Source organism: Pseudorasbora parva, chromosome 2 (genome assembly GCF_024679245.1).
Source record: "Pseudorasbora parva isolate DD20220531a chromosome 2, ASM2467924v1, whole genome shotgun sequence".
Classification (NCBI taxonomy): Eukaryota; Metazoa; Chordata; class Actinopteri; order Cypriniformes; family Gobionidae; genus Pseudorasbora; species Pseudorasbora parva.
The window spans coordinates 7727072-7799160 of record NC_090173.1 but is presented as its reverse complement, the minus strand read 5'-3'; the positions used below and the strand labels follow the sequence as shown (position 1 = coordinate 7799160).

General features: G+C 42.5%; 1 protein-coding gene across 1 annotated transcript; it reads right to left on the bottom strand.

Annotated features, from left to right (window-relative positions):
• Positions 1 to 42616: 42616 nt before the first annotated feature.
• LOC137048435 (uncharacterized) lies at positions 42617 to 70816 on the bottom strand. Its single transcript, XM_067426596.1, has 5 exons — positions 70804 to 70816; positions 69390 to 69458; positions 52237 to 52651; positions 48874 to 49496; positions 42617 to 44391 (listed from the first exon to the last, which is right to left on the bottom strand). The coding sequence occupies exons 2-5, from the start codon at positions 69406 to 69408 to the stop codon at positions 42617 to 42619; spliced, it is 2832 nt and encodes a 943-aa protein (XP_067282697.1). The 5' UTR covers positions 69409 to 69458; positions 70804 to 70816.
• Between the last annotated feature and the right edge of the window lie 1273 nt (positions 70817 to 72089).

The window sequence follows — 72089 nt, the reverse complement described above, 5'->3', positions numbered from 1 at the left end:
AGGCATCCAAACATAAGTGCCCTAATAATTTATTAAACGCTGGCCAATTCGTCCCCAGAATTATGGGATGCCGGAGGCGCGGGTTAACTGCAACCTCAACACTATGCGTTTGTCCCCTAAATTGGATATCCACGGGGACCAACGGATAGTCCACCACTTCCCCGTGCACACACCTCACCTTAACCATGCGGCTGTTACCCAATGCCCTAGGTGAAATCAGGCTTTGATGGATGGAGGTTTGGTTACACCCCGAATCCACCAAAGCCTGATAGGTACCCCCCTTGATACTCACGGGTATCTGGTACAGGCCAGCTTGATCGGGGGCGGCTTGTGGCGCGTCGGGGACCCGGACCAGCGTCCCCACATCCATCATCGGACACCGATCAATAAAGTGTCCCGGGTCCCCACAGCGCCAACAAGCCGGCCCAGGCCTCCCCGCCGCCCTAGTGGCTGGAAGTGGGTCCAGCCCTTGGCGTGGAGAGAGGGACGGGGATAATGATCCCGGGAAGGGATCTAGGCTCCCTCCTCCCCGGGCCGCCGGCCGGGGAGTCGCCGCTGTCTCGGCCGCGGGCCCCGTTCTCCACCTCGTCGCTGGCCGGGGCGGCACTCCAGCTCTGGACCTGGGAGCGGGGACAGGTTTAGAGAGAGACGGGGCGGGGTTAGGAGGAGAGAGAGAGAGAGAAGAGAGAGAGAGAGAAGCCGCTGGCAAGGGCTCGCCGACCCCATGGCACGCCACCGCGCGACGAACTGCTCCAGCACCACGCGATCGATGATCCCCTCGGCGTCGCATTCTCCGGCCATCAGCCACTTGCGGCACGAGTCCCGGAGCTGGTGCGCGAAGATGAAGGGCCGGCCGGACTCTTTGAGCGCCAGTGTCCGGAACCGCTGGCGGTGCTGTTCCGGTGTCCGGCTGACCCGCTGCAGGATGGCGCGCTTGAGGTCGTCGTAGACCAGGAGGTTCTTGACTGGCAGTTGGTGGTCGGCTACCTGCGCTTCTCCCGATAGCAGGGGCAGGGCCTGGAGGAGCGCCTCAAATCTTTTTTGCTGCTCCTCCCTGACGGCCCGCAGATCTTGATGAGTCTCCTGGTGGAGGCCCGCGAGCGATTGCACTAGGTCCGCAAGTGGGTGGCGGCAGGGCCGGCTCTAGCTCTTTGGTTGCCCTAGGCGAGATGGAGTTTTGCCCCCCCCCCCCCCACTCACTTTTATCGTCTCTAATTCAGCACATGTCTGTTTTACTAGGCCTACCCCTAACCGAGAAGCACTTATTATTAAACACGTTCGACGCTTTATTTCCATTTTTCAAACATTTTCTCACTTTTTATTAAAAATATATGCCTTTCCAATTTGATATGTGATGGGAAAAGGAAATAGAGCGAGTGTGGCAAAAGTCAGGATCGAACCACTGATCGATCGGCATCAAATCTTGATGCCATGCGTCTTACCACTACACTACAGCCACTGTAAAGAACTAGGTGAACACAGCATATTTGTGTTTAATGTAAATAATATGGCATCTTTCATTAGGCTGCTCCAGTAAAAAAAACAAAAGAAACGAGAGGCCGTATTTATTTCCTTCCGACGCCCACGTAGAGAGCGTTTGTACTTTTCATAAATAACATGCATACGTTATCCATATTCATAACGAACTGGACTTTTGATATTTAAATGACATCCATGTAGGTTATTGTAGATTATTTTCAGTGAAGTTATGTTTGCAATACGTATAGTAATTATGTAGAAAACTAGCAAGTGATAGCTTAGTGACAATATTAATAATATTTATAAAATAAATATTAGTTGATAAGATTGATACTAAGTAATTTTATTTTGTTTGACAACTTATTGGCTGAGATAAGAAGACTAACCTCTATACTGGGCTTTCTTTCAATTTTCTTCCTTTCTTTTTTTCTCTTTTTCCGTCCCTGTGCATCCGCGGGGTTTAGACGCCTCATTTTTGATGAACGCGCAAGATGAGCACTTGCCTGACCTAACGCCCGAACTAATAATCAATAATCACCATCAATTCAATCTAATAATCAGGTTGATAAGTAATAAAACGTGTGGCTGAGGGGGCGCCCTATGATGATCATGTTTAATGAACATTATGTTGTATTTCGCTTGTTCCAATTCTAATGGGTAGTAATGGGCGGCACTAGAGCGCGCTCGCGCCCCTAACACAATTGTCGCCCTAGGCAACCGCCTAGCTCGCCTATAGCAAACGCCGGCCCTGGGTGGCGGGATGGAGTTTCCATGGCGGCGTGCACACTTCTTCCTCCCGGGTTTCGGCACCAGTGTGGTTCGGGTCAAGGATGTAAGGAAGAAGGCGGGGTCGGCGTGACTGGGACTGGTAACTTTATTTCTCTTTATCAAACACAAAGTACGCACGTTGGCGTTAAGCTCAAAACACTCAAACTCTCTTTCAACTTTTCAATAACAGCTCTGTTCGTTGTCGTCCTCCAGCAGCCCCGCACAGTCCCAGTCCAGATCTCTCTCTCCCTCGTCTCTCTCTGCTGTGGCTTTTAAGCCGTCTCTCCACGCCAACTACTGCAATCAGAGACAGGTGTTATTCATTTGCACTTAACCCACTTACGCCCCGCTCGGCTCCGCCTCCTCTCTCCCTCTGCCGATCCCGCAAAACCACGCCTCCCCTGCCACAACCGTCTATAAAAATTAGCAAACCCAAGGAATCTTTGTAGTTCCTTGATGGTGGTGGGGGTTGGCCATTCAGTGACTGCCTTGATCTTCGACTCATCCATCTCTACTCCCTTGGGGCTGATGTTATAGCCTAAAAAGGTTATAGTGGGGGTATGAAACTCACACTTCTCTGCTTTCACATATAGTTGATGGTGGAGTAGACGTTTGAGCACAGTCTTGACTTGTTGAATATGTTCCTCCCTGGTCCTTGAGTAAATGAGAATGTCATCAATGTAGACGATCACACAGCTGTCGAGAAGGTCTCTGAGAATTTCATTGATAAGTGACTGGAAAACTGAAGGTGAGTTGGCCAGGCCATAGGGCATGACCAGGTACTCATAGTGCCCCCTAGTGGTGATAAACGCAGTTTTCCACTCATCGCCTTCCTTGATACGTACCAAATTGTAAGCACTTCTGAGATCTAGCTTAGTAAAAATCTTGGCTTCTCTTAGTTGTTCTAAGGCAGATGGGACTAAAGGCAGTGGATAACGGTACTTAACGGTGATTGCATTCAGACCCCTGTAGTCGATACATGGCCGGAGTCCCCCATCCTTCTTCTCCACAAAGAAAAATCCTGCAGCAGCAGGTGACGTAGAGGGGCGGATGAAACCGGATGCTAGCGCTTCCTCTATGTAATCCTCCATAGCCTGTGTCTCTAGAATAGATAGAGGGTAAGCCTTGCTTCTAGGGGGGGACGAATTTGGTAACAAGTCTATGGCACAATCCCACGGTCGGTGGGGTGGTAGTTGGGTGGCCTTTTTCTTGCTAAAAACCTCCATGAATCTAGAATATTCACTGGGGATGTGCGTGTGAACATAAGTTTGGGGGCTCTCAATGCTTGTGGTGAGACATGGCACTATTTTTTTTTTTTTTTCTTTATTGACGTACAGACATACAAACCACAATAGTGCAGTAATTGACAATCGAGTAATTACATAATTCTAGAAGTGAAATAAAAGTGTGTTAATGTATAAGGTGTGTGTGGGTGAGTGTAGGTGTGGGTGTGTATTCATAAGCAAAATTACACATTTATTATTTATTATATTATCACTACCACTTATCATCATCATACCATCATCATTGTAATAATCAGTGTCCCCTTTTTTTTCTTTTTTTTTTTTCCTATGTAATATTTATCATTGTCACCACTTTCAATGGGTCAATAAGTTTCACATAGTATAATAATAATATAAGATAATCCTCCCCCCACATCTTTTCAGTCCCTATACTTTTTATTTTATTTTTTATTTTATTTTTATGTTGTGTGTAGTGTCTAAGGTGCATTAAAAGAAGGGGGACATTGTGCGAGTGTCTCAACTTAGGACAGAGATGCTGTCCTAGAGAAACCATTTCTCGCCTGTCCTACCTGCCTTAGTGTTTATGAGGTTTTCCTATTTAAATATACATACATACACACATTTCTCTTCTACATTGTGGTGCATTAAAAACACATGAAAAGATTAGGGGGAAAATTAGAAATAATCAATCGATTTTACTATAGTAGTAGTGGTGACAATGAAAACCAGGTTTGAAGTTCCAAAACAGCAATAATAATAGTTGATGATGATGATGATGATGATGATGATGATGATGATGATGATGACGACAATGATGAAAGCAAAGACAACAATGGAAACAGCAACAATAATAAAAATAATAATAATAAATAATAGCAATCATAACAATAACAATAATGAAACAATGAAACAATATTGACAATAATTGGAACTATGCAGTAATGCCTGTGGATTGATTAAGAGATGGGAGGAGACGGAGTTATGGAGAGAGAGAGGATTCAGAGTTGTAAGAGGTCAGAAAGTGTTGGATGGCAGAGGTCGCTTTCAGATGAGGGATTATAGGGGAGAGATGTGTATTCCATTGTAATAAAGTCGGTGAGAAGATTTTTCCAGTGGTTAATGTGTATTTTGTTACGAGTTTTCCAGTTCATGAGGATAGTTTTCTTGGCAATGGTTAGGGCTATGAGGAGAGTTTTAATGTTTATAGTTTTATCTGTAATTATTGTGAGGTCCCCAAGCAAGCAAAGAGAGGGCGATAATGGGATGTGGTAGCCCACTATAGTGGATAGTGACTGTGTGACCTCTTCCCAGAAGTGTTTGATTGGAGTGCAGTGCCAGGTTGCATGGATGTATGTATCTGTAGATTTCTGACTGCAATGTGTGCAAATTTCTGATGTGAAACCCATTTTAGCTAATCTATTGGCCGTGTAGTGTGTTCTGTGAAGTGTTTTGTATTGTATCAATTGAAGATTAGCATTTTTGGACATGAAATAGATGTTTTTACAGATTTGGGTCCAGAAGTTGGCATCAGGAGCTATTGAGAGATCGTTTTCCCATTTTATTGTTGGTAAGTATATGGTCTGAAATTGATTTGAAATGATTTTGTATATTTTGGAGAGAAGTTTCTTTGGAGATGAAATGTTAACCAAGTCTGATATTGCTGGTAGAAGTTCTAAATTTGTGGCTCGGATGTTTATTTTTGCCAGAACAGAAGATTTGAGTTGCAGGTATTTTAAAAATTCATTGCTCCTGATGCCAAACTCCTGGGCCAAATGCGGAAATGTTGTTAATGTGTTGGATTTGAAAATATGGTTAATATGAGTGATACCCTTTTCAGCCCATGTGCGAAAGTTCAGTATTTTTTTTATTGCTAATGAAGTCACGGTTGTTCCACAATGGGGTGTGGATAGATGGAGCTAGTACAGAATTTGTGATTTGGTGAAATTTCCACCAGGCTGTCAGAGTGGAAGCTATAGTTACAGCCTTAAAACATGTGTGTTGTTTGATTGTTTTTGTGAGGAATGGTATGTCAGCTATATTTCATTCTTTGCAGAGTGATTGTTCTATATCTAGCCATATAATATCGGATTGTGTGGGGTGGGTCCATTTGTATATGTATTGCAGTTGGTTAGCTATCGAGTAATAATAAAAATTTGGTGCTTCTAGTCCTCCTTGAGCCTTGTTTTTTTGTAGTGTAGTGAGTTTTATCCTTGGTGTTTTATTTTTCCAGTAAAAGCGAGTAATAATGGAGTCTAATGATTTAAACCAGGCGAGTGTGGGATGGCTTGGAATCATTGAGAATAGATAGTTGATTTTTGGTAAAATTGTCATCTTAATTGCTGCTATTCTGCCAATTATGGAGATTGGAAGGTTGAGCCATCGAAGCAAGTCATCTTCTATTTTTTTAGTAGTGGTGTGAAGTTAAGTGTTACCAACTCTGACAGTCTGGAGGAAATCTTGATGCCTAAGTAAGTGATGTCATCATGACATATAGGTATGGGTGATTGGTGGGGTGCCACATCCCATTTGGTTTTATGTAAAGGGAGGATGGATGATTTGTTCCAATTTATTGCGTAATCTGAGATTTTTGAAAAAGACTGGATTGTTTTAATTATTTCTTGTGAAGACACTAGAGGTTCTTGTATAAATAGTAGAATAACATCTGCATAAAGTGAGATTTTATGTGTTTGTTGTGGTGTTTCAATACCTTTGATTGATGGGTTTTGGCGGATGGCTGCTGCTAGAGGTTCAATAAAAATGGTGAATAGAGATGGAGAGAGTGGACATCCTTGCCTCGTCCCCCTGTGCAGTGCAAATCTTTGTGATGTTAGTCCATTGGTTGTGACTGTGGCAGACAGTGATGTGTATAAAATCTTGATCCAGTTAATAAATGACTCTCCAAAGCCAAATTTTTGTAGTGTGGTGAATAAAAATTTCCAGTTGACCCTTTTAAAAGCTTTTTCTGCATCTAAGGTGGCAATGAGAGTATCTTTCTGTTGTACTGATGAGTAATGCATTAAATTGTATAATCTGCGAGTATTGTTGGATGCGTGTCTACCCTTTATAAAGCCGGTCTGATCAGGATGGATGATATGTGGTATTATTTTTTCAATTCTGTAGGATAATGCTTTGCTGATAATTTTTATGTCAACATTTATAAGTGATATAGGACGGTAGTTAGATGTGAGGGTATGGTCTTTGTTAGGTTTAGGGATGAGTGATATAAGCGCTGTGTTCATGTGGGATGGGAATTTAGCATTTTGTTTTATTTCTGTTATTGTTCTACTGAATAGTGGGAATAAGGTTGACCAAAAATGAATGTAGAACTCAGCAGGGAAGCCATCCGGTCCTGGTGCTTTATTATTTTGCATGTGATTGAGCGCAGAGTGGAGTTCTTTTTCAGTGATTGGTAATTCGAGAGAGTTCATTTGTTCCGGGTTGAGTTTTGGTAGAAGGGTGTTATCAAGGAATTGGTTTATGTCTTCTTGGTTTGGGTCATTTGAGACATGGCACTATTGACTTGGTGGAGAGACAATGCACTTGACAGTATGGAGACCAATGCAGCAATTCCCCTTCTCTCCAAGAGATAAGCGGGTCGTGGAGTATCAACCATGGGTAGCCTAGTACAATGGGGTGACGCGGAGACATGATTACATAGAGCGTTATGGTTTCAACATGGAAAATACCTACTTGGATCTGAATAGGGATGGTCTTATGGGTGATCTTTCCAGTGCCTATGGGCGCATTATCTATTGCAGTGATGCGGATGGGAGGTTTACATGGGATTGTGGGGATGTTAAATTTGGTGACGATCTGATGATGAATGAGGTTCAATGCAGCTCCTGAATCCACTAGCGCTGTAACACAGGATTTGTCATCTACCTGATTAGTTAAAATAGTCACTGGAAGAACAAAACTCTTACTGGAAACTGAATCAGAAGTGATGCTCACCCTTTGAGAGGATCCAGCAGGGATACTTGGGCATGCGTTACGATGATGTCCGGGTTGGCCGCAGTAGAAGCATAACCCCTCACTTCGTCTGCACTGCCGTTCCTCCTCAGACACCCTTGCACGTCCAAGTTGCATGGGTTCACCCGGTTCAGCAAACGATGGACCAGGAGACAGGGCAGGAGCAGAAAAGGGTTTCAAGGTACTGGGCCCTGGGCGATTGCGCATGAGATTATCTATCTTAATGGTCAAGTTAATGTACTCAGACAGAGTTAATGATTCGTCCTTGCATGCCAGCTCAGCTTGCAGTGTGGAATTTAAACCATTCCGGAATAACGACTTCAAAGCAACATCATTCCAGCCACTTTGTGCAGCTAAAGTGCGAAATTGTACTGCATAATCCGCTGCACATATTTCCCCTGGCGTAGATGTAATAACTGCACGGAAATGTCTCTACCCCCTGCAGGGTATTCAAAAACTTCCTTAATCTGTTGTGAGAAATATGTGAAGGATTTACGAACTCGTTCATCGTTATCCCAAACTGCCGTAGCCCACTCCAGCGCCTTGCCGGTAAGCAAACTCATCATGAAAGCACATTGAGTAGTTTCCTGATTAAAGGATTCAGGTTGGTGAGTGAAATATATCGAACACTGCCTCAGGAACCCCCTGCATTTGTCAGCAGATCCGTCAAACTTTTCTGGCAGTGCCAGTCTTACCGTGTCAGGGCGTGGGGAGGGCATTGACTGGATATACCGTGTCAAATGTTCATTAGCAGCTCGAAGAGACACAAGCTGTTCCTGGAACTCGTGAAGTACATCATCCTGGTAAGAGATCCTGGCTCTGAGCTGGGTAACCTCCGCTGGATTCGGGTCAGGCGAAGTATTCTGTAACGAACCCATAGCTGGAGGCAGATTAGAATCCATGTTGCAGAGGGACTTTATTGTCAAAGAGTAAGGAACAGATATCACAACTCAAAACGGCAGGCAAGGACGTGATCAAAGTACAGGCTGGGGTCAGAAACTCAATCGGCAGGCAGACAGCAAACAAACTCCAAACGTTAGTCAAAGGGAAATCCAGTGAACAGGCAAACAGGTCAAAACAGTAGAAAAGACAAATGACAATGGTAACCGCTTGGTAAGGCAGAATAAACTGGCAATACTTCGCAATGAGTTCACTGAAGCACATGGCTTTAAAGCTACAAACAGGAAGTGAGGCTACCGACAGGAAGTGTCACTAGAACTCTGGTGATGGCTCCCTCTGGTGGAGGGATGAACTGTTCAGGGTCTGAGGTGTTACAGATGTACAGTGATTTATATTGACTGTTTTTAAATGCTGCCTTGAATTTCTGAATGCACGTACAGAAGGACGTGACCGTCAGCAGCAGATTTGCCACGTTTTCACAACAAAACGAACCCAAAACAAGCCCAATCGCGTCTCCCCACTCTCTAGCGCGTGCGGCAGCCTCCACAGCAGCAGAAGCTCCTCCAGGTCCTAGTGCCCTTCAGCTAGACCGCTATATATTTATACATGTAGTGGGTGCGCTGTTGTTACACTAATACAATGAAAAGTAGAATACACAAATAAATTGAAGTTACTTCTTGTTCAGAATAAACAAATCAGTAATGATGTCATAAATCACATGCATGACACTTGTAAATTAAATACTTTTATATAGTGTATTAATCTGTAATAAAATTTTATGAAATGGATGATGAAAAATAATCCAAGGAGCTCTACAATAATTGTAGAATTAAAAGACAGCATCAATGGATGTCATGCCACCTCCACTTCATGTGCACAAACGTTAAATCCAAAAATACAATATTAAGGTTACAGCTGCATCTGGGGTGAAAAATTACTGACTTTATTATTGTTATTTTCAGATCTTTTAATATACTCTTATCATAAAAAGAACTTTATTAAAATTTATTTATCTTCAACAAGAATCCTTTTATTAAGGATACCTCAGAAATCTGAAACCAGAATGAAAAAAAAATAGTTTTTGCTCAAAATGGTGTTGTTTCCAAACAAAGGGAAAAAACTGATTGAGAAATCAGTAGGCCTGAGTGCTGCAATCTTCTCAATAAAGAATTTTTGAAAGCTTTCACAGAGGGCTGGTGAGGGCAAAACAGGGGATCCATTGCTGGGATTTATGAGAGAATTTAGTGTATTGAAGAGAACCTTGGGTTTGTGACTATTTCTGGAGATCATGATGGAAATATACTGTGATTTGGCGGTTTTAAAGGCTTGGTGGTAATCCGCCAAGCAACTTCGGAGGATTTGGAGGGACACATGGAGGCGGTCCTTCTGCCACTTACAGGCACGTCTGAGTTCGCGTGTTACATCGTTGAGCCATGGTGTAGTATGAGCTTTTTTCCGTTTGGCCTTGAAAGGAGCTATAGAGTCCAGAATGCCAGTGCAAGCTGATGAGAACATAGAAAGAAGCTCATCAGCAGAATACTCAGTGCTATAGCTCAGATACAGCCTACCCAAAGGGGAGACGTTGAAAGCGGCAGAAAATTGCCCAGCAGTAGAGGAGTTGAGAGACCCGCTTGGAGACCCTGGGGGTACTATCTGAGAATGGAACTGACACAGCGAACAGAATTGGGGAGTGATCGGAGAAGGACATAGCACAGATTTCATTCACAGAGACAGATACACCATATGATAACACTAGATCTAGTGTATGACACTTTTGGGCCAGTGACAGATTGCTTAAGACTGAATGAGTCAAGGAGGTTCAAAAAGTCCCAAGTCAGAGACTGTGACTCACAACAAACATGGACATTAAAATCACCACAAATTAATATGTGACCATAAACCATGAGCCCAGATAAAACATCAGCAAAGTCATGGATAAAGTCTCTGTTGAATTTAGGTGGGCAATACACCACTGCACACAAGACGGGGCAAGACTGAATAATTTCAAACAGTTGCAGCTCAAAGCTTGCCGACAGTGAAACTGCAACTTGTAAACAGAGGCGATGCCTCCGCCCCTCCCAGTCACTCGGGGGGAATTAAAAAAGTTACAGTCAGGTGGAAGAAGTTCAGAGAAAGGCGTGTTTTCACCGAAGGAGACCCAGGTCTCACACAGAAACATAAAGTCTAGCTCCCGAGAGATAAAAAAAGTTGTTGAGCATGAATGTTTTGCTTGCCAGGGGCCGTACATTTATCAAGGCCAACTGTAGGGTTAGCTCGTCGCTAGCCGATGGTCCAATGCGCTTCAGCAGTCGTAGGTTAGAGTGGTCAACGGCACGGCTGCATCTGTGCACGGAGTGCCATTGCGTGGGGACTCGAGTGCGATGCGGTCCGGTTCGCGCTGTCGAGACCGCTTGAAGGGCTGAAAACAACGGAGGACGAGGCAGCTCAGTTTCACTAGCAGACCTCCCCACCTTCCTTGTCTCCTGGAGCGCCTCTTGTGAAGGGGGGCGTGCGGCGCAGGTAAGCTGGGATACCTGACAGCACGGGGGGGGGGGGGGGGATGCCCGTGGAAGACGAATCGGCGAACAAATTGGCGCCATCTTTCCAGTATAGGAGACTTATGGTCTCCTATACTCACATAATAACCTCTCCCTTCTAAGTATGATCTGAACCATTTGAGGACCATCCCAGAAAGCCCAACCCAGTTTTCCAGCCTGTCAAGAAGTATGTTGTGGTCAATAGTATCGAATGCAGCACTGAGGTCGAGTAGAACCAGAATTGATGTTTTGCCTGTCTCAGTATTTAAGCAAATATCATTTATAATCTTTATGAGCACTGTCTCTGTGCTGTGATGTGGTCGGTGTGATAATGTTCGTATGTGTGGAAGGAAGAGGACACGGGGGTTGGCTGGACTGTTGACGCTTCTTTATTTTCTTTCTCAGAACACAGCAGCGAACTCAGGTGTGTGACTTTTCTCAAACTCATAAACAATAACACTTCCGGGTCAGGGCACTTCCGGCTTCCGTGTCAACTCAGTCTCTAGTGTGGGTTCGCGTCAACAGTCTGTCTCTCTCTCCCAGGCTTCCGGTTCCACAGGCGTTTTATCCTCTCCCCACGCCCATTACTGGAACAAGATACAGGTGTTATTAATCTGCGTCCAACCCACTCACTTACCACTCGTCCCGCGGCTCTCTCTACCGCTGCAGACCTCACTGAACCACGCCCCCCTTGCCACATACCCCCACCGCCCGACTCAGGCCGGGGAGCCATCCGTTTCTGGAGGGGAAGTCGGCCACAGCCATCTGAGCACCCGGCCTGTGGACCACCTTGAATTTAAAAGGGTGAAGAGCTAGATACCAACGGGTGATCCGCGCGTTGGTATCCTTCATGCGGTGTAGCCATTGGAGGGGAGCGTGGTCCGAACAGAGGGTGAACTCCCGCCCCAGGAGGTAATAGCGGAGGGTGAGAATGGCCCACCTGTTGGCAAGGCACACTTTTTCGATGGTGCTGTACTTAGCCTCTCTCTTCGAGAGCTTGCGGCTAATGTACAGCACCGGCCACTCTACCCCCTCCACCTCCTGGGCCAGGATTTCGCCCAACCCCCTGTCCGACGCGTCAGTTTGCAACAAGAAAGGGAGAGAAAAGTCAGGGGAGTGTAAAAGCGGCCCGCCACATAGAGCAGCCTTAACTCGGGTGAAGGCCTGCTGGCACGGCTCTGTCCACTGGACCGTATCTGGTAGCCCCTTTCTAGTGAGGTCAGTCAAAGGGCTGGTGAGGTCCGAATAATTTGGTATAAACCGTCTATAATATCCCGCCAGCCCCAAGAACTGCCTTACCTCCTTTTGGGTCTTGGGTCTCGGACAGGTTGCAATCGCAGCAGTCTTATCAATTTGGGGACGCACCTGTCCATGACCCAAGTGGAAGCCCAGATACCTTACTTCCACCCGCCCAATCGCACACTTCTTCAGGTTGGCCGTGAGCCCCGCTCCTCTCAGCGACCTCAGGACCGCCCTGACATGCTGCATATGCCGCTGCCAATCGTGACTGTAAATCACGATATCATCCAGATAGGCAGCAGCATATGCGGCATGTGGACGCAAAATCCTATCCATGAGGCGCTGGAAGGTAGCGGTAGCCCCGAAAAAAACAAAAGGAAGCGTGACAAATTGGTGCAATCCAAACGGCGTGGTGAAAGCTGTCTTTTCTTTGGACAATGGAGACAAGGGGATCTGCCAATAGCCCTTTGTTAAGTCCAATGTCGAATAAAATCGAGCCGTGCCCAGCCGATCAAGCAACTTGTCAACCCGCGGCATTGGATAGCATCGGATTTCGACACAGCGTTCACCTTGCGATAGTCCACACAGACCCTGACCGAGCCGTCGGTTTTAGGAACCAAAACTATCGGGCTCACCCAGTTACTGTTGGACTCCTCTATTACTCCCTTGTCCAGCATCGCCCCTAATTCTTCCTGAACCACTTTTTTTTGTGTTCAGGCAACCGATACGGCCGGCTGCGAACTACCACGCCCGGCTCAGTCTCGATTTGGTGCTGAATTAAGTCGGTGCGTCCCGGTAGGGGCGAGAACACATCGGCAAACTCCGCCTGTAATTTTGACAAATCAGTGAGTTGGGACGGTGAGAGGTGATCTCCACCAGGGGCCAGCGCGACTGATTGTGCCTTGATGCTCGCCTCTGGCCCGAGATCATCCTCCCCCCCGATCACCGTTGCCAACAACACTGATTCAACCTCATTCCATTTTTTTAGGAGATTGAGGTGATAGATTTGACGTGCCCCGTTCCTATCGGACCGTATCACTTCATAATCGAGATCCCCGACTTGTCATGCGACCTCAAACGGCCCCCGCCACTTTGACATTAATTTAGAGCTCGACGTAGGGAGTAATACGAGCACTTTCTCTCCCGGTGTGAATTTACGTAGTTTCGTACCTCTGTTATACGACCGGCTCTGGCGGTCCTGGGCTTGCAACAAATTCTCCCTGGAAAGCCGCCCCAGTGTGTGGAGTTTTGTTCGCAAGTCCAGCACATATTGAATTTCATTCTTCGCCAAAGAAGGCCCCTCCTCCCAAGTTTCTCGCAGGACATCCAGCACCCCCCGTGGCTGGCGCCCGTAGAGAAGCTCGAAGGGGGAAAACCCGTGGAGGCTTGCGGGACCTCCCGCACGGTGAATAAGAGGGGTTCTAACCACCTGTCCCAATTTTTGGCGTCTTCCTGTACGAACTTACGGATCATGGTTTTAAGCGTGCGATCAAACCGTTCGACCAAGCCATCCGTTTGTGGGTGATAGACGCTTGTTGGAATGGGTTTAATGCCCAGTTATCCATACAGTTTGCGTAATGTACGTGACATAAACGCCGTGCCTTGATCAGTGAGGATTTCTTTCGGAACACCCACCCGGGAGATTAGTCGAAACAGTGCGTCCGCAACACTCTTCGCAGAGATGTTGCGGAGGGCCACTGCTTCCGGATATCGTGTTGCGTAGTCCACGATAACTAACGCAAAACGATGTCCACGTGCGGATCGCTCTAATGGAGGTCCATCCCAATTTTCTCGAAGGGGACCTGCATTAATGGAAGGGGGCGCAATGGCGCTTTTGGAGCGGCCAGTGGATTTACCAACTGACATTCCGGACAAGACGCGCACCACCTGCGCACGTTGTCATGAATGCCTGGCCAAAAAAAATCGGGTCATGTGGCGATTCAGTTTGGCCGCCTGTCCCAAGTGGCCCGCCATTGGATTGGAGTGAGCCGCCTGGAAAAGCATTTCCCGGTGGCTCTTCGGAACTAACAATTGGGTTGTATCTACCTTTGTCCGAGTGTCTTGGGTCACTCGTTACAACCGGTCTTTTATTATTATGGCGAAATAGGGATAGGTGACGGGCAAGGCAGGTTGGAGAGACTGGCCGTCGATAGAGCGGACCTGCTGGAAGACGTTTTTGAGGGTTTCATCTTGTGACTGCTCCAAAGGGAAGTCATCGCAGCCCGAGAGAATCAGTCTCTCGATCCCGCTCGTTTCCTCTGAAGCCCTCCACAAGGGTCCCGTCTCAGTCTCCCCAAGCTGCACTCTTGCCGCAATATGCACCAATGCCCCAGGCTGCATCAGGCTTTGATGGATTGAGGTTTGGTTACATCCTGAATCCACCAAGGCCTGATATGTACCCCCCTTGATACTCACAGGAATTTGGTACTCTCCTGCTTGATCGGGTGTGGCCTGCAGGACGTCCGGAACCCGGATCATTGTCCCGATGTCCATCATCGGACACCGGTCCAGAAAATGATCCGGATCCCCGCAACGCCAACAGGCCAGCCCAGGCCTACCCGCCGCCCTCGAACTCCCGAACGGCCAGGGGCCCATCCCACCCCGGCCTCTGGGGGGAATGCGAGGAGGGCCCGGAGGGCGGGACCTAGGGAGAGGGACAGGGCGAGAGAGAGAGAGAGAGAGACAGAGTGGGGGGAGAGAGAGGCAGAGGTTAGAAGGGGCTCGCCGACCCCCGGGCACGCCACCATGTGGTCCTCCGCCAGGTTGATGGCCGTCTCCAGCGACGTGGGCCGGTGGCACTGGACCCACTCGGCTGTCTTCTTCCGTAGCCGAGCGACAAACTGCTCCAGTACCACCAGATCGACGATGTGGTCCACGTCGCTTCCGCCGGCCAAGAGCCATTTGCGACAAGAGTCCCGGAGCTGTTGGGCCATCGCGAAGGGTCGCTGAATGATGGCCCTCTTGAGATCGTCGTAGTCCAGGAGGTTTGCCACCGGCAGTTGTTGGGCAGCCGCCTGGGCTTCTCCGGAAAGCAATGGAATAAGACACACTGGCCACTGTGCCCGGGGCCACCTGCAGGCCTCCGCCGACTTTTGGAACAGGTCTATAAAGGCCTCGGGGTCATCCTGTGGCCCCATCTTGTGTAGGGGCACGTGGACTGGTGCGCCAGTCTGCCTGGCGGCCTCGGTGCAAGCCTCCCGGTCAAGCCAGCTCTGGAACCTCTCGCGGTCCTCTTGCTGGCCTTGGACAATCGCCACGAAGCGGCGCTCCTGATCCGTCCGAAGGTCCAGCAGGGCTTGGTGTTGTTCGTGGTGGAGGACCGCGAGGGATGTAATAATGTCTTCAAATGGCGTGGCGGAAGACGTCTGCATGGCGGCGGCGTTGTCCTACTTCCTCCCGGGTTTCGGCACCAGTGTGATAATGTTCGTATGTATGGAAGGAAGAGGACACGGGGGTCGGCTGGACTGTTGACGCTTCTTTATTTTCTTTCTCAGAACACAGCAGCACACTCAGGTGTGTGACTTTTCTCAAACTCATAAAAAATAACACTTCCGGGTCAGGGCACTTCCGGCTTCCGGGTCAACTCAGTCTCTAGTGTGGGTTCGCGTCAACAGTCCGTCTCTCTCTCCCAGGCTTCCGGTTCCACAGGCGTTTTATCCTCTCCCCACTCCCATTACTGGAACAAGATACAGGTGTTATTAATCTGCGTCCAACCCACTCACTTACCGCTCGTCCCGCGGCTCTCTCTCCCGCTGCAGACCTCGCTGAACCATGCCCCCCTTGCCACAGTCTGAAACCAGATTGAAAATTGTCAAAGAATCTGTTTGAGTTTAGGAATTTGTTCAGTTGATTGAAAACCACTTTTTCAATGATCTTGCCAATGAAGGGGAGATTTGAGATTGGTCTGTAGTTGCTCAGTATGGAGTTATCCAGATTTCTCTTTTTCAGAAGAGGCTTAACTATTGCAGTTTTAAGGGCGGTTGGAAAAGTTCCATAGAGAAGTGAGGAGTTCACCACTTCTAGGAGATCTGCTTCTAAGCAGTTAAACACACTTTTGAAAAAAGAAGTAGGGAGTGTGTCAAGGGCGCAGGTTGATGTTTTAAGGTGATGTACTGTGTCTTCTAAAATTTTGCTGTCAATTGTTTCGAAATCAGACATAGTAACTTTCTGAGGTTTTGCTCTGATCTGTCTGACCCCAGAGCAACTCAAGGATGTGCTGATCGCCTTTCTGATATTATTGATTTTCTCTGAGAAGTAGGAAGCAAACTTGCTGCATTTACTGTCTGAGAGCATTTCTCTGGGAATGTGACTCGGGGGGTTTGTTAGTCTGTCTACAGTAGTAAAAAGAGTGCACGCGTTGTTAATGTTTCTGTTTATAATATTTGAGAAGAAGGTCTGTCTAGCTTTGCCTAGTTCAACATTGAAAGCATGAAGGCTGTCTTGCCTGATGTTATAATGGACTACAAGTTTTGTCTACCACCACATGCATTCAGATTTTCTGCATTGTCTTTTCATTATTTGAACTGAACAGTATATATAAACAGTATACTTTTTATTTTTATGCTGTTTTATATTGTTCTGTGGTGTTATATGTAGTTGTATTGTGCTAACGTACTTTTTGTTTTGTTTTGTTTTCTTCCCCACTGATCTAATTACTTTTTTTTTTTTTATTATTGTGCGACAGTAAAGTGTTATTTCTTTATTCAACCTCTGGTCTCCTGTATAAGTTTTATATATTTTCCGCCACTCCTTCCGAACCTATAACTCGTCCAGTTTTGTGTTGGAGGACACAAGTGCTACAATTACATTCTCAGGAGTTGACTCTGGGACTGGAACGGGCTCTGGAATTTCCCTCACAATAACAGACTGACTATTGAGGTCACCCGGAAAGATACAATCTAAACCAGGTGAGCGGGACATCAGTGATACCAATAGAGAATGATCAAATTTGATGGGAAATAATATCAAAGGCTGCACCTAGATCAAGTAGGATAAGTATAGTTAAGAGACCAGAATCAGTGACCATAAACAGATTAACAACTTTTACCATGACAGTCATGCAATGGACGAAATCCAGACAGGACAAAACACATGCACACAAAGCATCTCAAGGAAAGGGAATGTTTATTTAAAAACATTCAGATAGTTATAACTGAAGCAACATAATAACCATGACAAGGTGAACATATTCAGATAATCATTAGAGTAACTCGATAATAAAAGGTTAAACATACTGCAAAGTAGGGCTGCACGATATTGGAAAAAAAATTACATTGCGATATTTTTCCCCCCAACGATATATATTGTGATATTGAGAGCCATCAATCCAGGCTAAAGTCAATAATTACCATTCCGTGATTGTCAAGCTTATCTTGTGCGTGCACAATTTCCCCGCTTGAAAGAGAGAACGACATCATCAACGGAGGCCAACTGGATTCCACTCATCTTTTCTTTTTATTAAATCTCCCGTGATTAAGCCAAAATACAACCATATACACAAATCACCACAATAGTAACACAATACCATTACTTAACAACATAAAACTGTATTTAGCTTTTAAACATTCATGTATTGAACAGCTAAATTAGGTCACGAAACTCTCCGCGCCGAGCCCAGACAAGTTTGCTGCATCATCAACTAAAACGCCATCTGCCGCTAAACCAGCGTCATCTTGCTTCATTTACAGATGCAAAGTGAATCAATAAAGCACTCACCGGCTTCCACTCCAGGATCTGATGATGTTTAAAGTCTGTGCACTTTTTCTCGCGTCCAGCTCGGGAGTTTTGGCAGAGCTCGCCCGCCGCGTCTCATTACAACACTGAATCCTTTTTTTTTTCGTTTCCTCTTTTTTCTGCCCCTCGTTCCGATTGGCTGAGATTACCATAGTTATTTTCTCGTTTATTTTTATTTATTTATGTATTTTCTATCCTATTCATTTATCATTTGTATCCTGTTTGTAATTAATTTATCTTTGCCAGTTTGACTTGACAGTGATATTAATAATTTCACTAATAAGCAAGCTTCATTACAAGTGACAAAAAGAAATGTTGGAAAGTATGCGAATACATGAAACTAAACCTCCAGTAGGTGGCAGCAAGTGTGCCGTCTTAATGAGTTAATGAGTCACTGAGTCGTTCATTCAAATGATTCATTCGAACGCTGAATGTGAATCGTTCACACTTATTGCAATGAGTGAGACGTGTTACGGGTCTGCTGTGAACGATTTTCACTGCTGAAATAGAACAAAAACACTAAATATTGCATCTAAATTGTAAGTGACTTAAAGTGAATGTTAATTAGTTGTTTATGGAACTGTACAATGAAATCAGTGTCATTTTCAGTCGTGATGGTATTCAGGAAAACGCTCTAGTGTTGTGATTTCTCCTCGAGAGGCTGCACGAGTGTCAACAGCGCAACCTTATTATCGTCATGTCCATCATATATTATCCACAATCGATCGCCACTTACACTAAATTAATGCACAAACATTCTTGCATTTTGGTGATTTGCTAGTTATTTTATGTTTTAATCAGGCTCTTGTCCGTCAGTCAAGTAAAATTATCTTTCACTTGTCCCTTCAAAACATGCACATGTCCCGGACAGGCGTTAATGTCGAGCCCTGTGTAACAGGGTTAAAAATAACATTTAATTTAAAGAATAATATTGTGTGAATTTCATAAAATATGGCATTGGTGTTTGAAGGCTCCCCTCCTGTGGCTATTAATAGTTCTGCAGATGTTGTATTTTGTCGCTCTTCTCTTGCCATACCGCAGCAGATTTGAGTGTCGATGCTGCGGGTATGTGCGATTTTAAACACTCCTACTCATTAACAGATTAAATGTAATAAGGATATGTTTTAAGTGAATCTATTTGATGCAATATATTTCATACATGTATTTGAATATATATATAATGCATTTAACACTTAAACACGGTTGTTGAGAAAGTTATAATATGTACTAATTATCCATATGTGAGCACGAGTTCATTTAATGTGATTACGTCAGTCTAAACAATCCGACAATTATTTTTATTATGAGTTGAGTGAATTGTAATGAGTGAAGAGTGTCATTTTTATTTTTCTAGTCTTTTATAAATGTCTGCAGTCTTCAGCCATGTGAAATCTTTCTTCTTTTCTGTCCAAAAAGGTATGTTGCTTCTGTGGTTATTCTGTTATAAATGTTAACAAATGTACTTCACAATGAATGGCAGCAGATTTGAGTGTCGATGCTGCGGTCTTTTATAAATGTCTGCAGTCTTCAGCCATGTGAAATCTTTCTTCTCACTTGTGAGTGTGTCCTTCCTCATCTGTTACACTGGTGCCGTGACCCCTTGGATCCTTGGATCAGCTTAATGCAGATCGACCACGGTTGCTGTGTGCAGGTCAAGTTCGTCAGTGGGTCAAGTCTTCGATGTTTTGGATGAGGACAGTATATACACTATCACACATTGTTATTGGGACTGTGCATTAGTCTATCACATACACAATGCATGGACACATGGAACGTAGTTTTGCTTTGACTGTTATCACGTTCTGGATTTCAAGTACAGAGTTTTCTCAATATCAATATTGTTGTTAGTTGTTTTTCAAATTTTTTTTTTTCCCGGCACAACTTTATATATCATTATGGCTGAAAAACATGAATATGATGGTGACCGGGATGCATCATGTTACAGCAACATGGGTTACCCGAGAGGAAGGGGAACATGGTTACTTATTAGCACTGAGGGTGGTATTTTCAGTGAAGATGTCAGCCGGGGGTTTGGACGACCACAGTTACATGCTGACAATGGTGTGGGTATTGGGTTGAGTCAGACCCTGGGTGGTACTCCTGTTGGTCAGGTTCCTGGTGAGGGTCCATACACCTCGACACCTGGTGTTGATAGAGTTGCTTTCGACCACCACACAGACATGGTAGGCCAGTTAGGATCGCAAATTGGCGAGTCAATAGTTGCAAAACTACTGTCTGCTGGTTTAGTTAATGCTAATGCTGATGGCCAAACCAATTCACTCAGTTACACACAGACACCAGCACGTACAGAACAGTGTACACATACACAAATGATCGCACCACAAGTTACAGTGCACATGAAGTCTGAGCATGACACATTTAGGGGTGATGGCTCTGATAAGTATGGCATTGAGGAGTGGGTGGACAGGACAAAAGCTTACTTAAGAAAGCAAACGTGCCCTGTTCAAGAGCAAGCGGAAGAGATAATGAGTAGACTGGCTGGAAAGGCAAGGGATGTTGTCAAAGTCAGACTTTGCAGTGATAATATGCTCAACGTCAGACAGGACCCCGAGTTAATTTATGGCATTCTTATGCAGTACTTCAGTGACACGACCTCTTGCCTGCCACTCGCTGATTTTTATGCCACTCTCCCCAGAGCCAAAGAGAACCCTGTGGACTACTGGATTCGTATTAACAAGGCGGCTAATCTGGCAGATGAAGGACTGTGAAGGCAAGGCAAGCATTTTGAAAACATAGGAGAGGAGGTAACTCGGATCTTCGTTAAATTCTGTCCTGACCCCAGTTTGGCGAGTATGTTCAGATGCAAGCCTGTTCAAGAATGGAGTGCAAAAGAAATACAGAGCAGGATTGATGATTATCAGAGGTGTTGTGTTCTGTGGAATTGCACTAGAGGGCACTAGTGAGGAAAGAGATTGAGCTGGGGGAGGAAGAAGGGAAGAAGTGCGAGATGCTCATGGTTCACATGAGTTCGTGGAGGAATGTGTAATAAAGAAGTTAAATCATTCTACTTACCTCGTCTTTCTACTGATGCCTTACCAACTGTTATTAAACACAACAATTGGCGACGATGGCGAGTCTTCCCACACCTGCTCCGTTCCTGCCGTGTGCTTCCGATCCACCGATACCCTTCTGCACGTGGAAACGAATCTTCGAGAACTACATGCTGGCTATTAACGCATCAGGAGATTCCTGGACAACCGCCCGAAGACGCGCAGTTCTTATACATTGCTTGGGGACAGAAGGACAACGTATTTTCTACACCTTACAAAATACGGGTACAACTTATGACGACGCAATGTCTGCTTTGGAAGCACATTTCATCCCGAAAGTCAACGTAGTTGTTGCACGTCACCAGTTCAGACGGAGAGCTCAACGCGCGGATGAAACGATTGCACAGTACACTTCGGCGTTACGAGAATTGGCAGTCGATTGTGCTTATGGTACAGTAGAGGAAGAAATGATCCGGGATCAGCTCATTGAAAAAGCGCACGCTACAACAGTGCGCGAGAAACTTCTACTGGATCAGCCCGCTTCGTTGGAGGCTGCTGTAACTGTTGCATGCCAGATCGAGCAAGCCTTACACAACGCGAATTTACTTCGAGATATTGCTCCGGTACAGACGGTGAGTTCAAAGACTTCTCATTACCGATCTACTACAAAAGACAAATCTAAAAATAAACCGAGTAAGCCTACTGCATCACAGCGTACATGCTATAGATGTGGCTCTAATAAGCACTTGGCAAATGCATCGGATTGTCCAGCATCTAAAGCTAAATGCAATTCATGTGGCAAAACAGGACATTTTGCGAAAGTATGCCGTTCGACAACATCCATTCGTGCAGTTCTGCCAGAAGTACAAATATGCAATATGAACTGTGTAAACTCTGTTGATAGAATTAAGTGTTGTGTGCACATTTCTACTGACACAGGCCAGTCTATGGAGACCGAGTTTGTCGTGGATACAGGCTCTGCAGTTTCGATTCTGCCTGAGACCTTGTACAGGCATTATTTCAGTACATCTTCACTGTCTGCGCCAAGTGTTCAATTGGTCACATACATGAGAGGACACATTCCAGTCCTAGGATGTCTCACAGCTAATGTGTTATTACATGGAGCATCTGCTACCGTTCCACTATACGTTGTGAAAAACGGAACTGCCTTATTAGGCATGGACGTCCTTAAAGCACTGAAATGTACAATTAACCATGACTGTACTGTTACTGTTTCTACTACCTCTGCTTCAGTTCACAGTGTTGCAAATGCTGAGCGTGTGGGGTGTGTGAAAGGCTTTATGCACAAGGTCAAAACCCGTGAGGATGCAGTGCCAGTTCAACAAAAACTCCGGCGACTTCCCTTTTCTGTGCGTAATACAGTTTCAGAAGAACTACAATCCCTGTTGAATCAAGGTATTATTGAGCGAATCGATGCTTCCCCCTGGGTTTCGCCAATAGTAGTCACTGCAAAGAAAGGAGGAAAAATTAGACTTTGTATTGATCTTCGTGAACCGAATAAAGCACTAATAGTTGATACACATCCATTACCCCACATGGATGAGCTGTTGAGTGAGTTAAGGGGTGCAGCTGTATTTTCGACTATTGATCTAGCATGCGCGTACCATCAACTACCTTAACATGCCGACAGCCGTGACCTCACTGCCTTCATCACGCATGAGGGTCTTTTCAGATTCTGTCGTGTTCCTTACGGATTAGCTTCGGCTCCTTCAGCATTCCAAAAAATGATGGAGACGGTGCTAAAAGGCGTTCCGGGCGTGAGAAACTATCTGGACGATATAATAGTGTACGCTGCTTCACAGATTGAACATGACAAAACTCTTCACACTGTCATGCAGAAACTGACAGAGGCTGGTCTGACACTGAACATGCAGAAATGCACATTCAACCAAACTTCCCTCAAATTCCTGGGTCATGTGATCTCAAAGGAAGGAATTTTACCAGACACTGCACACATCGAAGCTATTGTCGATGCCCCTACCCCACACGACATCTCTTCTCTTCGTTCATTCCTTGGATTGATCTCGTGGTACAGTAAATTCTTCCCAAACTTTGCCACGGAGGTGGAACCGTTACGTGCTCTTCTGAGAAATGCTCCTGAAGCTGTGTTTAAATGGACTACAGAAGCGGACCGTTGTTTTAACAAATTGAAAGCTGTGCTAGTGGAGAGCCCAGTGCTTGCACTCTTTGATCCTTTACTTCCTACGATAGTGTCTACTGACGCGTCGGACTATGGCCTTGGGGGAGTACTGACACAACTCCATGCAGATGGAGTAGAACGCACGGTTGCTTTCGCTTCACGTACGCTTAGCGCGGCTGAGAGAAAATACTCCACAGTCGAAAAAGAGGCTTTAGCTTGCGTGTTTGCTGTTGAGAAATGGCGCCCATACTTATGGGGTCATCACTTTACATTACGTACGGATCACAAAGCATTAACTACCTTGCTGGCTTCAAAAGGAATTGGACGTGCTGGAATGAGAGTAGCCAGATGGTCAGCCCGGTTGCTGTGTTTTTCGTATGACATTGAATACCGCCCTGGTGCTCAAAACCAGGCTGCAGATTGCTTATCAAGAATACCCTTACCAGTGACGACGGAACACACAGAAGAACCAGAAATGGTTGCCGCAGTCCTTCCAGGGTTACATTCTGTGTCCATTGAGGATTTTACAAAGGCGTCCGAATCTTGTCCTGAGCTGGGTGTACTTAGAACGCAAATACTGAATGGCTGGCCACGCAACAAGAAGGATGTAGATTCAGCTCTATCATCTTTTTTTTTCATTCGTGATGAACTGTCAGTATACAACGGATTGATCATGCGAGGTGAACACCGTGTCGTTGTTCCTGTTTCTCTTCATTCAACCCTGGTGAAGCTGGCTCACGAAACACACCAAGGGTTGGTCAGGACCAAACAAAGGTTACGTGAACTGTACTGGTGGCCAAAAATGGATTCATTGGTTCACTCAGTGATTTCAACCTGCCTTACTTGTCAACTCAATGACAAATCTGCAAAAACTGCTCCGGCTCCGTTACAACCAGTTGATTTGCCGGATGGACCTTGGCAAAAACTGGGTCTTGATATTGTCGGGCCTTTCGAACATGCTGCATCAGGTTGTCGTTTCGCAATTTCATTGGTGGACTATTACAGCAAATGGCCAGAAGTTGCTTTTTCTTCACATGTCACTACTGAAGTTGTTACTTCTTTCCTACATTCTGTGTTTGCACGAGAAGGAAACCCTTTGTTTGTTGTTACGGACAATGGACCTCAGTTCCTCTCTGCAGCCTTTTCAGATTTTCTTTCTGAACGTGGTATCAAACACCTACGTACAAGTGTGTATCATCCACAAGGAAATGGGGCAGTTGAACGCTGGAACAGAGTACTGAAAGAGTGTATCTTATCTGCGGAACAAATGGGAAAAGCTTGGAGACCGTCAGTAGTTGAGTTTCTTCAGAGTTACCGTGCTACTCCTCACGCTACTACTGGTGTATCTCCATCTGAACTTTTGCATAACCGGAAAATGAGAACGAAGGTAGACATTTTTCCTGTAAAGGAGAAGAGTGTCAAATGTGCTGGTGTACGAGATGCTGTCAAGGAAAGACAGGAAAAAAGTAAGAGATATACAGACAGGAAGAGGAGAGCCAAATCGGTTTCTTTCAAGGTTGGGGAATACGTGAGAATCAGAAAGCCAGAGCACGTTCCTAAAGGAAGGCCTAAGTATACCTTACCTTTGTTGATTCGTGAGAAGATCGGGCCAAGTTCATTCTTGCTTAGCGATGGAAAGAAATGGAATGGACTGAGAATGACTAAATTTCCAGAGCAAACTGCGAAAACTGTCCAGGGAGCAAAACCGCCTGCTCAAAACTGCCCAATCACTCCCAGGAGAAGTGAAAGAGTCGTTAAACCACCGGTGTGGATGAAAGACTTCATAAAATAGTCAAGTCTAAAGACAAAATATTGTGAAAACCACATGTACCTGTTCTATTGTGTGGAAATACTGGATTGAGTATTAGGAATATTTCTAATTAATGCTGGTTAGGTTAATTAAGAGATTTAGATGATCACATTTATAGTAACGCATAATGTTCTTGTATGCTAAGAAATGTTACTATTGTTATACTGATGTCTTAAAGTATATATATTGCCTTACGGGTTAAATACTGAATAAGTCACCTACTGACTTTATGTAAGGGGGGGATGTTGTGTTCTGTGGAATTGCACTAGAGGGCACTAGTGAGGAAAGAGATTGAGCTGGGGGAGGAAGAAGGGAAGAAGTGCGAGATGCTCATGGTTCACATGAGTTCGTGGAGGAATGTGTAATAAAGAAGTTAAATCATTCTACTTACCTCGTCTTTCTACTGATGCCTTACCAACTGTTATTAAACACAACAAGAGGGAATTTAGAAGCTGGGGGAATAGTACAGCGAATCTCCGGAGCCATACTACTGCAGTGTTCAGCAGTGAACATGTTATGCACGATTGCCCCAAGACTGAGTCACCTTCTGTTCCAGTTCAATCATTCAGTTCTTTGCCCGATACGGCACGTCGCCAACCAGAGCCTACACCAGCACCTAGTCAGGCACAGCTTCAGCCCTCCTCCTGATCAACTCCAGCCCCAGGGATATCTCAACACACACAACAGGCTGAGAGTCATTTGCTCACCCATATGATGGAGATGATGGAGCAGCTCTTGGGCAGAATGCAATTTCGTGATGTTTCCAACCCCACACGTGGCCCTAGACAGCAGCGCGGTTTTGTCAGAAATGCTTGTAGAGTCTGTAATGACAGCAAACACACCACAGTGACACACTGCATGACAGAAAAACTTTGTTTTTCATGCTTTTCCCCAGGACACACAAAAAAGGACTGTCCCATACACTCCTCTGCCCAGACACAACATGAGGGAAACTAGCAGTCCCGTATTTGGAGGGAGGCAGTGCGGGTCCTCTTTGTAACTCCCAGGCCGTTGATGATAGTGAGTCTGAGAATACATACATTTTAGCCAAAGAAAGTCTTAATCATTCAGAAATCATTTATCAGAACACACATGTTGTGGGTGGATGTGACAGCCTCTTTTATACAGCAGTGAAGATTGGAGAGACGGTGACACTGAGTGCAATGTTGGACAGTGGTTCGATGGCCTGCACTATAAATGAGTCTGCCGAGATGAAACTGAGATCAGCTGGTGCAGTGGATGAATGTGATGAGTTCAAAACTGATGTCACTCTTGTAGGCTGTGGAGGGCTGTGTGTGAAACCTAAAGCCGGGCATACACTGTGCGATTTTCGTCCGATTTCGAGCCGAATTCTGACTCGTGCGACTCTTTTTTGGGTCGGGCCGATTTTCAGGTTTATCGTGCGTCGTTTGTCGCGAGGTGTTCGTGCTGTGTACAGGGGGAAACGAGAGGCGACAAACCTCTCACGATCGGGAATCGGATGGTCGGATGAATTTCTGGCATGTCAGATATTCTGCTCGCCCCTCGTGAGGTTATCGCACAGTTGAAGCAAAGCCACGAACTGATTGCCCTATTTCCCCTCACTGCGCCTGCGCGAAAGCAGAAGTTCAACCATTTAATTTTTTAAAGCATTAAGGAAAAAACGAAAAGGGGGATATCTTTAATTATGTAGGCAGCTATCAAATAGCAGAAATTAAGTAAACTGTTGTGCCTCCAGTTTGTGTTGTATATATCCAGTGCATATTATTCATTTAGCTAGTTGATCATTAATTTAGCTAGGCTACTTGTTTTACTTTCACATTTTATTTTTATTTTTTAATATTAATTAATATTTAACCTTCTCCATCTTGACATAATGTCATGTTGCAATGTGTTCTTTTTCTTCATGAACGCGAGTCAGTGGATATCATGCAATGCGCAGTTTAAACGCAGTCAATTATTCACTACAGAAAGTGAAAGTAAAATCTGACAAGCTTTCGGAGCATATTCTCAGACAACGAGAGATAAATGTAATTCAACATACTGATAACGGATAGCCTATTGCCTTATTTTCTTTCTTATTTATTTTCTTAATATTTCTATTTTGGTCCATATTGTGAGAAAAAAAAATAGAATTGAAGTAGGCCCATTTTGTATTAAACAAGTTGTTTTTAGATAAATCTGCCTTTTCATTGAGACGGACATTATTATTGCAGTGTTCTGACATTATAATCATATAATTAGATCTATAATTCCTTGTTTAATCGGGCTAAATGTTTTTAAATAGTGAGGAGTAATCTATTATTTTAGTATGCAGTGTGTCGATTATGCATTATTGTTGGGGGGAGGGGGCAAATTAATGTAATATTGATTTAATAATAAAAGTAGGCCTACTCTAATAATAACAATAATTTTATACATAAATTCTAAATACTCTTGATATCAATAGCTGATGCATTTGATAGGCTACCTCTTTTTAATACACCATGGTCTATCGTCGCCACGGGGGTTTTATTGCGCATGTTTCACCCGTACAGTGTGCGCAGTCAAGACCCGCTCGACGGTCGGACCGCACAGTGAGAGCACATCAATCGTGCGCTCTGGCTTTACATCGCATGCGATCTACTCGTACAGTGTGAGTAGGTAACCTTGCTGAAATCCCATAGAAATCGCACAGTGTATGCCCAGCTTAAGTCATCATTCAATCTTACCATGGAAGTGTATGGTATAAAGATGGTAGTACCCACCTTAGTGGTTCCTGGACAACATGATGAGCTGATACTTGGGACGAATGTCATCTCGAGCCAGGCCGTGAGTATTTAGTATGGGGGAAGCTGTCAAAATCTGCTGTTGTGTCCCCGGGAAGTGCAGTCATGACTGAACCTACATCTTCTCACTCTGCACCCAGGGGTGTCATGGTGGCTAGATTAATCACGTCTCTGTGGGGAGATGGATGGGTCCCCTTAAAACTTATCAACACATCAGGGAGCCCAGTGTTATTGAGACGGAATGCAAAAATTGCGGACCTCTATACGTGCATTGCCCTGGAAGACATTGATCACACCAGTGCAGATAATCCCTTTCTGGTAAACTGCCCCACAAGTTTATCAGATGCGGTTGAGGTGTCACCTGTAAAAGAGCGACTGGAGTCAGTTGGTTTGGACAGTCTTAACATTGACTCGTGCGATATCTCAGATGCATGCAAGCAACGGTTGCTGAACCTGATTCTGAGTTACGAGGACATCTTTTCACGTAGCCATCTTGATTGTGGGGAAGCAAGCGGTTTCGTCCATAGAATACACCTCTCAGACACCAGACCATTCAGGCTTCCGTTCAGACGAGTAGCACCCAGTCAAAATCAAAAACTGTGACAGGTGCTGACTGAAATGGAGGAGAAGGAGATAATTCGGCGATCTACCAGTGAATACGCTTCTCCTCTCGTTTTGGTCTGGAAGAAGAATGGGGACCTGCGTGTATGCACTGACTTTCGTTGGTTGAACAGGAGAACGCTGAAAGACACGCACCCTCTTCCTCATCAGGCGGATTGTTTGGCAGCACTTGGTGGTAACGCCCTCTTTAGCACAATGGATCTGACATCCGGATTCTACAATATGCCGCTGCATGAAGAGGACCGCAAGTTTACAGCCTTTACAACACCTATGGGCCTTTTCGAGTACAATCGTTTACCCCAAGGCCTCTGCAACAGTCTTGGCAGCTTCATGCGTATGATGACCAACATATTCGGGGACGAAAACTTTCTCAGTCTCCTCTGTTATCTGGACGACCTGATTGTCTTCGGGCCAGATGAGAAAACTGCTCTTGATCGCTTGGAAATGGTGTTTGGCAGGCTTCGCTCACACAATCTTAAACTCGCTCCAAAAAAATGTCACCTGATGAGAAAATCAGTGAAGTTCCTCGGACACATGATTGATCAATCGGGTGTTTCCACGGACCCAAGCAAAGTTGAAAGCATCTCTAAGATAAGTAGTTTGGATTTGATGGAGCCCGATGGAACAACTCCTTCTCAGAAGAAAATAAGATCATTCCTGGGAATGGTGAATTACTACCAGCACTTTATTCCAAACTATTCTGCCACAGCCAAGCCACTTTTTAATCTTCTAAAGGGTCAAAAGGCAAGAGCGAAGAATCTGAGGAAGCAGAATCACACTCACCAGAATAGGAAGCTGAAACCTAGTGACTGGACACAAGCGCAGGACCAGGCAGTTGAGAGGCTGAAAACATCATTGGTAGAGAGCGTTGTCCTTGCCCATCCAGATTTTGATCGCCCCTTTGTATTGGCAACAGATGCCTCCTTAGACGGCATTGGAGCTGTGCTCTCACAGGTCCCAGAGGGGGAGACAAAAGCCAGGCCTGTAGCCTTCGCCAGTAAGTCCCTTTCTGGGTCGCAGCAAAATTATCCAGCACATCGTTTGGAGTTTTTGGCCTTGAAATGGTCGGTATGTGATAAATTCTGTCATTGGCTCAGAGGACATGAATTTACTGTCTTGACTGAAAACTTGATTGCTGAGAACAGCGTTGGGTGGCTAAATTAGCTAGCTACAACTTCAACATAAAGTACGTGCCTGGTCCCCAAAACACAGTCGCTGATGCCCTGAGCCGGGTTCCATTTGTCAAAACTGATGTCACGCAGAGACTGCTCAAAGAGCCATACGGAACACTTCTAGCTGGTTCCAGAGGAATGTCTACAGATTCAGTGCAGGATGCCTTTAGACGGTCATGTGATTCAGATAGGAAGCAGAGTGTCCTTAATCTAAGCCAGTCTTGCAAATCAGACGTACAACAAACCAAAGAACTTTTGACTGTCTCAAATGCAGATGTCTCCGCTATATTGAACTCGCATGTTGAGTGGAACATCGGTGCCAGGGCACGGGCAATGTCTGTCATTGATTACTTACCTCAGTTGATGTCAGAAGGGCAGGACACATTGCCAGCATATTCAGAACAGGTGCTACATGAAAAATAGCTTACAGACAACATTTTGTCAAGAGTCTTGTATTATGTCGAGCGTCAGCGTAGGCCTTCAAGAAGAGAAAGGTCAAAGGAATTGATGGTTGCTATTAGATACCTGAAGCACTGGGAGAAACTTGCTGTCAGAAATGGTATCTTGTACAGAGTGTCTCATGACCAACTATCAAGAACAAAACGCTATCAGTTTTTTGTCCCTGAGTCCCTAGTGAGTGTGATCTTGAGAGGAATCATGATGATTGTGGTCATCAAGGTCAGTCGAGGAGTGTTAGCCTTGCACGGCAGCGCTTCTTTTGGCTGAACATGGATCGGAATGTGAGGGACTATGTACGCCAATGTCACCGCTGCACCGTGAGCAAAACAGCTGATCCATCTGGTAGAGCTCCCCTGGAGAGCATTTCAACAAGTAAACCATTAGAGCTTGTCTGTATAAACTTCTGGTCAGCAGAAGACTCTAATAACAAATCTGTTGATGTCTTGGTGGTAACCGATCATTTTACGAGACTAGCACAAGCCTTTGTGTGTAGAGATCAGTCTGCCAAACAGGTTGCCAGGATCCTATGGGACAGGTATTTTTGCATTTACGGCCTCCCAGAACGAATCCATAGTGACCAGGGTCCAAGCTTTGAAAGTAAATTGATCCGAGGGCTTCTAAGGGACTCTGGGGTGAACAAGTCACGCACAACACCGTATCACCCAATGGGTAATGGAAGCGTGGAACGCTTTAATAGAACCCTTGGAAATATGATACGAGCTTTGTCACCAGATGTGAAGAGAGATTGGCCAAGACGGTTGCAGACACTGACGTTTCTGTATAATTGCACAATCCACGAAACAACAGGTTATGCTCCTTTTTATTTAATGTTCGGGCGCATGCCCCGTCTGCCCATTGACATTCTTTTTCGTTCTGTCCTGAATGATTCTGCTGTAACCAGCTGTGATAAGTTTGTAATTACTCTGGTCAAAGATCTAAAAGAAGCATTACTGATTGCAGAAGAGCATGCAATGAAAGAACAAAAAAGGCATGCCGAGTTGTACAACCGAAGGGTAAAAGGACTGCTCATCGAGATAGGTGATCAGGTGCTCCTGGCAAATAAAACCGAAAGGGGTAAGAAGAAAGTCGCTGACAGGTGGGAGTCGACAGTTTACACTGTTGTGGACCGTAAATCAGACACTCACACTTACAGGATCCGTAATCCAGTCACAGGGTGGGAAAAAGTGGTTCATTCGAAACCTGTTGATGTTGGTGAATTTCCTACCAGTGAATTTAGAGAACCCTTTGTCTGATCAACTTTCTGATGTATCCACCCCTGGTCAGAGGCCGCCTTCAGTCCCGTCATTGTGTGCGGTGGAGGATGAGTCTTTAGGAGGAGATGCAGAAGTATCTGAGCACACAGAGGAAAGCTGCAGCAGTGTTGCAATGGATGGTTCAGTGTTGACGAGAGAGGAGATACCTGCATGTAATGATGCTGACATTGACTATAAGGATGATTCTATGTCAGTTCAGGAATCTGATAACAGAAACAGAACTATAAGTTGGGTTTCGGAGCTGCCCGAAGGATCCCATCATGAGTCTGATCACACCTCAAGTGGAGTTCTTGTAGATTCTATGACTGTGGCCTCTCCTTCTGCACCAAAAAGTCATGTACCTAAAATGTCAAGACATGCAAAAACATCCGTTTCTGATGGTGACACAAGAGACAGTTCAGATACTCATGATTCTGAGACAGTCCGGTCCACCTCGCCACACCCTCAGGCACCTACTAACACACATGTAGCTGACACTGCGAATGTGCCGCAAAGTTCTAGCTTAGTTACACAGGTCAGGACACGTTTTGGTCGCATCATTAGACCTGTTGACAGATTAATACATGTAATGTCAGCACAAGCTCTAGTTCAGGATACAAAACACAATGTTCAAGCTGTTTGCAAGTCAGTGTTTAGGGCTTTCTCTGCCTAGAACAATACAATTGGGTTCATTTCTCTTGGCATATTGGTTAAAAGTGTGTTAAGGTTGTTTTATAGTCTATAAGCAACAGTTCAAATTTTAAGCACATACCTGAAGAAATGGCGTGCCTTCAAATCTTTGTGTACTTATTTTTATTTTATTTTTTCTTGCACTGTAATGGAAAGTAGAGAATGCAAGGATATTGTGGAATGTATGAAGATGTTCTGCTGTCAGTAGCTGATGAGAGAGCTTAGCGCTACTCTCTCATCACTTCATCCTTAGGGGATAATTGTTTTTTGACTGTCCTTTGATAGATCTCTCATTGTGAAGTTTACTACTGTGAACTGAGGGAAAAGTGTCTTGTTGTTTATACTCCCCTGGTCATGCATTTATTTTATGCAATTCAGTGGGGGTGAATGTAACAGGGTTAAAAATAACATTTAATTTAAAGAATAATATTGTGTGAATTTCATAAAATATGGCATTGGTGTTTGAAGGCTCCCCTCCTGTGGCTATTAATAGTTCTGCAGATGTTGTATTTTGTCGCTCTTCTCTTGCCGTACCGCAGCAGATTTGAGTGTCGATGCTGTGGGTATGTGCGATTTTACACACTCCTACTCATTAACAGATTAAATGTAATAAGGATATGTTTTAAGTGAATCTATTTGATGCAATATATTTCATACATGTATTTGAATATATATATAATGCATTTAACACTTAAACACGGTTGTTGAGAAAGTTATAATATGTACTGATTATCCATATGTGAGCACGAGTTCATTTAATGTGATTACGTCAGTCTAAACAATCCGACAATTATTTTTATTATGAGTTGAGTGAATTGTAATGAGTGAAGAATGTCATTTTTATTTTTCTAGTCTTTTATAAATGTCTGCAGTCTTCAGCCATGTGAAATCTTTCTTCTTTTCTGTCCAAAAAGGTATGTTGCTTCTGTGGTTATTCTGTTATAAATGTTAACAAATGTACTTCACAATGAATGGCAGCAGATTTGAGTGTCGATGCTGCGGTCTTTTATAAATGTCTGCAGTCTTCAGCCATGTGAAATCTTTCTTCTTTTCTGTCCAAAAAGATAAATTCAAGTTGAATCCCACTTGTGAGTGTGTCCTTCCTCATCTGTTACACCTGCTTTGTATTCGTCGTAAAGATCTTTGTGGTGCCGTTTTAAGTGATCAGTGGTGGTGTTTTCTTGTTTTGTGGCCACAAGACACTCCATGCAAAGTACCTCTTTTTGTTCAACATCTCCTTTATGTAGCCAAAATAGTCCCAAAAAGATGATTTCTGGTAAAAAAAAAACTTTTTTTCCTCTTCGGATCCTCTTCGTCGCGCATTTTAGCAGTGAATGTTTGGCCGTGAGCGGTGAGCAGCGGCACAGCGAACCAATCACTGTGCAGGCACGCAGAAGGTGCATGTCACTCCAGCAGCAAACTGGTGTTTACTGTGTGCTACCATTCTCTTAATACACCATGGGCTACGACCCTTCACATCGCATGTGCCGGCGATGTGACTATCACACACGCACACATCGCGATGTCGATGTTGAAACATCGTTCAGCCCTACTGCAAAGTGCAAATAACATATAAAAGATAATGTTAAAATTAAAATAAAATAAAATGTTGTGTATAATATTCTAGTCATTTAGAGATCTAGTCATTTTATTAAAGAAATGTAATAAACAAACAAGTAAACTGTACACTGTAACAAATTGCTGTAGTTTTTACAGCAAAATTTTACAGAATATTACTGTTTAAGCATTTTACAAGATTCAGTTGTATATTTCCATGTCAACTGTAATTCATTTACAAGAAGGAGGTGTTGTTTCTGTAGCTTATGCGTTTTCACAATTACTTATTGTGCCGTCCCAGATAGCAAAATTGCTCTGGCCCAGATCCGGCCCACACTTTACACTTTCATCTGGCCCACTACCTGCGTGGAATGATGGCACTTGCGCGGTCTGCTCCCGTTTGCCAGATTTAGGCCGCAATCAAGCCATAGCAACGCCGCATGTCAGCCATGAACAAAACGCATGAAGCAGAACTGGCCCACATCTGGCCCAGATAGCAAAATTGCTCTGGCGCAGATCCGGCCCACACTTGACACTTTCATCTGGCCCACTACCCGCGTGGAATGATGGCACTTGGGCGGTCCACTCCCGTTTGTCAGATTTAGGCCACAATCAAGCCATAGCAACGCCGCATGTCAGCCATGAACAAAACGCATGAAGCAGAACTGGCCCACATCTGGCCCAGATAGCAAAATTGCTCTGGCCCAGATCCGGCCCACACTTGACACTTTCATCTGGCCCACTACCCGCGTGGAATGATGGCACTTGGGCGGTCCACTCCCGTTGGTCAGATTTAGGCCACAATCAAGCCATAGCAACGCCGCATGTCAGCCATGAACAAAACGCATGAAGCAGAACTGGCCCACATCTGGCCCAGATAGCAAAATTGCTCTGGCCCAGATCCGGCCCACACTTGACACTTTCATCTGGCCCACTACCTGCGTGGAATGATGGCACTTGGGCGGTCCACTCCCGTTTGTCAGATTTAGGCCACAATCAAGCCATAACAACGCCGCATGTCAGCCATGAACAAAAGGCATGAAGGAGAGCTGGCCCACATCTGGCCCAGATAGCAAAATTGCTCTGGCCCACATCCGGCCCACACTTTACACTTTCATCTGGCCCACTACCCGCGTGGAATGATGGCACTTGGGCGGTCCGCTCCCGTTTGCCAGATTTAGGCCGCAATCAAGCCATAGCAACGCCGCATGTCAGCCATGAACAAAACGCATGAAGCAAAACTGGCCCACATCCGGCCCAGATAGCAAAATTGCTCTGGCCCAGATCCGGCCCACACTTGACACTTTCATCTGGCCCACTACCCGCGTGGAATGATGGCACTTGGGCGGTCCACTCCGGTTTGTCAGATTTAGGCCACAATCAAGCTATAGCAACGCCGCATGTCAGCCATGAACAAAACGCATGAAGCAGAACTGGCCCACATCTGGCCCAGATAGCAAAATTGCTCTGGCCCAGATCTGGCCCACACTTGACACTTTCATCTGGCCCACTACCCGCGTGGAATGATGGCACTTGGGCGGTCCACTCCCGTTTGTCAGATTTAGGCCACAATCAAGCCATAGCAACGCCGCATGTCAATGAACAAAACGCATGAAGCAGAACTGGCCCACATCTGGGCAACAGTTCATTTGAATTCTGGCCCAGATCCGGCCCAGATTTAATACCTTGCTTTGGCCCACATACCATGTGGAATGATGGCACTTGGGTGGTCCGCTCCTGTTTGCCAGATCTAGGCCACAATCAAGCCATAGCAACGCCACATGTCAGCCATGAACAAAACGCATGAAGCAGAAATGGCCCACATCTGGGCAACAGTTTATTTTAATTCTGGCCCAGATCCAGCCCAGATGTAATACCTTGCTTTGGCCCACATACTGTGTGAAATGATGGCACTTGGGCGGTCCGCTCCTGTTTGCCAGATTTGGGCCACAATCAAGCCATAGCAATGCCACATGTCAGCTATAAACTAAACGCATGAAGCAGAAATGGCCCACATCTGGGCAACAGTTTATTTGAATTCTGGCCCAGATCCGGCCCAGATGTAATATCTTGCTTTGGCCCACATACTGTGTGAAATGATGGCACTTGGGCGGTTCGCTCCTGTTTGCCAGATTTGGGCCACAATCAAGCCATAGCAATGCCACATATCAGCTATGAACAAAACGCATGAAGCAGAACTGGCCCACAACTGTTGCCCAGATGTGGGCCAGTTCTGCTTCATGTGTAGGTATTAGATCCGGCCCAGATCTAATACCTTGCTCTGGCCAACATACCACATGGAATAATAGCACTTGGGCGGTCCGCTCTTGTTTGCCAGATTTGGGCCACAATCAAGCCATAGCAATGCCACATGTCAACCATGAACAAAACAGATGAAGCAGAAATGGCCCACATCTGGCTAACAGTTAAATTTAATTCTGGCCCAGGTCCGGCCCATATCTAATACCTTGCTCTGGCCCACATACCGTGTGAAATGATGGCACTTGAGTGGTCCACTTTTGTTTCCCAGATTTGGGCCACAATCAAGCAATAGCAATGCCACATGTCAGCCATGAACAAAACACATGAAGCAGAAATGGCCCACATATGGCTCACAGTTAAATTTAATTCTGGCCCAGGTCAGGCCCAGATCTAATACCTTGCTTTGGCCGATATAAACCAGAACTGACCCTAATGTGGGCCACAGTTGGTCTTTTACACAATCCTCATGTGGCCCACATGCTGTTTGCCAAATCTGGTCCACAATCAGGCCATTGCACAATTCAAATTACCTTTTTTTGTTAATGCTTTATAAAGTTTCAAAGCAGATTTACAGGAATAAACATGAAAATAATTATTTAATTATTCAAACAGAGTTAAATTCTGCAGTAAAGCAGCCCTAAAAAGAAAATAGTGTCACAGCTGAAGTCAGGTCAGTGTTGATTCAGTTCTGTTCAATAACTGTGTAAGGTTCATCAATTATGAAATCAGTTCAATTTGCTATAAAGCAGCTTTGCAGAAAACATGATCCAGCGCAGTTCAGTTCTCCTCCAATAGCATCAGTGCAATTAAATCAATATTATATAGACATTAGAAATACCATAGACATTTTGTAATTCTTGCTGCCAATGATACAAAAAAATTGTGCTTAGAAACAGTCTCTCTGACAGCGTGCACGTGTCGTCAAACGAGGTGTCTTTCACTGCTTACTGCACTTTAGCAGTTTAAAATCCCTTGTTTTTTAACCATAATGCTTAAAAATGCAGGCAGATGATAAGATTTCATTACCACACAAGCAGAACAGCAACGTAACTACGATAGAGATGATGGTCCAAAATCAGTAGCAGTTGATACATTTCTACCAGTTAATCATATCTACCAGTATATAGCCCACCCCTATTGTAGAATATTAAGCGTCCCAAACTAAGCAAGCCTAAGGCGACAGTGGCAAGGAACCCAAAATCCATCAGGTGACAGAAATGGAGAAGAAAAAACCCTTGGTAGAAACCAGGCTGAGTTGGGGGACCAGTTGTCTTTGGCCAACGAACATGGTGTGAATATGATTCAGGCTGCATTACAAGTCAGACTATGGATTGCAATAATTCAGAATATTTCATCTAGATCCACCAGCTTGAAGATCAGGATACAACATGCCGACATGGAGTTGAAGCTGGCCTTAGGGGTCTGTGCAGAGGACAGAGGATCTGTGTTGATGGCTGTTAGCAAGTTCCTCACAGGGGATCCGTCTCTAGGAGTTGTCTAGTTGACATGTTATCTGTTGACATTTAGGGCTGCGTTGATGTCTAGGTGCAGGTCCACCATCTGATCTGGATTTGGAGCAGATCCAGCTGACAATGGTAACCTTGTGATAAGAATGAAAGATTGTTAGCAAAGAATACACCAAATAAAACCATTACTGTACCTTATCGCTGCCATATTTATATAAAAATGTGTATGTCACTTTTATGTATATAGATTATAACATCCTAAACACTAAAATTAGGGTTTTATTGACATGATTTATTATTTTGTGCAAAAAATACTGAAAATTTGGCTTCCCAAACGTTGATTTTAATCGTGTCTGGATTTACTTTCAGTGCAGAAACAACTGCTGATCCTTGTATCATTTGGTTAATTTCTACAATTCAGAAAGATCAAACAGATCTTAATATTAATCTGCACAAGCGACAATCAGGTCAGTTTTGGGAAAGATCTTGGGACATGTGGTCTTCACCTCACAGCCGGTAGGAAAAAAATCGGGATAGGACTCAGAAATCATGTTCATGGGAGTGATTATTAATGTTTAGGGGTTTAACGATACACTCGTGTCACGATTAAATATGTATCTCGATACTGAACTCCCGACACGATATGTATCCCGATACGATATGTATCCCGATAAGCCGAAATAAAGTTTTTATTTTTATTTTGTACTTTTTTTATTGTTATTATATTATTATTTGTGTATTATTATCAAGACCCACAAATATTCCCCCATTGCATTATTATTAATTATATTTAACATTATGTTTTGTCATTGTATGATTCTATGTAATTAGATTATTAATGTAATAGTGTCACTGAAACTCTGTAAATTAAAAAACAAAAATCCCTCACGAATTACTCGCACTTTCAATGCAGGCAGCATTGCTCATGCTCGCTATGTCCTGCTGTTCCTGCTATTAATGCAGTATAAGAATGAACCATCTAAACTGCTTTGAATAATCATACTACTAAAACTAAATGTGATCTGGTGATTTAAATTATGTTTGTGCTTTCACTAAGGATTGCCGCTTTAAATGGTGTTTGCGCTTTGACTTTGGAGGAGTGGCATTATGGGATAGCGCGGGCATCGTTCAAATTTGAAATCCATGTTGACTGGAGCAGCGCAACCATTGAAGATTAGAGGCATTATTCATAATTCCTGGTAAGTTCTAGAAGTATACTCTTTTATATTTATTTAATTTAATGTATAAGCAATATCATGTCACAATATCTTGCTAACACGACATTTAGAAGTTACATGTAAAAGTTGTCAACGTCAATATGTTTTCCCATACATAACGTTTGGTTAGAAACGTAACGTCGTTTAACTTTAAGATTTTTCTTTCAGCCGCGAGGCTTTTTGACTCGGTAGCCTACCCCATGGTGAGACGAACACGAACACGAACAAGGTAAACGCATCGACGAAAAACAACATTAATAGACATTATATAATATTATTTAACATGGATAAATAGGCTACTGCAGTTTATGGTTTCATTTCGCTATGTATTTAGTTAAGTGAACTTCTTGTCGAGAGAGCACTCGTTCTCATATCATTTCAAATGAGAGGAGACAAAATGACATGCGGTAAGCTTCAGCTGATGACAAACATAAGAAAATGCGATCAAAGCATGATTAAATAATGCATTTTCTCATTTCGCCAGTTTAATATTCTTATTGAGAACATTTAAAGTAGTGTTTAACTACATTTTAAAGTAAAACCCAATCCGAACGACTGTCATAGTATCTTTCTTTTTGAAATAACTGACGAACAGCTAAATGTGTGAAATTTCTACTTGGTTGTTCCCTTGTGTTAACTGTCCCATATCGATCTCAAATAAAAACCTACATGTAAATGAGAAATTGTGTCTGCACCATAGCAATAACATTCTGCTTCTACTCTATGCTATGTATCACTGTAACTAAACTATAATAATAAACATTATGCATTTTTCGGTAGGGTATTTTGATCTCATAATAGAAATGCATTAAAAAATTCACACTATCTTTTTATTTGTTTTAGGTGCAAAGAACAGCAGATGATGTGGAGAAAACTTTGACATTACACATTTCTGAAACTTATTATATAGGTAGGCAATTGCAAATTATTATTAATTCTGTTGTAAATCATTTGATAAGCTATTGTATTTTACATTACATTTTATATTGAAATACTACTGTTATATTGTAGGTTACATTATTGCCTTTATTTATGCATTTCAGCTGAACCCTGCAGATGATGGCTATTCAAGGGTCAGGTGGTTGTGACTTCACATGTGACTTCCTCAGCTTTGTGGCTGGATTTATTTCAACTTCAGTCTGGTGTCCCGGGAGCAGGCATATTTTGCACACTTGAATCTTTTTCAAAGGTAACATGCTTTACTTGACTACTTTTATTTCTAAAAAAGGTTACTTGGTTTGATTACTGGTACATTAATATGTGTGTACTGTATGATAAACAGTTAGATCCCCCCAAAATTTAAATTCTGTCATTAATTACTCTCCCTCATGTCATTCCAAACCCGTAAGACTTTTGTTCATCTTCAGAACAAAAATTAAGATATTTTTGATAAAATGTGAGATCTTTCTGTCCCTCCATTAACAGTCAATAATTATCCCTTTCAAACTTTAGAAAGATGTGATTTCATCGGTTAAACCTTAATTTTATGAAGCGATGTAAGTGTAAGTTTGTTTGTGTATAAAAACATAATTTACCACTTTAAATTCATGTAACAACGTCCGCTCTCGTGTCAACACAACACTCATGCGTTGAGGTGCTCTCGTGAACATGCGTTGGAAAATAATATTTTGTATAATATTTTATTTTTGCACAAACAAAGCACTCGATTTTCTTAATAAAATGAAGGCTAAACCACTGAAGTTATGGATTACTTTAATGATGTCTTAACTCACTTTCTGGACCTTGAAAGTGGTAGTTGTGTAGACTGTCAGTGGAGGAACATTAGCTCTCAGATTTCATCAAAAAATATCTTCATTTGTGTTCTGGAGATGATCAAAAGACTTATGGTTTTGGAACGACATGAGGGTGAGTAAATGACAACATTTTCAATTTTGGGCTAACCATTTACCAGTACTTCATACATTAGTAGTGCAACAAATGCTGATGTATTGTATTTGTGGCATTTTGCATTTATTTTATTCAGCTAGTTTTATTCATTTTTTGAAAAAAATTCTAAAGTTTTTTCTTATATTTTTGTGCAGATGTTTTGTTGGAATCACATCACTCACTGGCTGGAGCCAAGACAACAACCGCAGAGGCAAAACAAGTGGAAAGGACTCAGAGAGGAACAAGTCAACCCTCACGTGTTGCTCATGAAGGTTAATGAACTTTAAGGATGTATATATTAAGTTGTCTTTTGATGAAATATTCTTAGTTTAAAAGAAGATAAGCTCAAACAACAGAATTTGTGGAATAATGTTAATTTTAGCATTTTATTTTAATGCTTTTCTTTAAAAAGAAAAGACGTTGCAGTGAATTTCAATAGGATAAAAACTTTTTGATTGACTTTCATTTTTATTGAAAGTTAATATTCTACTCAAAATATGTCCTAAAATGGTTGTAGTTATTTTTACTTTGTTACTTTGTGGTTATTTTGTAATACTATGTAATTTTTATAGTAAGATTTTAACCGTTTCGGAAGATTGAAATTGTTGCCTTGCTGCTAGTTTTAATAAATATTTACTTGTAACACCCTTGACTTGTTTTTTTTCCCATTGGTAAATGTATTCAGATATTGTTTATTCTGCATTTAAATCAGTAATTTACAGTTTACTGTTAAAATTATTATTTTCATTATTTTTTAATGTTAAACTATTACAAACATCATCTTAGATTATGGGGGTATTTACAGGATTTTATTGGCAACTTTAGTTGCCAGGTAAATACTGTGTTTTTGTGAAATTATAAAAAAAATGCTGTAAAAATATTTACAGGATTTTATTGGCAACTTTGTTTTTAGTGAAAATACAAAATATTGCTGTAAAATAAAATACAAGTTTAATTCAATTTTACTGTAAAAACACTAAAAATTACTGTATTTCACATACACTAATTAGCTGTAAACTGATTTGCAGTATTATACTGTAATCAATTTTACAGCAATAAATAACATTTTTACAGGATTTTATTGGCAACTTTTTTGCCAGTAAATTCCTGTAAATTCTACAGTACATTTTTTACAGTGTAACTCCTTGCTTACAATGTATTTTTTCCCCTATTCTTTATGATAAAATGGTCAAACCCAATCATGAATCAATCTAGTTTAAGAAATCACTTATTAGTTGATCAATTAATGAGTCGCATGAGCATGAGTCACTTACTGACCCACAAATCATCACTTTCAGTCATGTCTGACGCAAGAAAAACAAAGAACAGTTATAGGTATGTATATTTAAGTGACAACACTAATTTATAATAATATGTAAGGGATAATGTCCACCCAGCCGGTTGTTATCGCAGAATAAACCCCTCCAGAGTGATCAGGACCCCGACGCGAAGCGGAGCGTCACTCTGAAGGGGTTTATTCTGCGATAACAACCGGCTGGGTGGACATTATCCCGCTTATTACACGGCTACTAGTCTCAAATAAATAATTATTAGACACAAAATATTGTCTTGAGATGAAATATTTTATTAGGTCTTACGCAAAGCTTCAGCGAAGAAAAACAGTTCCAACCTGCTTTAAGCCTTTATCTATTGCTGCTAAATGTTGAAAATGAATGCTGAAAGGGTTAGTTCACCCAAAAATGAAACCAAGCCTATGATTTACTCACCCTCAAGTTATCGTAGGTGTTTATGACATTCTTCTGTCAGACAAATACAATCAGAGTTATATTTAAAAAGTCCAGGCTAACGTTAATCCCAGCAGTAGTTGTAGTTGTGTTTGAAGTCCATAAAAAATGCAGCTGTCCGTCAAATAACGTGCTCCACACGACTCCGATGGGTTAATAGAGCCTTCTGATTCCAATCGATGCGCTTGTGTAAGAAAAATATCCATATTAAAAACGTTATAAAGGAAACCTGCCTTGAAGTCTTCCATTGTAACCCACGGCTGTTTAAGCCACAAGATGGCGCCAGCGTTAAGCACAGAAGTAGAACCGGTCAAGATAACTCGCAGTACCCGGATGAGCGGGTGTTATCTGGAAATAACATACCGCTGGAATGCACGATTGACCAATCAGAATCAAGTATTTCACAGAGCCGTGTAATAATAAGCAATATTTACACAAAAAAAATTGATCCAGAGAAAATATTCAGAGCAACAGCAGTTTACTTTTTGCTCTGTCAATTAAAATATTTCCAAATAAAGCCAAAACCGAAGTAGCAATTGTGTCTCTGAACAACATACAATATTACTGTTGCTTCAAATAAATCAGTGTTTTTTATTTATGTAGGTGCACATTTGAAAAGCAATAAAATACAGAGTACCAAAATGATTGCTCCCACTTCCGATCTCTGCCCCGTGTTGAGGACCACGGCTCTACAGTAAAACACATTTATCCTCATACTTCTTTTTCAGCTCATCAGTCTCTTTCTGGTGTTTCTCTTCCATTTCTTTCATTTTGTCTTTCAGATTTTGCTCTTTTTGATTTGAGAGTTCACTCAGTGCACTGTAGTCTTTTTCATGGTGTGACTTCAGCTCCTGCATCTCTATATCATGCTTTGACATGAGAGCATAAAAGTCTTTATTATATTTCTCTTTGAATTCATTGAATTCTTCTGCTTGTTTTCTAGCCTCATCTTCGTGCTTTCTTTTCATTTCTTTTAATTTCCGTTCATACTCTCCCTCCATCTCTTTTCTTTCTCTCTCCTCTTGTTCTCGTTTGGCTTTATCTTCTCTCTTTCTTTTCTCCTCCTCCTCTTTGCGCTCTCGTTCAAATGCCTCTTCAAGCTTTTTCAGTTTCTTTCTCTCTTCTTCCCTTCTCTCATTCTCCTTTCTCACTCTTTTATCCCATTTCTCCTTCCATGATTTTTCCCATGCTTCTTTTTGTTTTTTCATCTGTAGTTTACTGTTCTCATACTCTTTCTCTATGTTCTCTCTTTCTTTAAGCTCCTTCTCAATCCTCTCATTCTCCTTTTCTTCTCTTTTTTTTTTTTCATCTTCAAATTCTTCAATCATTTTCTTTTCTTTCTGCTCCCATTCACTCCTCTCCTCTTTGAGTCTTTTCTTGTATTCTTCCTCATTTTCTCTCTTCAGTCTCTCTTTGTGACGTGTCTCCATTTCTCTCCTCTCTTTCTCATACTTCTCTCTATATTCCTGGTCTCTCTTTTTATGCTCACTCTCTAATTTTATCCGTTTGTCTTCTATTTCTTGCTGATCCCTTTCCCACTGCTCCTCTTTCCTCTTCTCCTCTAATCTTCTTTGCTTTTCAGCTTCTTGTCTTTCTTTCTTCTCCTTCTCTTCTTGTTCGTCTCTTTTCTTAAGTTCATTTTGCAAGAACTCTTCTTTGATTCTGAGTTCTTCCTCTCTTATCTTCCTCTCTCTCTCCATTAGTTCTCTCTGTTTGTCCATTTTCCTCTCTATTTCAGCAATCTCCTGTGTGTACTTTTCATGCAAACGTTTTCTCTCTTCCTCCATTTCCTTCTCTTTTTCCTTTAATATTCTTTCTGTTTCCTGTTTTATGGCAGCTTCTGCTTCTTTGAACATGTCATTGGTGTAACATCCTCCTCCATTCTTCTCAATCATTCTGTTGATTTTTTCCAGTAAGTCAATGACTTGTTTAGAATCACCTTGGTTTGTGTTGTCAATCACATGATATCGTTCTCCACAATCTCTGATTAACGTCTTCATATCGGAATCAGCATCTTCCAGGAAACTCTCAATTGTCTGAGTTTTCAGCATATCACCATAGGTGAATATTACAATGCTGAACATCCCAGCGTTTTTTCCAAAGGTTTCCTTGATCAAATTCAGAGTTTTCGTTTCCTCCTCTGTGTATCTTCCGATTCTAATCACCAGCAGGAACACATGAGGTCCTGGAGAGAGGAGGCTGATGCACTTCAGAATCTCTTCCTTCACCACATCATTTGAGACATGTTTGTCGAACAGGCCTGGAGTATCAACAACAGCTACTGGAGTTCCATTGACAAACCCTTCTTCCTTCTGACACGAGGATGTCACGGATTTTAGACTGCAATCTGATTTAAAGACTTCTTTTTGGAGAATAGTGTTTCCTGTAGCACTTTTCCCGTTTCCAGTTTTCCCAACAAGCACAATCCTTACACCTGTACTTGTTTTCTGAAGCTCCTTTTCAGCTGGAGAAGAGAGAGGAACAAAATATCATTATTATTATTTTGTTGTTTACATCTTATTATTACTGTCACGGTCATGTTTAGCGTTACAAAATGCTTGGAGACATGGTTTAAAAATCCCAACACAGATTTATTAGAGTAATCTACAATCATAATCCATAAATCAAAGACAAATGGTCAAAACACAGAAATTAATGTCACTGCAACCCAGTTTTATCATAAACATTGTTCAAATATCGAAGCTGGAGTCTTTAATCTTTCTGAGGATACTGAGTTTGTCCAGATAAAGTGTGATGAGCAGTGGATGTTGAACAATAGTAATCTGAGGCCGTATGATCTTTGAAACTTAAGGAGTTAAAAGAGATCTAAAGTTTACTAATATTAGTCTTGAATTTCCCCAGCTGAAGATAATTATGCTCTGCTATGATTTTGTAGATGGACCGTTTTGAGAATACTTCTCTGTAGCGTCTCTTTTGACGACGTCCACTCGCTTTAGCCACCTCACTACAGGTTTTGCTGGATATATTTACTTCTTTCTGAATGAAATCGATAAAATCCTGCACCTTTTGCTGTATATCTGAAGGCACAACCCCAAACACAACACGTTTTCGTCATAGTTTCAACTTTAATCAACAGCAATGTTCTTAACTATGTTACTGTTTACAGTAGCCGGCTGATCTCTTCAGTTTGTCAGTAGAAGCCGCTCGCGTTCTGCCACCCGGAAGTGTCTTGAGGCGATTGTTTACAAACATTCTGAAATGGTCTATAGACCCTTTTACAGCCCACGTGATCAAAGAGTTGCGCGCGCAGTTTGGCAACGGAAGTGGTGTTGTTCCCTAGTGGTTCTAATGTGTTAGCAACTCCGAAAGTTTATCAAAACGGTTTCCCAGTATCAAAATGTCTGGCTGTTGCGTTTTCGGTTGCACTAATCGCTATTCCACCAATGGGCTTAAAGGACAACTCCGGTGAGAAATGAACCTAGGTGCACCGAAGCATTGAGAACTTTGTAAGAGTACAAACAGTTTAATAAGAAAGACAATTTATAGACAGTGCATAACGCGTTCACGGGCAGGTGCCATCTTGGAAAACAGTCTCGACTCATCGAGCGACGAGAGCTCTGCTAAGTGATGAACTGTGACTTGGAATCTCATATGGTCCGTTGTTTCCGGAAGAAAACACTGAACACAACAGAGAAAATAAATAAATACAAATAAAAATGTACATGTTAATACATTTCACAAACTTAGTTCCTATCGACCAGCTCACTTAGAACAGCGCTCGTGGATCGATTCGTCGAGACTGTTTTCCAAGATGGTGCCTGTCCGTGAACGCGTAATGCACTGTGTTTACAACGTATCTTCTTATTAAACTGTTTGTACTCTTACAAAGTTCTCAATGCTGCGGTCTGCATGTAGGGACCCTCATTATGCTGCCGTGTTAGTGTGAGGCTATTTTGAGCCTTGTTTGTGGTGTTAACTAGCGATTTAATTTTGCCACCCTGTGTCGACCCTGTGCCCCATAGACTAGTGTTATAAGCTAATCTGTTTTTAAAGATAAAACTCTTTACATTCGATTTTCAAGAAAATGCATCCCAGAGAACGATCTACTCGGTAACCATCTGTTAATTACCCCTAGGGTCATTTCTCACCGGAGTTGTCCTTTAAGTTTTATAGGATTCCGACAGGATCACGGCCGTTCCAGAAGAACCGGCGGTAACGTTACCTGTGGCTGCAGGCGAATAATGCATTGATTGGAACGAGGACATAAATGCTTGCATAAAAAATTACATTTGTAAAACATTTACTGCACTTGAATTATAATAAACCTCCCAGCATTGGCTGCCACTATGTACCCCCCACCCCCAGATTATCATATCAATAATCACAGTACTTATCAATTTCATTTGTAATGATTTTATTAATAGTTTAATTGCAAAATAACTATCTGAGAAATGTATGCAAGCAACATAGTTGCTATTAAAGTACTATAGCATTACAAAATTAAACTTTAAACAGAAGTGTGTCGACACATACGAATCAATAACAACATAAAATGTAAGGAAAATGAATGTATGTCTGTGTGAAGAATAAGAATAAATGTAGAAAATTGTATTGGACATGCTGTACACACCCACAGACGACGTATTCATAAGCATCCAGTGATTTATATGCTTGTCTCGGGTGTACACGCTCGGTTTCTCAACTAAATACGTATATATCCGACCATCTGGCCATCTGCTAACGTCTTCTATCCACTCCACTATAGTACACGGATCTGGTAGCCGAATACCATTCGATAAAGTCAACTTTTTAAAATAACTTTCTCGGTTTGTGTTGCTTAATCCGCTCACGTAGCTTGACATGCTGCTGATTCTCGCCACAGTTTGTTTTGTCTAACTTTTATTTGAGGAAATCTGTTGTAATAGGCTATTAGGTTTGGACTTATTGGTCCTGCGCTTTTTTAGTGGCATTCAGTATAAGGATATGGCTGTTCATAGATTAGTTAGTGATCTCATTCTCTCTTGCGCTGCTGCTTCGCTAGCATGAATGAATGAAGGAGCATCGTCGGCATCAGGAGTTAACGCAGTTTGAGCCAGCGGCTCGATTGATAAGGCTCTGTGTCGACAGACATTTCACCCTCCTCCACTTCAGGTGAAGGTGGTGGAGAAAAGTCCTCTACTTTAGATGACCGCTCTGTTGCAAAGCTACTGTCCTCACTCCAGTCACTATCCATCTCTGCAAGTCTGACAGCTGTCAATCAAGTTCTCAGGTGCACCCCCCCCCCCCCACACACACACACTCACACTCAGCCCCGCCCTTGTCTGGTCCCCTCTGTCTCCGCTTTTTAAGCATTTTTCAAATATTGCCTGAGGGCGGAGTTTTATTTAGTTGTTACTACTGTAAAACTTTATTAAATTATTATTGGATCTCAGGCCTAGTCCACACGTACACGGGTATTTTTATTACCGGAGTTTTTCCTCCTCCGTTTTAAAAAACAATCGCGTCCACACAAGCACGGTTTAAAAAAAAAATCTGTCCACATGAGAACGCAAAACTACGCTATGATTGGCTGCCTGTTTCCATATGGGTCCCATTCACTGCACCGATGCACATTGCACTGACTGAGGGATGCCATGGGCTCAACTGAAACACTTCCTACAAGTTCCTTTACTTTGGACTCAGTGACAGGTAACTGTACAGGTGCAGGGCTGAAGTGGACTGTAATAGCTTCAGACACTTGCTTTACTATTTTGTATTATTGCATTCTGGCGCCTTTGTTCTGCAATACAATGAAATAACTGAACATCTGTAGGATATACATGTGATAAGCGCTGTTAGTGGAGTCCACCGCATAGACTCGACTCATGTAAATCAAAAGGAGATGTGGAAAATCTGATATCAAACATAGGAGAGAACGGCGCGCACTTCAATTTAAAAAGCCGAAATCTCCGGTTTCACCATCTACACGACAACGCAGTAACCGGAGTTTCTAAAAATCTTCACCCTGGCCGGAGTTTTCAAAAAAGTCCGGTTTTAGTAACCGGATACAGCGTTTGCGTGTGGACGAACAGCCAAACCGCGTAGAAAAAGCTGCGGTTTTGAAAATACCCGTGTTCGTGTGGACAGGGCCTCAGTCATTCAGTGTTTTCAGATTATTTACTGAATAATAGTTTCTTTATTTTAAAAATATGTTTATATTAACATTTTATTATTTCCTGAACATTAATTAATTATTTTATTCATAAAAATCAAAAATACTGCAAACTTTGCTAAAGAGATTTTTTTAAAAGTAATAACTCATAAAATTGATTATAATCTGAAATATATTTTACAGGAGTTAAAAAGTGACAAACTGTCAGATAAATATTCAGTGTGTATGACGATATAGGCCTTCACGCTGGCATGCTGGAGCTTTGAATCCATGTTTAAAATGTTAAAACAAACAAACAAACAAACTACCAAACTATTAATTCTGCGGATCAACTACTCTCTGTAATGTGGATTTTTAGCAGAACAGAACACTTTTATGGGAATCTTCTGGTGTTGAGGGAGGAAAGGGGGCAAGAGGGGTTCTAGCCACCAAGCCACCCCCCTGTGCCCAACCCTGCTTCTGGACGTGGACAGAAAAGTGTGCATACACTTACATTCAAAGGACAGAAAGCCCTCGGACTAAATCTAAAATATCTTAAACTGTGTGTGAAGATGAACGGAGATCTTACGGGTGTGGAACGGCATTAGGGTGAGTCATTAATGACATAAATTTCATTTTTTAACATCAATTTAAATATAACATTTTGAAAATATGTATTTATGAAATATGTATTTAGGAAAATCAAGCCTTTATAAAAGCAGTCTGTGAACCAGACATCTGAGAAACTGACAACACCATGAAACAACATGATGGAAGATCATTAGTGAGTATAGATGGTAAGCTAAATAAGAAATATGTATTGTTTAGATATTTACATATTAAGGTTTGTCTTACCTGTTTGTTTGATCATTTTTAACTCTCTGATTTCTTCCTCCAGTTGAATCCTCTTGTCCATCTGTGCTTGATGATATGTAGCAGATGAGTAGCAAGTATTCCTCATAGTAAGCACATTGATCAGTTCTGAGAGCTGCTTACTTTCAAATCTTTGCTCACTGTGTGCACTAAGTGTGTAGTATTTGTTCCCAGATTTTTCAAAAATGTTCTGAATATCTCTGTTTCCATGTATAAAATCATGAATGACTTTGTCCTTTCTGTTACCCTGCGGTATGAACAAGATCGTCAGATGATCCCAGAACTTCCCATCAGCTGTGTCAAATATGCCAGTGAGTACATTGATTTCTCCTTTATCATCATCAGTGAGAGGACTGACAGGAAGGACCAGGAGAAATGTGTGTATGTTAAATGAACACAGAGACAGAGCACAGTGTGCCTCATGCAGCACATCTTTCTGAGACAGAGATGTATTGTATAGCTCCGGCATTTCAACCAGGGTGACCTGATATCCAGATGAAGGTGTGTAGCATACACCCTCTCTCTTCACACATCCATGGATGGTTTCAGATTTATAAACTCCTGGCAGTATTGTATTTGCTGTGAAAGCCTTTTCATCACTGCTCCTTCCAAACATCACCAGATTGAGATTTGGATAACATTTCTTTGGCACTGAAACAATAAGTATTTTATCAGTTCAGATTTCCTTCTTTTAAACCCACCATTTCTTTCCTACTTCTTGTAACATGAAAAATAATTGTTTTAAAGCTCATCAGTGTTCACTTACACATCAGTATATGAAACACAATTGGATTAACAGTAAAAATGCCATAAAATGACTGTAAAAAATACTATAGAAACAGATTACAGATTTTAATTTATGATAAAAAACAAACAAAAAACTGTTATATCAACTGATATAGTGTTAATGTTTGAACCCACTGAAGTACTAATATCTGTTTTGTACACTGACAACCACCAGAAACAGGTGATGATGAGAGAGTCACATGATGAATCAAAGTTCATCACTTTGAGAAGGTTAATGCTAAGACATGTCTCGAATGGAATTCTGGGAATATCAATTTATGTTTTTCACTGTAAAGCAGGGGTCTCCAAACTCAGTCCTGGAGGTGCCACCTGCAGAGTTTAGCTCCAACCCCAAATAAAAACTCTGCAGGACAGTGGCTCTCCATGACTGAGTTTGGAGACCCCTGCTGTAAATTATACAGTGACTTGTTCTTTTTCACTTTCAAAAAATAAATAAAATGTAATGGTATTTTTTTGTAAAATTACACTAAATGTCAGGTTGGATCTATTACAGCTATTCGCTGAAAAGCGGAAACTTACTGTTAACCAATGAAAATGTTTTTACTGTAGTGTTTTTGTAACTGCTAAAATCATGGTCATTTTTTACATTGTTGTTTTATGATATTGTTTTATTGTTTATTGGGCTTACTTAGTTTTTGTCTGTTTTTTTATTTAATAAAATTTTGTACAAATTGCAGTATTTGTAGAACAAATATTTCAAGCATTTAATTTGGTAAGATAAATCATAATTCAAATTAAACACTTTTCATCTCATGTATTGTATAAATCATGGGTAGCAGAAACTCCAGTGTAAAGCTTGGGACATACTCTGCAAGAACAAAGAAATGTGTTCGTTTTCTCGAGGTGGCAAGAACAAGAACAAAGTTTGTTATGGCCAGTACATTCCATACTTCACGAGAAAAGCAGGTGGCGATCATCTGGCGTTTCTCCGCATTAACCACGCCCACTTTAAATGTATGTCCAATCACACAATAGTTCTTGGATACCGCAAGAAAAAAGTTCTGCTCAGGCGATGTGTCGAGAACTAGTTGCGAGAACTCCCAAACCAGGGCTACGAGAACAAAATTACGTCATTAAGTTCTCGCAGCCCTGGGAGCAAGACATTTTTTCTCTGTTCTTGTGGAGTATGTTGAAGCCTTTAAAGTAACACCCCTCAGAGTTTAAGTTAATGAGATAATGAGATTAATAAAGTGATGACTGACCATTAGTGAAGACACCTGATGATAATGAGAAGAATCACTAAAGGACAGAGTCACCATTATTTAAAGTCACCATTATGGTGATCAGTGTTTATTTTAGTTGGGCTCTCGGCTCATGGTTTTATAACATTAGTTTATGTCTGCCATTTATAGCAGCCAGACAAGTCCAGAGAAAAAATGATCAGGTGCTGTTGGTTGTGTTTTGATATAATCATCATGAGCTGAGCCACTGATGTCATTTAGAGCCTAATCTTTGTGTTAGGTTTGCTTTATTGGTTACAGCAGCCCTGATTCGACAGCATAAGATCTGGTGTTTTCAATATAATCAGAGGGATTTTTAAAAGTTATTCTGTTCAGAAAAGGTTTATCTCTCTGTCATTTAGACACACAGAGACATCAAGAGTCAGCGTATGAATCTCAACAATGGTGGCCATCAAAAGTCTTTTGCAGTGCATTCTGGGTGAACCAATCAAAACCCACCCATGGCTCCCAGCATGCATAGCGGCATGAATCAATTAAAAGATTAATTAATTTAGTAATTTATTTTATTCTTATCATTTACTTTTATTTTTGCTGTTTTATGCAACTTTTTAGTAGCTTGTTTTGTGATGATACGAGTTAATCTGTGTATCTGATATGCTGTTTATCACCATTGTTGAGATTCACACACTGATTCTTGATGTCTCTGTGTGTCTAAAGCAATGAAGTAGTTGCAAACTTTTTTATTGCAGAATCTCATGCTGTAACAGCACAGAGCTGATGTAATCATTTAATGTAAAATTACCCATATGACTAGTGATTGGTTTCAGAATTATATTTATGCATTTGTCAGACAATTTTATCCAAAGCAACTTACATCATGGTACACGTTTTACAAAACGATTTTTTGATACAAAATCCTCTAGTATATTGTGTTGAGATTCAAGGATTGGTAGCATGACAGTGATTACTTACAGTCTTCTTCTGTTGCGCTCTGATGTCTGAGTTTCAGAAATGACGGCACTTTGTGTTTGAGCTTAGCTGGAGGAGAAAGTAGCTTTTAACTATTATTGAGCTTTGTTTATATTGCCTTTATATGTATATTTAACATCAAACTTTATTTAATACTCTGCCACAACACCTACCAGTCTTACTTTTTCCTCTTGGTTCCACTGTTTCCATCTTTTTACTCTCATGTGGCTGTTCAGATGATGTTGATGGCATATCTGGTGGTAACTCGTAAGTATCCAGAGTCAAATGCCTTCCCTTATTATTTGTTTTCAATGACGTGATTTTCTTAAATAACTTAACCCGAGGACACCCATCTTGAAATGCGTAGTATTTCCATCCCTTGAGTAACCTCTGAACAGCTTCATGCTCCTTAGCACTGTATCTCTTCTCACTCATCAACACTACAATGGTATGTTTCATAATATCATCTGACAAGTCATTCATAAACTTCATAATATCTCTGTTCTTCCCAGTGAGATCTGGATGCAGAATCGGCAGAAGCACATGTGGACCTGGAGCGGACATTTCCTCAGAACATCTCAGTGCCTGAGAAACTTGGGCTACAGGAATCTGTCTGTCAAAGAGATTTGGTGTGATGATCACAGATATGCGTTGAGTCTCAAAGCGTCCCCTGGCTCTCTCGGGACACTGCTGAAGGCAGGGAGGAACTTCGCTGTCAAATGCTGTTTTTTCCAAGAGAAAATTTCCAATTGCTCTTTTTTCTGCCCAGTTCTCTCCCAATATCCAAATTCTTAGTTCAGACACTAGAATTAAAGAAATCAATTTTAGAGTTAGTTCAGTTAGGACCACTTTGAGAATGAAATTTATTGACAATCTTTGATTTGGCGAAAGGCTTAGGCTCAAAGATGTTCGAGCTGCCATACCAGGCAGCTTGAGATACATCCTTGAAACAGAATCCCCCCAGCCTTCATAATAACCAAAAGTTTCTAAGCATATATTACAGAAAATATAAATATATTCGGTAATATTCAATATATTCGAGTATATAAATATATACTCGATAATGAATATACTAGGAGGTGAAGGGGTGGAGGTGGGTGTAAATGTCTGTGCGACAGACTGAAGAACATGAGTTTGAATGAGCTTAAATACTATAAATTGAGTAGAGTAGGTGGAGTAACAAATCAGCTGAGCGTCAGCTGATAACGTTTAGTGATCAGTGTTCTGCCTGAACTACGCTTGAATTCCATTCGATAACTCAAGCTCCATTTCTGGCAGATCATATCAGTCAAGCTCGGATCAACTGACCCATGCCTATCACAGCATCCATATCCTGCATTTAGTATTATTCATCTGCTTGCTCAGGAGTTAATTCCCCTCCTCCATCCCCATGCTCCTCTTGTCATCAAGGCTCTCTGATATTCCTCCTCGATTCAGACTCATTTACAGTAGCTTCAATTTATGTTGTTACTAGGGCTGTCAAAATTAACGCATTAATAAAACAATGCAAATTCATTTTAATGACACAAATTTTATTAATGTGCATTTTCTCTTTGATCTGTGGCCTAGCCCGTAGTTGGAGAAATCGAGAGCATGCCATAGATGTAAAGGATGCAGAAGCAAACAGAAATGGGGAAAGATTATAAAGCCTACATAGGCTACCATTTTTTTCTATTGAACTATTATTAAACTATTAGGTTGAAATAAAAGAAAAGGGTGTTTTTACACTGAGCACGTTTGCTGCAGTCCAAGTCCGAGCGCCGGGATAGTTCTTGGTTTCCACTGCAGCACTGGTCAAATTGATTCTGTTGAACCCTGGGGCATTTGCATGCATCTTACATGATCACAAACATCCACAGGGTATGATAGCAGGTCAATATATTGGATGAAGGGGGCTTTTGTTGCTTGTGAAGGGAGCAGTGTATGAGTGATGCGCGAATACACTGCAAGCTCGCTCTCGCTCATATTCGAGGTAAAAAAATAACCCCTTCACCACTTAGTATGTGTTTTATTGAACTATACATTATAATCAGCTAAAACGGATGCAGAGGTTACTTTTCTGAACAAGAGTGCTCCTGAGTCCATGTTTTTCACACTGTTAACATAAAATTGCGGCACAGTTCGAATGCAAACAAGCTCGAAGCACCTCCTCCAGGATTTGGTCTCGGGTTCGGGACCCTAGTGTGCTCACAGGTCCGCATGACAGCTTTCAAATAGCCACTTTTTCATGCGAACTGTGCCCTGTTCTGAACTAAACTGCCAGTGTAAAAACTACCTTTATTTATATTCTTAAAATGAGATAAATCTCAGCTTATTCTGAATTTTTAGTCTTAGGCTTAAGAGACATGCTTAAGAGAAAACATCTGTGACCTTTGATACTATTCTCTTTATGCTGTGAATATGATTTCACTAATAGTCAACGTACATTTGCATAAAGCATGCATGTTTGTCCATACCCATGTTGATTAGAGTATTTAAAAACTTGAAAAAATATTAATTTAAGGTACATTTACTGATAAAAAGGTGTGATTAATTTGCGATTAATCGCAAGTTAACTCATAACAAATATGCGATTAATCACAATTAAATATTTCAATCGATTGACAGCCCTAGTTGTTACATAAAATGATTGTCATTAAGAACATTGATGATATCTGCAATACATTTATGTTGGTTCTGTTCTGTTAACGCTGCACTCACTGCTTTTACCCATGGTAAGTTGCATGAATAGGAAGATAGTTCTTGCTTAAAACAGAACCATCCAGATTGACAGAAGTATTGCAATGTTAATATCAGTGTGGCAAGGGGGGCGTGGTTCAGCGAGGTCTGCAGCAGGAGAGAGAGCCGCGGGACGAGTGGTAAGTGGGTGGGTTGGACGCAGATTGATAAGACCTGTCTCTTATTCCAGTAATGGGCGTGGAGAGAGCTTAAAACGCTGGCAGAATCGGAAGCATGGGAGAGAGAGACGGACTGCTGATGTTCCCCCCACTGAGACATTGAGCTTACCGGAACCCGGAAGTGGAACGACCCGGAAGCGAAACCGAAACTGAGCATATGAAAAGACACACGCTGAAGTGTGCACGTTGTTGATTTTGAGTTATTTAATAAAAGAGACGTCAGCAGTCCAAGCTGACCCCTTGTCCTCTTCCTTCCTTACCTACGAACTCTTTACACTGGTGCCGAAACCCGGGAAGGAAGCAGGACCAAGCCGCCGCCATGCAAACACCGTCCTCCACCCCACTTGCGGAGATCATCTCGTCCCTCGCGGTCCTACACCTCGAGGAACATCAGGCACTGCTGGACCTTAGGACGGATCAAGAACGAAGATTCGCAGCGATCGTCCAAGGCCAGCAGGAGGACTGCGAGAGGTTTCGGAGCTGGCTCGACTGGGAGGCTCGCGCCGAGGCCGCCGGGCAGACCGGCGCACCGGGGTACGTGCCGCTGCACAAGATGGGGCCACAGGACGATCCCGATGCCTTCCTGGAACTATTCCAACGGACGGCGGAGGCCTGCGGGTGGCCCCGTGCACAGTGGCCGGTGCACCTCATCCCCCTTCTATCTGGAGAAGCCCAGGCGGCCGCCCAACAACTACCGGTGGCGAACCTCCTGGTCTATGAAGATCTGAAGATGGCCATCATCCAGCAGGTCGGCCGGTCGCCAGAACAACATCGTCAACGTTTCCGTTCCCTGGACTGGGGCGAGGCCGGCCAGCCCTTCGCGATGGCCCAGCAGCTCCGGGACTCCTGCCGCAAGTGGCTATTGGCCGGCGGAAGCGACGTGGACCATATTATCGATCTGGTGGTGCTGGAGCAGTTCATCATTCGGCTCCCCAAGCGAACCGCCGAGTGGGTCCAGTGCCACCGGCCCACGTCGCTGGAGACGGCCATCAACCTGGCGGAGGACCACATGGTGGCGTGCCCTGGGGTCAGCGAACCCCCTCTAACATCTACCTCTCTCTCCCCCACCTCTACTTCTCTCTCTCTCCCATCTGTCTCTCTCTCTCGCCCTGTCCCTCTCCCTAGGTCCCGCCCCCCTCGTATTCCCCCCCGAGGCCGGGATGGGCCCGGGGCAGTTCGGGAATTCCAGCTGATGGGGGCGGGAGGGGATCATGCTTCCGGTTCCTCCCTCTCTCCACGTCCATTGTCCAACCCACTCTCTGCCACTGGGGCGGCGGGTAGGCCTGGGCTGGCCTGTTGGCGTTGCGGGGACCCGGATCATTTTGTGGACCGGTGTCCCATGATGGACATCGGGACAATGATCCGGGTTCCGGACGTCCCGCAGGCCACCCCCGATCAGGCAGGAGAGTACCAAATACCCGTGAGTATCAAGGGGGGTACATATCAGGCCTTGGTGGATTCAGGATGTAACCAAACCTCTATCCATCAAAACCTGATGCAGCCGGGGGCATTGGATAAAAGCCGCGTGGTTAAGGTGCGGTGTGTGCACGGGGATGTGGTGGAGTATCCGGTCGTCCCAATCACGATTCAGTTTAGGGGAGAAAAGCATAGTGTAGAGGTGGCGGTTAGTCCTCACCTCCGGCATCCGCTAATTTTGGGGACAAATTGGCCCGCCTTTTCGGCTTTATTGGGGTCGTTATGTGCGGATGCCGCTTGGGGGAAAAAGGCTCGGATAGGGTCGGCACGAGTACAGGTTGGGGAGACCGAAACGGGACCACTGGAGACCGCTCCAGAGGAACTGAGCGGGATCGAGAGACTGATTCTCTCGGACCGCGATGACTTTCCTCTGGAGCAGTAACAGGATGAGACCCTTAAGCACGCCTTCCAACAGGTCCGATACATCGACGGCCAGTCTCTCCAACCCGCCTTGCCCGTCACCTATCCCTATTTTGCCATATTAAAAGACCGGTTGTATCGAGTGACCCAAGACACTCAGACAAAAATGGATACAACCCAGTTGTTAGTTCCTAAGAGCCGCCGGAAAATGCTTTTCCATGCTCATTCTAATCCGATGGCGGGCCACTTGGGACAGGCGGCCACGCTGAATCGCCTCATGACCCGATTTTTTTGGCCAGGCATTCACGACAACGTGCGCAGGTTGTGCGCGTCTTGTCCGGAATGTCAGTTGGTAAACCCACTGGCCGCTCCAAAAGCGCCATTGCGCCCCCTCCCGTTAATGCAGGCCCCCTTCGAAAGAATTGGGATGGACCTCATCGGGCCATTAGAGCAATCCGCACGCAGGCATCGTTTTGCGTTAGTCATCGTGGACTACGCAACACGATACCCGGAAGCAGTGGCTCTCTGCAACATTTTGGCGAAAAGTGTTGCGGACGCACTGTTTCGTCTTATCTCCCGGGTGGGGGTTCCGAAAGAAATCCTCACCGACCAAGGCACGGCGTTTATGTCACGTACGTTACGCGAACTGTACAGGTTATTGGGCATTAAATCCATTCGAACAAGCGTCTATCACCCACAAACGGATGGCTTGGTCGAGCGGTTTAATCGCACACTTAAATCCATGATCCGTAAGTTCGTTCAGGAAGACGCCAAAAATTGGGACAAGTGGTTAGAACCCCTCTTATTCGCCGTGCGGGAGGTGCCGCAAGCCTCCACGGGGTTTTCCCCCTTCGAGCTTCTCTACGGACGCCAGCCTCGGGGGGTGCTGGATGTCCTACAAGAGACTTGGGAGGAGGGACCTTCTGTGGCGAAAAACGAAATTCAATATGTACTGGACTTGCGAACAAAACTCCACACACTGGGGCGGCTATCCAGAGAGAATTTGTTGCAAGCCCAGGACCGCCAGAGCCGGTCGTATAACAGGGGTACTAAACTACGCAAATTCACACCGGGAGAGAAAGTGCTTGTATTACTCCCTAAGTCAAGCTCAAAATTAATGTCAAAGTGGCAGGGGCCGTTTGAGGTCGCACGACAAATTGGGGATCTCGATTATGATGTGATACGGTCCGATAGGAACGGGGCTCGTCAAATATATCACCTCAATCTCCTTAAAAAATGGAACGAGGTGGAATCAGTGTTGTTGGCAACGGTGATCGGGGGAGAGGATGATCTCGGGCCAGAGGCGAGCATCAAAGCACAATCAGTCGCGCTGGCCCCTGGTGGAGATCACCTCTCACCGTACCAACTCGCTGATTTATCTAAATTACAGGCGGAGTTTGCCGACGTGTTCTCGCCCCTACCGGGACGTACCGACCTGATTCAGCACCATATCGAGACCGAGCCGGGCGTTAGGGTTTTGGTCCCTAAAACCGACGGCTCGGTCAGGTTCTGCGTGGACTATCGCAAGGTGAATGCTGTGTCGAAATTCGACGCCTATCCAATGCCGCGGGTTGAAGAGTTGCTTGATCGGCTGGGCACGGCTCGATTTTATTCGACATTGGACTTAACGAAGGGCTATTGGCAGATCCCCTTGTCTCCATTGTCCAAAGAAAAAACAGCTTTCACCACGGCGTTTGGATTGCACCAATTTGTCACACTTCCAGTCGGGTTGTTCGGTGCTCCCGCCACCTTTCAGCGGCTCATGGACAGGATTTTGTGTCCCCATGCCGCATATGCTGCTGCTTATCTGGATGATATCGTGATTTACAGTCACGATTGGCAGCGGCATATGCGGTATGTCAGGGCGGTCCTAAGGTCGCTGAGAGGAGTGGGGCTCACGGCCAACCCGAAGAAGTGTGCAATTGGGCGGGTGGAAGTAAGGTATCTGGGCTTCCACTTGGGCCATGGACAGGTGCGTCCCCAAATTGATAAGGCCGCAGCAATTGCGACCTGCCCAAGGCCCAAGATCAAAAAGGAGGTGAGGCAGTTCCTAGGGCTGGCGGGATATTATAGGCGGTTTATACCCAATTATTCGGACCTCACCAGCCCTCTGACTGACCTCACTAGAAAGGGGCTACCAGATACGGTCCAATGGACGGAGCCGTGCCAGCAGGCCTTCACCCAAGTTAAGGCTGCTCTGTGTGGCGGGCCGCTTTTACACTCCCCTGACTTTTCTCTCCTTTTTGTGTTGCACACTGACGCGTCGGACAGAGGGTTGGGCGCAGTACTGACCCAGGAGGTGGAGGGGGGAGAGCGGCCGGTGCTGTACATTAGCCGCAAGCTCTCCAAGAGAGAGGCTAAGTACAGCACCATAGAAAAGGAATGCCTTGCCATCAGGTGGGCCGTTCTCACCCTCCGCTACTACCTCCTGGGGAGGGAGTTCACCCTTTGTTCGGACCACGCTCCTCTCCAATGGCTCCACCGCATGAAGGATACCAACGCGCGGATCACCCGTTGGTATCTAGCTCTACAGCCTTTTAAGTTCAAGGTGGTCCACAGGCCAGGTGATCCACAGATGGCTGTGGCAGACTTCCTCTTCAGAAATGGGGGTGCGGGGTGCGGGGGGGTTTGCAGAAAGGACGCATCCCCGGCCTGAGTCGGGCGGTGGGGGTATGTGGCAAGGGGGGCGTGGTTCAGCGAGGTCTGCAGCGGGAGAGAGAGCCGCGGGACGAGCGGTAAGTGAGTGGGTTGGACGCAGATTGATAACATCTGTCTCTTATTCCAGTAACGGGCGTGGAGAGAGCTTAAAACGCTGGCAGAATCGGAAGCATGGGAGAGAGAGACGGACTGCTGACGTTCCCCCCACTGAGACATTGAGCTTACCGGAACCCGGAAGTGGAACGACCCGGAAGCGAAACCGAAACTGAGCATATGAAAAGACACACGATGAAGTGTGCACGTTGTTGATTTTGAGTTATTTAATAAAAGAGACGTCAGCAGTCCAAGCCGACCCCTTGTCCTCTCGTTCCTTACCTACGAACTCTTTACAATCAGTTTTCAGTGTTGGGAAAAAAAATTATGCATTACAATATTGTGTTACTCCCTAAAAAAAGTAACTAATTGCATTACTTAGTTACTTTTTATGGAAAGCAATGGGTTATGTTTTTCTCACTAAACCTTGACTCACCTAGACAAACTGGCAAAACCAAACTTCTACTAGCTGTCTCACGTCACCAGAGTCAGCTAAATCCCAGCACATAGAGACTCTTTCACCTAGATATTATCACATAGAGACTGTGTCTGTTCCCCGAATTAGTAAATACAAAAACACATCAAAACCATTCAACAGTAAAAAATTAATTGATGTCCAACAAATTGTAGCGACTCAGGCGAATCAAACACACAATCGCCAGTTACATTTAACAAATATGTTTTGAATGCTTTGTGCTTAGTAACAGACCTTCCCCCAACACAACAGAGAAAGATTCTCCGTTACCCTGGAAACCATCTGATAAGACGTTTTACGGCCCAAAAGAATTTGGCTACAGGAAAAGTTTCAGACACAAAGAGTTTAAGACACGAAGCTTGTAAAACACATGCTTTTGCCTCAAATTATAGACAAACCATCTATAAATGAACATGCACCCCAGGACATTATATGTAAACACATAACTGTCTTGTAAGATGTTTCTTCTGTATGGTATTTTGCATCTTTTTGTCTTTGTCTTAACAATGTACTAGTTCAGGTAACCTCCTATATGACATGTCTCCTATCAAATTAATGCTCACTTCACGACTTACATTTCCATGTATGTCACTTATTCAGAAAATGCAGTGTGTGTTTGTTGCATTAATTAGAGTATGAATGGTCAGAGACCCACTGATTCAAGCTTGAAACAAAGAGCCATAAAATCTCCAGAGGAATTTCCCGCTTGGAAATCCCAACAATCTCATTGGTCAAGTCTACCCCAGGAGGGCGTGACTACTCCCAGACCTTAAAAAGAGATGCTCGGATGCCCTCCCCCTCTCTCTCTCTTCTCTCTCTGGCTGAACCAACACGTCATCGTGGCTGGCCCTTGAGCCAGGCCACCAATGCAGGCCCTCCAAGCAGGGAGGGCCTCCATACACAGAGCCATGTGCTGTGTGGGACCAGAAACCGAGGCCCACACACGACTATTGGGCCAGCAGGCCCCAACACTCTCTCTTCCTTCCTCTCCTCGCTTTTGCATCGCATCCATCGCACACACGCGAAAAGCCAAAACTAAAGCAAGTATTCTTATTTCTAAAATCCAAACTGCTGTTAAAAGGTTTGTGCTATTTCCCGTTGGGACAAGTTAACTTCTTGAGGCCTCTGTGTGTGATGAACTGAAGTGGAAGCTGTTTCTCTCTCTCTCTCTCTCTCTCTCTCTCTCTCTCTCTCTCTCTCTCTCTCTCTCTCTCTCTCTCTCTCTCTCTCTCTCTCTCTCTCTCTCTCTCTCTCCCTATCTCTCTCCCTATCTCTCTCTCTCTCTCTCTCTCTCTCTAATTTTGGTCTATTCAGTATCTTCGTTTATGTACCATATTCTTTCGTTTACTATCTATATTTCTACTCTCTTGATGCATATTTAGTGTGTACTTTCTGTGTGAATTGTAGTGTTGTTTTTAGTCTGTGTTTATTAAACCTCCAAAAGACATTTAATGAGTTGAATCTGTTATTCTTCCACATACACAAAGTCAATGAAACTTACGATCTAACGTTACCTAACTGCTTATGCTACTATTTTAGTAAAGTAACTTGTACGACCATTTGAAATATTGACTTTGTCCTGATCAGTAAAGTTAATGATTCTTATGCGCTCGTAAAGCAGTAATCCCTTATTGAGAATTGATTTGAAAGTCTATAACTAATTTGCAGGACAAACTTAGTAAGATAATTTCAAGCAATTCCGTAAAGGGTTACTTGTATTTAATTAAACATTTTTCCCTATCGGGAAATCGGATGGTGGGCCCTGTCCGGATCGGATGGTGGACCTGCCTGGACATGACCAGCTCATCCTGGAGTGTCTGCTGAGCCGTGTCAAATGGTGTCTCCTCCGAATTTGCCTCACTGGCACGACATGCTCAAAACCCGTCTTCGGCACAATAATTCCGATCTTTCATGTATTCATACTCTTGTGTAATCGACGCGCCATCCCATCATTTATTTCCAAATAAATCTGTCTCTTCCGTGATACCCTGAAATTTTGAATATTCAAATCTAATATGATTTCTGACCTGTAAGGTTGCCAGTATAATAATCTTACACGGTGTGAGTCTGACTGAGTCTGGTTTCTCCCAAGGTTTATTTTTCTCCATCACGCCCTGATGGAGTTTTGGTTCCTTGCCACTGTCGCCTTTGGCTTGGCTTGCTCAGTTGGGGACACTAAAAATATGATTAAAGTTATTCAACTTATTATACAAATAAAATGTATGAATTAGGTCTTATTTAATTCTATAAACTATAATACTGATATGCCAACATTGTCGCTATATGATAGATTAAAATAAGCTGATAACATCACTGTTTACTCCAGTACGACTGTACAGCCAAATCTAATTTTGTCGCAATATTATCCTGTTTGACACTGTGAAGCTGCTTTGACACAATCGTGATTGTAAAAGCGCTATATAAATAAAGTTGATTGATTGATATCGGAAAATTTTAATACGTAATGAACGACTAGCAAATTATATTCATAAATTCATGAATATTGAATATTAAATCCCTTTTGAGTTAATTATTCCCTGAGACATTAAACTCACATAGTCGTTTTTGTTACAAAATAAACAACAGATATAATACGGATGAACAATTGATAAAGCTTGAGTTGCTGAATATTCGATCCCTTTCGCCAAAAGCACTTATTGTTAATGATATGATTATAGATCATAACTTAGATGTGCTGTGTTTGACAGAAACCTGGCTAAAACCTGACGATTACATTACTTTAAATGAGTGCACCCCCCGAGATTATTGTTACAAACATGAGCCACATCTGAAAGGTAAAGGGGGAGGTGTTGCTGTAATTATAATAATATCTTAAGTATTACTCAGAAATCTAGTTTCAAATATAATTCCTTTGAAGTTTTGGTGCTTTATGTAACGCTGTGTAGTGTAAATGATAAATCCCGTTTGAGCTACTGTATACAGGCCACCAGGCCACAATACAGACTTTATCAAAGAATTTGCTGGTTTTCTATCAGAGTTGTACTGGCTGCAGATAAAGCACTAATAGTTGGGGATTTTAATATCCATGTTGACAATGAAAAAGACGCATTGGGATTGGCATTTAGAGACATTCTAAACTCTATTGGAGTTAGACAACACGTATCGGGACCCACTCATCGCCTTATACTTTAGATCTAATACTGTCACATGGAATAAATGTTGATACCATTGAAATTCTGCAGCAGAGCGATGACATCTCAGATCATTACCTAATATCATGTATACTTAATTTACCTAAGGCTGCAAAGCCGTCCCCTCGCTTCAAATATGGCAGGACGATAACCGCTGCGACTAAAGATTGCTTTGTGCATAATCTTCCTCATCAGTTCCATCTCCTCAGCATTACAGATAGCCAAGAGGAACTCGATGTTGCAACAGAAACTATTGACTTTCTCTTTACCAGCACTTAAGACACAGTTGCTCCCCGGCACTTAAAGAAGATTAAAGCAAATAATCCAACGCCGTGGTACAACGAGCACATTTGGGCCCTTAAAACAACAGCCAGAAAAATGGAGCGCAGCTGGAAGAAAACAAAACTGGAGGTTTTTCGCAATTTGTGGAAAGAGAGCATGATGGCATATAGAAAGGCCATAAAAACTACTAGATCTGCTTATTTCTCAACTCTTTTAGAAGAAAACAAACACAACCCTAGGTATTTATTCAATAAAGTGGCTAAATTATCAAAAAATAAAGCTTCAGCTTCTGATGTTCGTAAACAGCACAGCAGTAAGGACTTTATGAACTTCTTTACTAGTAAGATTGATAATATTAGGAATAAAATTATAACCATGCCGCCGTCTATTACAGTATCACTTCAGACAGAGCACTGTAGTGTCACTGAGGAAAAATTACACTCATTCACTACTATAGGAGGAGAAGAAACTTGGCTATAATTAAGTTGGCTATAATTAAACCACTTATTAAAAAAAATGCAACTGAACCTAAAGAATTAGTCAATTACAGGCCAATCTCGAATCTACCATTTCTGTCAAAAATACTAGAAAAGGCAGTGTTTTCACAATTATTTTCCATTTTAGAAAGGAATGGTATATGTGAGGATTTCCAGTCATGATTTAGACCGTATCATAGTACTGAGACTGCTCTAATTAGAGTTACAAATGATTTACTCTTATCATCTGATCGTTGTTGTATCTCTCTATTAGTGTTACTCGATCTTAGCGCTGCATTCGATACTATCAACCACAATATTCTTTTGATTAGACTCAAAAATTATGTTGGCGTTAGTGGAACTGCTTTGGCATGGTTTAAATCGTACTTATCTGACCGTTATCAGTTTGTAGCAGTAAATGAAGAGATGTCACAGCGATCACAAGTTCAGTATGGAGTACCGCAAGGCTCAGTGTTAGGACCGTTGCTTTTCACCCTGTATATGCTACCACTGAATTACAGGCAAATCTCGAATCTACCGTTTCTATCAAAAATACTAGAAAAGGCAGTGTCTTCCCAATTATGCTCCTTTTTAGAAAGAAATGGCATCTGTGAGGATTTTGTTGTGATTTTTACTTTTGTCCACCCAAGGACACTAAGTAGGGTAGTGATTGGTACTCACGTCACCGCTGACGTTGTGAATTTTGGATCACACGTCACTTAAGGTGTGGTTATGAGTACATCAGATGACCACCTTCCCCCCTGTTAGTTTGGGACACTAGTCAAGGCCTTTTACCTTGGCTGTATGAGAACACTCCGCACAGGAGGCTGCCCAGTCATTTATAATGAATGTAAAGGGGGGAGAGTTGGTCAGCTGATTTATCTGAAAGATTGGTGAGATTTCTAACTTGTAGAGCCTTTTCTGTTTTATCAGCACAAGGAAGACACAATTGTAATAAAATAGATTTTATTAACAAAAGATAAACAGAACAATTAACACAACTACTAAATCAATACAATGAATGATAAAGGAATAAAGTGTGTAAAATGCATAAAATACATGTGAGTAAGTTAAGTGTGGCTACAGAAGAGTTACATTATCTTATGGAAAGATAAACGGTTGTTTTTCTGAAATTAAGGTGAAGAACCTTATGTATCAAACAAATAAACAAAAGAATATTTGTTATTAACTAGCATCAGTTATATTACTTGTAATGTAAATTACAAAATCATATACTGATAATATACAACAATGCCAAGGTCTCTAGAAAGAGGTTTGGTTAAGTGATATTTACGTTCCACGTGGTTGAGTAAGCAGTCCGATGGTGATGACTTCTTCCACTGGTTTTGCTGGGAGACTATGCAGTGAAGAAAGGAGCTGGAATCTGTTTCAACAGCCTTGAACACGAAGATATGTGGGATGCTGATCTCCTGGGGCACCAAAGGGTCCTACAATCTGGAACACGCGGATGAGGCCCTGAAGTAGGTGCAGAAGGTCCTTAACCTGGACCACGCAGACGAAGGAACCTTGAAGTAGGTGCTCTCCTGACCTTAACCTTGTTGCAAATGTCTCTGTGTGTCTTCTGCCTCTTTGGACCAGACACTCAGAAGTTGGTCAATCTGCTCTGGTCTCTTTAGCAAGGAGAGCTAGAACCTGGTGAACTGTTTGTCTCTGGCATGGAGACTCGGGACGTGCTGTAGTCATCTCGCTGGACTAAAACTCTGAACGTAGTGTTGGTTAATGTCTCTTTCCTCACAGGCTGTAGGCTCAAAACGTTGTCGTATCTGTTGCTGCCTCACAAACTGTAGATTCAGATCCTCAGATCTTGTGTTGTCTCTCTGGTTAAACCAGAGAATCAGAACTTTATTGCTCTGTCACAGTCTAATCCTTGGCGGACAGACTCAGAACTTGGTGAACTGTTTGTCTCTCGCGTGGAGGAGACTCCCTGGTTGCTCTGTCACAGTCTAATCCTCAGCGGACAGACTCAGAACAAGGTGTGTCTATTGAAAGGGTACCTTTATCCTTTTCCGAATAGGAGTTGATTGCAATTTGGCGCTTCTCCATTCCAGTGTTGTTATTGGCTGCTGACATCAGAGAGGGCACACAGTGTTGCCCTCCTTTCTTCCCCTGTGGAACTCATTTGCATAGTGTGCACAGTAAAGTTTATCAATGCATTTCTCACTTTCCAAACCACCATTAGAATACCCTTGGGAATATACTAAACAAATAGACACCAAACATGCCAGGAAAAGAAACTGTCATGTGTTCATTCATTTGTTCATTAACAGCTGAATTTGTGGAAGATGTTGCATTACAAATAGCTGTCACTGCGAATACTTATTTCTCTGAATAAGTATGAGATGGATATGTGTAGTTTACATCAGTCTTAAGGTTTCCAAACATAGTTGTGAATGGATTTGGATGGATCAGTTTTGGTCTTTCTTTGTTTCACCACTACTGCTGAAGTCCTGAGGAATGTTTATGGCCGTCACAAACCAGGACATTAGGGATCAGTCTCTAGGTGGGTGAAGGGCAGAAACTGCATGTGGACCAATGAGAAGTCCTGTCCTTCCTGGGCTTGGTACTAGAGGTCTTCTTCTTGCCCTCAAAGAGGTGTCTGGCTGTTGTCCAAGCATCTTTATCTGATGCCGTTGGACATTTTGTTTGTGCTAGTCCAACAAGATCCAATCAAAATGTAGCAAACCTTTGTCCACCTTTACAGGCAAAGAGGGGCCCGGCCATAAACTGGGCCCTGGAATGTGCTGTCCACTACAATTTCCAGTCAGGATTTAGACCGTATCATAGTACTGAGACAGCTCTCATTAGAGTTACAAATGATTACAAATGATTACTCCTATCATCTGATCGTGGTTGTTACTCGATCTTTGCGCTGCATTCGATACTATCGATCACAATATTCTTTTGAATAGACTCGAAAATTATGTTGGCACAAGTGGAATTGCATTGGCATGGTTTAAATCGTACTTATCTGACCGTTATCAGTTTGTAGCAATAAATGAAGAGATGTCACACCGATCACAAGTTCAGTATGGGGTACCGCAAGGCTCAGTGTTAGGACCGTTGCTTATTACCCTGTATATGCTACCACTCGGAGATATCATTAGGAAGCATGGCGTTAGTTTTCATTGTTATGCTGACAATACTCAGCTCTATATTTCTTCACGCCCTGACGAAACTTAGCAATTCACAAGATTAACGGAATGCATAGCTGATATAAAAAATCGGATGAATAGTAATTTCTTGTAACTTAATTCAGATAAAAAATGTTTTTTAATTATTGGACAGAAAAGCTCCACAAGTAGTAACCGAGAATACTGTCTAACACTTGATGACTGCTCTGTCAAGCCCTCGTCATCAGTGAGGAACCTGGGTGTGCTCTTTGATACCAATCTTTCATTTGAAAGCCACGTTTCTAGCATCTGTAAAACCGCATTCTATCATCTTAAAAATATATCTAAATTACGGCACATGCTTTCAATGCAAAATGCTGAACAGTTAGTACATGCGTTCATGAGCAAGAGGCTAGATTATTGTAATGCTCTACTGGGTGGTTGCCCTGCTCGCTTAATAAACAAACTCCAGCTAGTCCAAAACACAGCAGCTAGAGTTCTTACTAGAACCAGGAAGTATGATCATATTAGTCCAGTTCTGTCAACACTGCACTGGCTCCCTGTTTAACATTGGATATATTTTTACATCTTGCTTATTACTTACAAAGCACTAAATAGTTTAGCTCCCCGGTACTTAAGCGAGCTCTTAACCCATTATACTCCATCACGTCTATTGCGGTCTCAAAACTCTGGCCAGTTGATAATACCTAGAGTATCTAAATCAACTGCAGGCGGTCGATCCTTTTCCTAGTTAGCATCTAAACTCTGGAACAGTCTTCCTAGCATTGTTCGGGAAGCAGACACACTCTGTCAGTTTAAATCTAGACTAAAAACACATCTCTTTACTATGGCATACACATAGAACATTTTTAACTTTCATTATTCAATTCAATTGACTGATTGTTAGGCTGCATTAACTAGGTCAGCCGGAACCGGGAACACTTCCCATAACACCTGATGTACTCGTTACATCATAAAAAGAGTGACATCTACGCTAATGTTAGTCTCTCTGTTTATCCCGAGGTTTATCCCGGATCTGGGCCCTGTCCGGATCGGATGGTGGACCTGCGCCCAGACATTACCAACACGTCCTGGACTGTCTGCTGAGCCGTGTCATTTGTTGTCTCCTCTGAATTTGCCTCACCGGCACGTCATGCTCAATAAACCCGTCTCCGGCGCAATAATAACTCAAGTTATTTATACTCATTATTCATTTCAAGTATTCATACTCTTTTGTAATCGAAGAGCCATCCTAAATGAACCCGTCTCTTGCGTGATACCCTGAAATTTTGAATATTCCGATCTAATATGATTTCTGACCTGTAAAGTTGCCAGAATAATAATCTTACACGGTGTGTTAATAGGCCAGAGGAGAACTGGCACCCCGACTGAGTCTGGTTTCTCCCAAGGTTTATTTTTCTCCATCATGCCCTGAATGAGTTTGGGTTCCTTGCCACTGTCACCTTTGCTTTGCTTGCTCAGTTGGGGACACTAAAGTTATGATCCAAATTATTTAACTGAATATACAAATAAAATTCATTAATTAGGTCTTATTTAATTCTATAAACTATAATACTGATCTGCCAACATTGTCGCTATATGATAAATTAAAATAAGCTGATAACATCACTGTTTTCTCCAGTACGACTGTACAGCCAAATCTAATTTTGTTGCAATATTATCCTGTTTGACACTGTGAAGCTGCTTTGAAACAATCGTCATTGTAAAAGTACTGTATAAATAAAGTTGATTGATTGATTGATTGATTGATGTTACTTTTGCATTACTTTTTCTCACTGGGCTTGTGTTTTTTAATTTTTTTTTTTTTTTTTTTTGGCAAATGTAAAGGCCCTTTCACACTAAAAGTTTAACAAATGCCTCATACTGGACAACAGGTCATCAAACTGGGTGTGGGGCAGGCAGAAGTACCACTGAAAGTAACTGTTATCCAAGCGCAGCTCCTAAAGGAAGGGGTAAAACTCGCCCAACTGGGTATGCCTCCAGAGGGTTTGGTAGGCCCAAGTACTGCAACGCTGAGCCCTACGCCACTGTTCTGCTCACCAGAGCAAATACAGAGCAGTGAGTGTCTCGATGAATGCTCCATCAACATCAGCCATCTTGCAAACAGACAACCGCCTAGCACTTGCCCCTTCCACTTGCCTCTTTCGCCTCGAAAATGGGTTTATTTAGCTTCAAAACGCTCAAATTATACACGTCTAATTCGCTGTGGACGCAAGTAGATTCAAAATGTTCAAGCTTCCAACTAGAAGCTAGCGTTCGGTGTGAGCACAGCATTAGCCAATACATCATAAGTCACTTGCATTACTTATTTGAAAAAGTAACTCAGAGATTTTGTTGTAAATTTAAAAGTACTGCGTTACTTTAGTAACTAAAAAGTAATCTGATTACGTAACTTGATTTACTTGTAATGCATTACCACCAACACTGGTCGTAACAGAGTGTCAAAATAATATATAACAATACATAATGGTAAGAAGGTTTTACAAGAAGGCTTTTTATGGACTTTGTCTTTGTACTTACTGTTTGGAGGCTCACTCATGCTGTTTCTTCTCTTCCGCCCTGGTCCTCTCTCCTTTTGGTCCGATAAATCTGTTGATTAATTGCAAGATGAGTTTCAAAACTGCTTACATCGGTGCTGAAAAATTATTAATCTTTTAAACCTTCCCAGTATTGCAAATTTTGGATGTGAGATAAATAAACTCATCAGCTGATTGGTAGAGTACTCCATGACCTGATTTGGGTGTGTCCAATAAGCAAAACATCCAATATAAGCAGCACTGGTGAGGCTCCAGGAGTGATTTGAAAGACCCTGTTGAAATGCGTTTATCTGATAACTTGCTGAAGCCAAAGTTTTTAAATAATATTGTAACACACATGGTATAGGTTTTCACATGCTATGGGCCAGATTTACTAACAGCTTGTGCTAGCCTCTTATGTACTACTGTCAGAATTTACTAAAGAATTAGCGCTGAGAAGTCATGAACAGGGTTATTTTGTGGCTGGTCTGTTGCATATGCATTTGTAGGAGTTTTTCTTTCAGACGCAAAATTCTTGGAGGAGATTAAATAAATCATGCAAGATTGTTTACTAAGGTTTGCTCATTCATTTATTAGAAAGGGCTTTCATACTTTTTAAATGATCCATAAACAATTATTGCTCATGAACCTGTGGAGCAGTTCTTATGACTCTTAACAGTTTACACGAGGTAAACCAATGAATTTGTGTCAGTGAATGTCCAGAAATGAATCACAGTATGAACACACAGTTACACTTCAAGCTACTGTTACCTCACATTGTGACCACATAACAAGTATCCTGGGAGCTCATGGTCAGATCAGATTGTTATCTGTTTTTTTTTTTTTTTTTTTTTTTGCCGAGTTATATTTTAGAGACAAATGTTTCCCTAGAAATCAACTAAATCTGAATAATAATAATAATAATAATAATAATAATAATAATAATAATAATAATAATAATAATAATAATAATAGTAAATTAGTGACATTTAGGGATTTGCTGATATGTTTATTTTATTTTAAAGTTTAAAAATAAAAATAAAAATTGAGTGTCAAGCACCAAATCTAATAAAATGATTTTAAAGCTGCTATGGTCATGTTATTATATGCTTCACTTTGTAAAAATGTATTTTCTTTCTAATGGCTAAATAACAAAAAAATGCATACACTGGATCTACAAAACAGCAAATGTTTGTAAAAGACATGGGGGAAAAACAATACGGAAGCACAATGATAAGGAAGTGGTATCCTGTGTTTGGGATACCAAATGTGAGCCATGTCGACATGTAACAGATAGGCAATAAAGTAAAATTTAAAATGATATTAAAGATATTACACTGATATTATAGTTAAAAGAAAGTTTCAATGTAGTAAAATTGCCTTAAATGCCTATTTAAAACATGTTGGATCATACTCACAATGTTGAGCCGCCATTTCATAGCTCCAGGTTTGCCTGTAAAAGTGAAAGTATTTATTCTCTCCTGACACACCTTTTTTAAAGGTGCAGCAATGAAATTTAATCTCGGGCTGTTGTGTGTCTAAGGCGTTTTCTGCTGCTGGTGTTACAGCGCCACCTGGTGACGGACACGCGAAGAAACAACCCAATCTAAATAACTGCATATAATTTAATAATTATTCTAATAAAATGTAATAAAATATTGAGCTCATAATGTTATTTTTTTTTATTTTTTTTTACATTATGAGAAAAACTCACCAAAAACAGCATATTATTTTCATTATTGTATTAGCTTTTTTTTTTTTTAATTGTATTCAGATTTTGTAAATTTTTAATAATCTAAGGGCGTTTTCACACCTGAAAGTCCGCACCAAGGTCCGAACCAAAGCTTGTGTTTTGATACATTGTATCCATTTGGTTAGTTTTGGTTTGCTTTAACGTCGTCTTTCTTTCCGTTTTTTTTTTTCGTTTCTTTTTTTTTAATTTTATTTTTACAGTTTTTGCTCTATTTAAAAACAAAATAGATTAAAAAAAAAGTATAGTGCATCTCTTAGCAATGTTTTGTTCTCGAATAATCCACTGTTTCTGAACGGTCGGTTTGAACCAATTAGGCTAGTTGAATCATTCAAGTGCACCAGCTATAGCAGTTTTATATTTCATATAGCCCTGGAATAGAAAATAAATCTAAAAATCTCATTACATTATTTAGGCAATTGTGATTACAGTAGGGCGTAGCTAAGGGGGGGGGGGGGGTGGGGGGGGAGTTAGGACGATCTAAGGGCCCATGCATGCGCTTTTGGGGCTCCCAGAGATCAGTTTTATTACTAGTAACAGTACTAGTAGTAATTAAATATAAATTGTAAATGTATAATCTACAAGAGTAACAAAAAAAAAAGATGTCTTATTTCTGCATTTCTGGCAAAAAAAAAAAAAATGCTGCCCCCATTTAGGCTACTGCATCGATCCTGTTCTGCGTAGGTCATCAAAACCAGCGTTGGGAGTAACGCATTACAAAAGTAATATATTACAGTAACTTATTACTTTTTGCTGTAACGTAGTAGTGTAAGACATTACTCTATCTACCCACCACCTCTCTATCTGCAGACGATCTTGCCTATTTTTTCACAGATAAAACCACACTCATCAGCAGTCAGTTCCCACCTCCACACACACACGATTTTAAATCAGCCACATCCACAGCCAAACATCGTCTCTCCTCCTTCTCTACACTCACTGAGGATGAAGTAT

What these genes read in the sequence shown, in the direction of transcription:
- LOC137048435 (XM_067426596.1), bottom strand. An exon ending in GAGCATGAAGCTGTTCAGAG is followed by an intron (nt 49,497 to 52,236) that starts GTTACTCAAGGG and finishes GATGTTTGGAAG; the next exon opens with GAGCAGTGATGAAAAGGCTT. An exon ending in AAAAATGATCAAACAAACAG is followed by an intron (nt 44,392 to 48,873) that starts GTAAGACAAACC and finishes TCTCTTCTCCAG; the next exon opens with CTGAAAAGGAGCTTCAGAAA.